At 35.6% G+C, this 72,089-nt stretch overlaps 4 protein-coding genes, 1 long non-coding RNA gene, 1 other non-coding gene and 1 pseudogene across 6 annotated transcripts; 5 read left to right on the forward strand and 2 right to left on the reverse strand.

The window, feature by feature from the left end:
• Positions 1-22,733: 22,733 nt before the first annotated feature.
• On the forward strand, positions 22,734-27,625 carry LOC120176994. The gene is made up of 3 exons (XR_005521371.1): positions 22,734-22,971; positions 25,905-25,915; positions 27,616-27,625. It is a non-coding gene; the product is annotated as an uncharacterized LOC120176994 (long non-coding RNA).
• A 664-nt stretch (positions 27,626-28,289) lies between these two features.
• LOC120177004 lies at positions 28,290-28,893 on the reverse strand (annotated as a pseudogene).
• A 5,562-nt stretch (positions 28,894-34,455) lies between these two features.
• On the reverse strand, positions 34,456-35,075 carry LOC120177005 (ubiquitin receptor RAD23c-like). Its single transcript, XM_039183272.1, has one exon. The coding sequence runs from the start codon at positions 35,008-35,010 to the stop codon at positions 34,456-34,458; it is 555 nt and encodes a 184-aa protein (XP_039039203.1). The 5' UTR covers positions 35,011-35,075.
• Positions 35,076-35,605: 530 nt separating this feature from the next.
• TRNAV-AAC lies at positions 35,606-35,679 on the forward strand. Its single transcript has one exon. It is a non-coding gene; the product is annotated as a tRNA-Val (tRNA).
• Positions 35,680-36,462: 783 nt separating this feature from the next.
• On the forward strand, positions 36,463-36,813 carry LOC120177007 (auxin-responsive protein SAUR67-like). The gene has a single exon (XM_039183273.1). It carries the CDS (start codon positions 36,463-36,465, stop codon positions 36,811-36,813), a length of 351 nt encoding a protein of 116 aa, XP_039039204.1.
• A 4,107-nt stretch (positions 36,814-40,920) lies between these two features.
• Positions 40,921-42,857, forward strand: LOC120177015 (lysine histidine transporter-like 8). Its single transcript, XM_039183280.1, has 4 exons — positions 40,921-41,347; positions 41,444-41,580; positions 41,666-42,225; positions 42,313-42,857. The coding sequence occupies exons 1-4, from the start codon at positions 40,956-40,958 to the stop codon at positions 42,775-42,777; spliced, it is 1,554 nt and encodes a 517-aa protein (XP_039039211.1). The 5' UTR covers positions 40,921-40,955; the 3' UTR covers positions 42,778-42,857.
• A 23,091-nt stretch (positions 42,858-65,948) lies between these two features.
• On the forward strand, positions 65,949-67,619 carry LOC120176991 (lysine histidine transporter-like 7). The gene is made up of 4 exons (XM_039183259.1): positions 65,949-66,187; positions 66,266-66,836; positions 66,912-67,043; positions 67,128-67,619. The coding sequence occupies exons 1-4, from the start codon at positions 65,949-65,951 to the stop codon at positions 67,617-67,619; spliced, it is 1,434 nt and encodes a 477-aa protein (XP_039039190.1).
• Positions 67,620-72,089: the final 4,470 nt, after the last annotated feature.

A 72,089-nucleotide genomic window follows, 5' to 3' on the forward strand; every position in this document is an offset into this window, starting at 1 on the left:
CTGATTTGAATTAATCGGTTAATAGATTAAATATCAATAATTAATTAAAAAAAAGTAAAACAATTGATAAGTCTCAGCTACATAATAATAATAATAGCATGTAGAAAGTTTTAATTGCATTCACTATACTTTGAAGATTTTAGGGTTTTGATTTCCCTCTAGCAGCCATTGTATTCTAGATTTTTGCTTATTATAATAGCTCTCTTCAACCTCTAATAACAGCTTAGATTTATTGTATAATAACTTCTCCTTCGCAACCATGTCGTTCGTAAAAGTTGTGGTAAGCCAATTATTTTGTGACCTAACAAATTGCTTTAAAAGTCCATCGGCCACCGTTCCAAAACCAATAACCTCTTCCATCAAACCCAACCCACAACCAAAAACATTACAATAAAACGCTCCTTCTGTCCATTTGGGATAAGAATAGCAAGGTGGCATGTCAACTTTTTCCTGTTTGATAAATTGAAAAAAAGAAGTTAAATACTTAAAATTAAAGTGTGAATTTAAATTTTAAATAAGGAAATAACATAATCAAACCCAAAGTTTCATTTTAGATAAGTTGAATTAAACCACTCATCGAACAGAGAGAGATACAGTGACAGATCGAGAAATAATTTTCAAGATGAGCATTACATATGTTAACAACATAAAATTTTTAAATGGGATAAATACAAATAAAATTTCAGGTGGACATTGTCCGTAAAATAAGTAACTAATAGAAGAGAACTCAAATTTCAAGGTGGACACGAAAATTTTTAGGATTGACACCATCAATAAACTAACAAATCGAAAAAAATTTAGATTTAAAGATAAACACGTATCTATCCTCACCAAGCTGTGACTCTGCCATTGGAGAGAGAAGCTTTCCTTCGTAGACTCATGAGATGGACTAGATGTTCAAAGATTAAATAACTCGTGACTCCCACAAATACCTCCGCTTTGGTCCATTTTTGCATTTTTCTGCACACATCAAGTGAAACAGGAAAGTGGATGTTGGGTGAAACATTGATGAAATATCGACTTTGTTTTTACTTTTTGTCACCTATACATTCATGAATCCAATGCTCTTACTTTGCAACTACATTAAAAAAATTAATAGAAGTAACATCGATATAATTTTAAATTTTTTTTATTTAGTTATAATATGTATTATTTGTTAATTGGTTTAAGGATCGCTTGTTTCATGTAGTAGAGCAATTTATCATTTTTGTCCTCATCGTATTCTCGTATCAGTTTATCCTTTGAAGTTATTCAATTACGTCAATGTTTAAAATATTTACTATTGTTTAGGATTTTAAGTTATTTTTTAGAGTCTAGGGGTTATGATTTAGGGTTTGAAGTTAGAGTTTAGGGTATGGGAAGATCCAATTAAATAACTTTGAAGTTAAATTGATGCGATAATATCATAAGTCTGAAAATGATAAATTAGGTCTATTATAGGGACAAACGTAACCGTAAAAGCTCGTTAATTTTTAAAAATGAACCTAAACAATTCGAACACTTGAACCAGCATATGACACATTTTTAGTCATTATAGTAAATAGATTGAAAATGTATTATAAATTATAATGATTGTTTAGGTTCAATATGATTGCCATGATTACAACATATTTAATAAGTTCTACATAACAAAAGAGTAGAAGGGACTTGCCCTGGTGCAGATGTATAAGCTGCTACTGTTCTACTTGCATTTGTCTTAAAGGAAATAAAATGGAAAGACAAATTCATCAAACTTCACATGCCTTGATAAAAATATTTTGCTTTGAGGATCAAAACACCAGTACCCATGTTGATTTAGGGCTTTAAGGAGTACCCTAAGAAGATGCACCGACGAGATCAAAAGTCCAACTTATGTTTGTCAAATAGGCCTCAAATAGGGATAACATTCGCAACCAAAGATCAAATTATAAACCAACTTTCAAAGATGAGACAAATTACTAAGATTTTGAAGGGCAGTCGACTGATAATATAAGTGGCATTAGTACTGCACGAGACGAGCGGCATTGATGCTTGAACTTGGAGACATAAGGTTGTCTCAATAATATCTGTCAATGTTTCCTTTCAACCACACCGTTCTGCTGGGACGTATGTGGACAAGTGACTCGATCGATGTTTAATGCCTAACTAACTCAACTTGGCCTCAAACTATCGAAATTCACCCCCTCCATGCATCTGTTTGAACAGCTTTGGTAGTTGATGAAAATTGATTATCACTCATCAGAATGGCAAGAAAAAGGCAGAAGATGCAGCCATAGGAAGATAAGAGAACTAGTTCGGTAAGGAATTATTAAAAAGGTGGCAGCTGCAAATCATTCTAATCAATCATCAACTTTTGATAAAGGCTGATTTTTAACATACATAATTGACGAGAAAAGTCTTGTGATACCCTTGGCTTCTCTCGGCAACCGCAGTTTCCTCGAGCTCTTCAAGATGTCTGAAGAGGAGTTGGGACTACCAAGTGATGAGACTATAATGTTATCATGAATTTCATCGTCTCCCTTGTGAAATGAGGATCGGCCAAGGATTTGGAGAGTGCAGTGGTGAATTACATAACTATCTGCCGTTATTAGTCAGATACTCGGATACTTACGATAATCAAGCACACGCACATCAGCGGTCATTACTTATTTATGCACTACTAAATATATAATTTTTGACACTAGCAAATAATAACTATTGTAGCACCTGTCTGACTAAAAACACAGTTGCACAGTTATACCAGTATGTTATTAGGTTAGATAATGCTTTACAAACGCTTAACTGCAATGGTTTCGTGGAGTAGTTAGTTATCACGTCAGTCTAACACACTGAAGATCTTCGGTTCACGTCCGGACGATGCAATTTTAGTGTTTCTTTTTTATTTACACATTTTCTGGAAGTTAAGTTCCTTCTGCTTTATGATACACTGAAGAATTTCAAGTTCTGTTCTAAAATGAAGCCCGGATCGGCAGCAGCACTTTCAATGCCATGACATTTGTCCTGCGTCAATCATTACATCTTTAGAAGTTCATATGATTTGATATCTGATAATGATAACTTTAAGCACATAGATAAAGATGTGTCTACATGCACTTCTATTCTCCACGTAAAAGCAGGCAAGCCCCCTTGCAGATTAGCCCTCATACATAAATTCAATGGTGTTAGAAGACTGACCTCGGCAATGGCACCGTCATGCACGTTTGGGCCCCAAAAGCTCATATCAAATCCAAGCTTATGTTAATCCTCATCCACGGTATAGGCGATCAATATAGAGAAGCCTAAAGAGTTATACATGTTGGGGAAGAAACCGAACACAAGCGGAAGCATAATCAGCGTTCTTTCTCTCCCTATAACTCCTGTCAAAAATTATGAAAACAATTGTAGCACAAAATATGTTCTCTAGCAACACTAATCAACCAATACAACCACAATGCAAACAAATCGAGCACCGATATTTTTATGTGGAAAATCCCTCTAAATCAAGGGTAAAACACACGAAACTTTAGAGTATTATCAAAAAGCTCAACTATCATCAAAAGTTCAACTACAATATCACAATATTAAACCTACAACAAACATTCAGGGTCGGTCCTGATTATTTGTAGGCTCGGGGCGAAAATAAAAAAAAAATTAAGAAATATGTAATATAAAAATTTATTAGATTTATTATTAAATTAAATTCATTACAATATAAAAGATGTCAAAAAATATATTTAAGAATACAAATACTTATAAAAAATATTACATTCGATATTTTTTTATGCAAAATCATTGATGATAGTATCAACATCAATGCTTTCCGATATATTTTTTTCAATACATAACATAACATTTGAAAATAAAAGAACAATATTATCTAAATTTTGAAAATATATAAAATTAAAAGAAACAATTTGAAAATGTGGTCTACCTCGAATTTTAAGAACAATCTTCAATATGATTCAAGCACCATAATTGATAATAAACAATTATGATTTTACGTGTGAGAGAAATATGATAATTAAAAAAATGAGAATAATAATTTTCAGATGAATCATGAAACATGAAAGAGAAAAGAAGCATGTTAATTATACTTAAATTTTTTCTTCTTATTAAGTTTTGAAAAAAAAAATAATGTTAATAATTTTTTTTATTGATATGAAAAATCGGGAAAGAGAATTGGTGAATTGATAGTGTGAATTTGGAAAGATCAAAATTAAAGAGTTCAATTGATTTTTTTTTTAATTTTGAGAAAGAAATATTAAATTAGTATTTTATGGAAGAACAATTTATTAACGTTAATATAAAGTTCAATAAAGATAATTGACACCTTAATAAATTTATGGGTCCCATTATTTTATTGAGAAAATTATGTGTTTAGTGCCTAAATTATCAGTTTTGGTCTGTTTTAGTACTTAAACTTTCAATTTTTTTCAAAATCATACGTAAAGTTTAGTTTTTGTTTCATTTTAGTACCCGCCATTAAAAACTTTAGTCTTTTTATTTCATTTTAGTATACATTCAAAATTTAATGTTAAGTTTTATTTTTTTTCAAATTTTATGTACTAAAACAAACCAAAACTGATAGTTAGGTACTAAACGCGTTAAATTTTTAACGACGAATACTAAAATGAAATGAAAACTAAACGTTAAATATGATTTTTAAAAAAATTAAAAGTTTAAGTATCAAAACAGATCAAAACTAATAGTTTAGGTACTAAATTCATAGATTACTCTATTTTATTTTACATTTTTTAATTTATTATCAGAAAAATAAAAAAAATTGTACTAAAAAAAATTTATTTTGTGGGCCCTGGGTGGGAGCCCTTCCTACCCTGGCCCAGGGTCGGCCCTGCAAACATTCAACTCCAACAAGACTAACAACATATAATCTTTAGAAAAAGAGAGAAAAATGAGAGAAAATAAAAAAACGCAACTGCTGAAAATTGAAGTTTCTCGTCACTACAAGAGTTGGATGAAAAATCTGACCGTACAAACTTAAGAACACCAAGTCGCCTAGTTGCTGTCCAAAAATTAGCTCAATTGAACCACAAATTGACCTCCAATTGAAGAGTTGATACTGCTGCACCAAACTTGAAAAATCTGTCATTCTCCACTCTTTCTCTCGTACGAAGCTCCCCTCTCTAAAATAAAATCTGATTTTTATTGCTTTTTATGTTGCCCACACATAAGCAAAAATTGGCTTTTTACCAAAGTTAAAAAGATTTTAAAAAGGTGACACAGAAAGCGTAACCAAAACAAGAAAAAAAAAGGTACAAACACAACACACATATTATTTTATGGGTTCATGGGTGATGGGTTTTCCCACATAGTGGGACTTACACCCAACAAATCTCCCCCTCCAACTCTGGGGGAAAACCTCCATCCTGAAGGTCAAGTAGCATGCTTCAAACTTTCATCTCGGTAAGGTTTTTGTCAACATATCATCACTATTATCATCAACATGCATCTTCTCAAGCTCTAACAGTTTAGCTTCAAGACCATCTCGTATTCAATGGTAGCTTACATCAATATGCTTTGATCTAGCATGTAAAGTTGAGTTCTTACGAAGATAAATCACACTCTAGTTATCCCAATACAAGACATACCTCTCTTGAGTAAAACCAAGTTCATGCACAAACTTCTTCATCTAAAGCACCTCTCTGGGTCGTCATGATCATCATTAGTCTTGATGTTATAAATTCTCGCTGGAGCACGAACGTCGGACTGGGAGGCAGTCTCAGAATATCCCCTCCCTCTACCTCTGCCTCTACCGCCTCTCTAAGATACTGCTACATACCTTTATGTCTGCACTGATCTCTCCCCAATTAAAGGGCAATCTCTGACAAAGTGATTGGTATCTCCATAACGAAAACAAGCTCCAGTCTTCATTCTACAAACTCCAGGGTGATTTTTACCGCAATACTGACATGGTAATATATGATCCTGTGATCGAGCTGATCTAGTGGCTCCTGAAACTGTCATCTGAGTCTGTCGGCCTTTTTCTTTTGCCTCAAATCCTTTACGACTAGAAGCACCACTTTCAGTTTTATTTTGATATCGATAACCGGAACCTCGACCTCTTTTAGACTGAAAGGATGATGATGCTCCAGATCTTTTAGATTGTCGTCTCTGCTCTATCAGAAAATTCTCATTTTGTGCCATTTCCAAATCTTTTGCTTTGTTCACTACTTCTTGAAAAGTGGTCAAGTTCGCAGCCAACAGAAGTTCCTTGAGTCTGGGACGAAGACCTCGAATAAATTTCTGACATATATCTCTTTCATTGGGAATCATCTTTGAGGCATATTGAGCAAGTTTATTAAACTCACATTCATACTCATACACCGATTTACCACCCTGAATCAGATAGAAATCATGCTTTATCTGAGTAATAAACTGCTCTCCAATATATTTCTTCTGAAATGCTTCTAAGAAAAACCGCCATATGATCTGATCTGGAGGAACACATGTCGTCACGTTTGTCCACCATATACGAGCCTGACCTCGTAATAATGAAACTACTCCCTCCAATCTTTCATCATCGAAACAGTAAAGATTGTCCAACATTATTTTCACATCATTCAACCACATATATGCTTTTACTGGGCCTTCGTTTGCTTTGCCTTTAAATTCTACAACTCCTAAACTTTTTAATTCTTTCGGAACCGATATTCTCGGAACTGGAGGAAGAGGTGGAGGCGGAGGAAGATGAGGTGCTGCTGCCAGCTGATATCGAGCCAGTATAGCCTCTAGAGCTTGTAAGAAAGTTCCCTGATCTGGAGCAAGTACTCCTTGATGTACATGCTCTCCCTGACGTTGAGGTACATGCTCTACTTCGATACTACTCCCACTACCAGTTCCGTCGGGAACCTCTTGCTCGGTGGCCTGTCTTATGCCTTCCGAACCCGACATCTAAACAAAAGTACAAATTTACGTTAGTAAGGAGCATCATCATAAATAAAATCATCATACCATACCATATCAGTAATTTCGACATCCTAGTGGCATGTGAATATTTTTGACATATTATAGGCTCGGTTTAGGCCAAGAATCGGCTAAATCTGTAGCTCTGATATCAATAAATGTAACACCATTAACCCGTATATATCTCGATATACGAGTTAAAGATGTCACATCAAACTGAAAACATTTACTGAACTGAAATTTCCGTAAAAAAATGTTTCTTTTGGAAATACTCTTGTTCTAACTTTAAAAATCTATTTTAAAGTATATTTCATATTATAATTTATTTCTTTATTACAGGAAAATAAATTCATTATTTATTCAGTAATTTTACTAAACCATGCCTTTTCGTAAAACCTTTTAAAAATATAATAATGTAATAAATTCTTGTCATGCATAGTTACCGATAAAACTAAACTAAGTAAAATAAACTAAAATAGTTCTAGTTTACTATTACAATTTATTTAAAATAAATACGATAATTAGAAACTACTGACATAATTATACATGCCACTATAAGTCAAAAGAAACATCATAGATGTCTTACTGATACTGATGATATGTATGTCTTTCCAAAAGATGCTCCGATAGCTCCTTACTGATCGTACTTATCCTTACTAGAACCTACGCATGAAAATCATCACGCGCTAAGTATAACTTAGTGAGGCAGTAATACTAAAGGTGAAAATTATTAAATAAAATATCAAAATATATAAAATCATTAAAATAAAACAGACTGAAATTCTTCATAACATTCAAACCAGATATCTCATGTTGAACTTTATCATAAACCTGAAAATAATCATCTGATAATTTTCACAATATCATAAATAATCAGATCAGACAGAATAATCAGTTCATAATTCTTTGTAGTCAGACACTTTTCAGAACTTTCTTATTTCATTTTTATAGCCTAAAGTATATTTTAAGAGAATATAAGATACGTGAGTCAGACGAGTGTGCGCAATACAGATCTCAGATCATCAGAGTCAGAACAGATAAGCACACACAATGCTATAACATCGGAAATAACAATATGCACACCAAGTGCATTCAGACCATAATATATATACTAGTGTACACTTTGGTACACCACAGTATATCAAAATCAGAACATATAATCACTCCACCTCATGGCATGCCAATTGTACCTATGACTCTCCATATAACATACAGTGGGCTTTTTAGTCATTTCGTAATCATTTGATAAAAAATCATATCATAATCAGAAATATATTTAATTCACATTCGTAAAATATGACATGGGCAATTCATACCCAAAATCATTTATAAAACTTATTAACAATATTACGGATATACTTCCATAGCGAAAACATAATTCATATATTTGAAATAACTAATGTGAGGTTGACTTATCGCAAGTCATCCTCGATCAAATAATTAAATAAAATAAACTGCACTCACCTTTGCCTCACTACAGAACTTGTATACGATAATACTAGTCACAAGCTTTGTCATTTCCTTTCAGATCGTCCGGATTGCTAGTTTTTATTGTAATCGTTTTGAACTTGAAGTTTCAGTCTCTCTGGAGAAGAAGAAGCTGAGCTTTTCTTCAATTTACTAAACAATATCCCTTAATACACTTGTCACTACATAATATAAATGAATTTAAAATTCATTTAATCCACTTTACCATTTTGCCCTTAATAAAACTTAATAATTTCATCCATGCCACTTATGGCATCATCACTTACATCATCAAATTCAGAAAATATCTTAATTCTAATTTTTCATGTTTTTCCTTGCAATTTTTGAAATTTGCAATTTAGTCACCTAATTCCAAAATTTTGGCTTAACATGGAAAATCGACCTTAATTCCATTGATCCATGTTAAATTTCACTTTTCTAAAATATATAAATAATATTTCCAACCTTTATCTAGCATCCTTCATATTTTTATGAAATTTTGATTCGATCTGATTATCCGATTTAATACCAAACTTTACCGCTTTATAGCCTTTAACACAAATCTCGTACCGAAAATATGATTCCCACTAAAATCCTTGTTTTCGGCCAAACTGTTTATTTACGGGTTAAATGAATATAACTTTTAAAAATTACAAATTTCAGTCCCTATACTTTTCAAAGTTTATACTTTAGCCACTAAACTTTCAAAACTTATATTTTAGTCACTGGTCAAATTTTAGGGTATTACATTTTATGCCATAAGTTCTCAATTTCAAGTTCAACAATCTTCTGAAGGACATAATGGATATAATCTTGATAAAAAATGATCAGCATGGAAGAAGTAACAATGATGTATCAAGACTTGAGACAGCATCATGGTATAACCAGAGTGCAAGTTGTGGACTTGTTCATTCCCATAATACACCTTAATATGACTTATAACTCTGTGATGTAATCTTCTAAAGAACATGGATTGATGGGTGGGGAAAATAATTTGTCTGGTGATGCTTATCGCCCTCAGCATGAGATAAGTGATAATCTTTCTTGATGAATTGCCAATAATGTCACAGGAGAGCGTCATAAGTTCAATTCTCTAGACTTCTTGAACCACTTGTTTTTAAGAGATGTGAAATATTTCATCATTCTGGCCTGCCTTATTCTTTCTCTTCAATAGAGGTAGAATAGGCAACAACTTGCTTCAAGGACCTTCCTCATTTGAGACTGTCCTGTTTGAAAATGTTTTTTTCTTTTTTCTTTATCAAAGAATGAAATAATTTTGTAAAGTATTGCTCCTTATAGGTTCATAATAGAATCAAATCATAAAACATGAGTTTAACGAATATCAAATAAATCAACTACACTTTTAAATCAAAAAAATATAGTCATATGGCAAGTGTCAAAATTATTGACTGATTTAAGGTGTAGGTTGATTCTAGTAAAGTAAAGTATATCAGGTTGATCCAGCATATATGTCTCTTTGAACTTCCACTATCTTGAAGGAATAGTTGTTATGCTCATTTCATAGAGATATTTCTTGGTTCCAGAATCTCAGGAACGTCTTTGGGATGTAAGGTGCTTCATCAAGAGCTTAAGATGTCTCTAATGTCGTTATTGCACCATTCAATATTCGAGCCACCTTTTCAGGTTTTCAACTCGAATCCTCCTTTGGTTCCAAGATGTTATTTAAAAATTTATATCTTAAACCCCCTTTTATCATTTTTCATATCATGCATTAAAGATTTAAAAAACCATTTTTGCCAATAAAAATCAATCCTGAGAGGCGGAATGAAATATGAAGATAGTTTCTTTCACATAAAAATCCATGTATGATTAGAATGGACTTTTCATGTACGTAACGTAGGCCAGGGCTTATGGTTACGAAAGAAAGAGATAAAAAGGCTCAAACAAGTGTTTAAGTGTAATTAAACCAAGGATCGATTCATTTTGATGCCTTCAATCTTGCCTTGCTTGACTTGGATCTGCTTTGCTGGGGATTTTTCCATAAGATTTATTCATCTCCAGCATTTCTTGTGCTTCTTGTTGAATATGAATCTTTGAACTTATTACACTTGATCAACCTTGTAGCTTGAGGCTCAATGAGTCACCCATCTTGATTCAATTTTTTCCTTTTTTCTTTCTTATTTTCCTTTTTTTTATGAATGCGTATAGGACTTCAATTGTTTTGAGAAACTCCTTTTCCTCTTGCATTTCGAAATTTCTTTCGTTATTCTTGATTGGATTGATCTTCAAGTATTTTGTATTTGATCTACCTTGTGGTTCAAAAATCTCTTTATTTCATGGAGATTTGCCTTCGTAATAAAGCTGGATTAACGATTTTTATTCTTGTGAGCAGTTATCTTTCATCTTGCCCCCTAATGTGGAAGGTGATCCTTGGTTAGGGTTGAATCAGAAAAAATATTATAGGCTCAAAAGGGGACAACAAGGGATATATAAATATATATATATATATTTGAAAGGATAAATGAAACAATGTCGTTCGTCATCTCATACACAGAAGCCTTTGTAAAAAGATGTATCCCAATGGGAATGAATATTCAAGATTAATCTTTATTTATATGAAAACAATGTAATTAATGCATGATATAGTTATCTAAATCAATCTTTTTTCTTTCTTCTTTGAGTATGCCCCAATCACTCAAAATTATCTTCGATAAGTTGATCCATGATGCCTCATCTTGTCTCTTCTTGCAGGAAGATTTACAGATAATTTGAAAGTTTGATTTTTTTGAGGTCTTTTGGTTTATGATGGTTTAGTATTTGGAAGGACAAATGTGCGACTTTTGAAGTCGTGTATATGGTGTATTGTTATAAGCCAATCAACTCTACCTAAGAAGGTAAACATCTAGATTTGGTGTTTCAAAAACAGGTAGAGACATGACTTCAGAGTCTCAGATAAATGTATGGCAGGATTTGGTTTTTGTAAGGATCAAGTAATTGGTGTTGTTCGGGATACGGAAGGTATAATTTTACCACTTGCCAAAGATCTATAATTCTTGAAAAATAATATTTAATCTACTTGATACTCAAAAATTTCAAGATTAAAATTTAATTTCTTGCTCATAACCATAAAAGCAACACAGGTTTATTTATTGCATAAAAAGCGCAGAAAGGAACAAAAAAACATGTTCAAACAAGATGCTGAAAGTAGAAAGGTACTACAGGGGTAGATAACAACTTCCACTTGTTTATTTATCATGCCTCATCATTCCTTGAATGTTGGGTGTGTAACTGGTCCAGGATTTTCATCCTTATTTATCCCCCCATCTTTTGATCATTTCTTGCATCAAGACTCCCTTTTTAATAAGCATTTCTATTTCCTTTAACAGTTTCCTACAATTTCTTGTAGAATGCCGAAATATTCCCAAATGGAAATCAGAAACACTATCTTGATCATAACTATGAGCAGAAGGGTTTGGTGGCATTTTCATATGTGTTGGTGTGATGTATTGACCCTTAATCAAATAAGGGTACAAGTCTGAAATGAAAGTTTGGAACACTTCCAAAGTTTTTCTTGATTGCATGACTTTCTTTGGTCGATCCGAACAAATACTTGCTCTTTTTCTTTTGCAGTAGTGGGGATTCTGGATGCGATATTCATTTACATCATCCGCTTTCGCTTTTTGATCTGTCGGGCTCTTGGATGTGACTTTTGAGTTTCCTTCGTTGATTATATTTTCAATTAATTCTCCACTTGTCACCAAATTCTCAAATTTCTTCATCGGATTTGCCTGTATTAACTCGAAGAAATGAGCGGGAAGGGAATCACGAAACATACGTGATATCTCTTTTTCTAATATAGGAGGTTGAACTTGTGCTGTCACTCCTCTCCATCTTAAGGCATATTCCCTAAACCCTTCATTGGCTTTCATATTTACTCCTCGAAGATCCATACGTGTTGGACTTAAGCCTTTAACATATCGATATTGTCCCAAAAATGCATCAGCTAGATCAACCCATCTCTTGATATGTTCTTGGGTCAACTGATTGTACCAGACTACTGTTGGCCCGACAAGACTATCATGAAAAGAGTGAATTAATATATCATCAGAACTTAAATATCCTTCTATTTTTCTGTAAAACATTCTCAGGTGGATTAGGGGACAACTGGTGCCATCATATTTCTCAAAATCAGGCATTTTGAACTCATGGGGAATAACTAAATCTAGAACCAAGCTGAGCTCTCTTGCTTCTAATTCTTTGTGGGAGGTATTAACATCTTTCATATTTCTGATTTCTTCATCCATTCTCTTGAATCTCTCATCATACTGTGAATAATTAATGAGGTTATTCCTTGGGTTCGAGTGGGATGCCCCAGGGTATGTTATCATTCTCGACTCTTCAATCTGACAGCATGGTTGCTCTTTATCAGTTATCTCTTCTTTATCAGATGCCTTCCTCTGAATAATTTGATTTGATCCATCTAGTACTGAATCTGATGCTTATTTCCTTGTATCCTGAGGTAACCCTGTCAATTGTTCTGCCCACTGATCTTGTAGTCCTTCATAAGATTGCTCTATTGTTTTCATGATGATGATACAATAATATGAATGATTTTGGTTTTACTTCTACAAAAACCTTCCATGAATTATTTACATGTTTTTATAATTAATGTATATAACAATACTTAAATAAAACTGTAATGTAAATGCTAAAATGCATAAATGCAAAAATGTAAATAAAAACGTAAAAAGGCAAAGGTGCAAAAAGAAAATATAAATGTAAATATGTAAATGTAACAATAAGAACGCAAATTGTGCAATACAAAAGAAAACATAAAAATAGGAATGCAAAGATGTGAAATGCAAATGCATGTATGAAAAGGTGTTACTCAAGAGTGATCATCTTAGAACAGATTTCATTGAACACACAAGAGTTTACGTGCATCAAACAAAATTTTTATATGTAGGGGATAACTTTCAGTCTTAACTTCCACAAAACTTTACATATAGGGGATAACTTTCCCTCCTAACTTCTCTAAAGCCAAGTTAGTCTATCAGCTTATGAGCCATATTGCTTGTCTGGACTGCAGCTTCTTCCACAACATTCTAGTGTTCTTTCATCTCATGTGTCAATTCTTGGATTTGTAGGCAATTTTGCTCATTCTCCCTTATGAGGGAATATACATGATTACGGAGTTCTTGGACAATATCCTCATGTATGTTGCAGCTCTTTTTCAGTTTGGTGACCCCTGTTATCCACTCTTCTGGGGTGTTTCCTATACCAGCATTTCGAAAAGCTTGACTGATCTTCTGAAAATCTTCCTACATGGTTTCCATTTTGGTGCTCAATTTATTATTTTCTATCTTTAAATGACGTATTTGAGCATCAGACCTCAGCAAATCTTCCTTTTTCTGGGTGCCCCTACTGATATTCTTACCTTTGAATACTTTTGGTATTAATCTAGTAGGACCTTCAGTCACCAAACTAGGTCAATCATTTACCAAAATTGTAAGGTTCCATGATCCAAAAAACTTTGGACTCGACGTTTGAAGGTAAGACAATTCTCAATGGTATGTCCTTAAGCTCTGGCATGATATTCACAATAAACATTGATGTCATACCCATTCGGATACGGAGGTTGGAACGGTTTTATGTAGTATGGAGTCACTTCTCGTGCTTCAAGTAGCTTCTCATACAACTCTTTGTATGATATCATAATAGCATCAAAATGAGAACCGTCTTTTGTCTTGGATTGAACCTAAGTTTTAGACGTCGGGAGCAGACTAAACTTCGACGGTTTCAGATTACATGATTTCTTCTCATCTCTGGAAGCTTTTACAGTTGTCACCATTTCTTTGGTATCTCCAGACAATTTGTGTATACGAATGATGACTGTCTGTAATTTCTCAAATTGGTTAAGATCTGAAGTTCCTTGTATATCTGAGATTACTGGGTTATGTTCATCGAACTCTCTCTCTTTTTGTGCAGGAGTCTCTTTTCCTTTGGCCAAAACAGATATTCTACCCATCATCTTGGACATATGCTCTCTTATTTCTCGTATCTCCTTTTTCTCTTCACTGGGCATACGATCTTTGGGTGCATAGCTCTCCTCTATCCTCGGAGTTCCCTCAGGATGCCTTTCCTTGGCCGTGTCATATTTTGTTTGATTATAAAACTTTTTGTCCATTTATGATTTGTTTCCAATTTGATGAACATTTTTTCAAGTCAACACCTTTTTGATTATGCCATGATCATGCAATGCAAGTAAAAGAAATCAATATAAAAAAGTTAAAGCAAAACAAAAAATAAAAATGAGAAAGGAAAAAATAACTTGGTTAGTACCAATTAATGGAAAGAAAAGATCCTATCTATCAAGATATAAATCCTAACCTCATGCTTTCTAGTTCCATGCTTTGTTTGGAAAAATTAACTTAACTGCATGATTTCTAGTTCGCAGGCATTTATTCAGAAAAAGAAAAAAATCAAATAAATTAAAAAGACAAAAAGTTAGAACTTATTTCCCTTTTGTGTACACCTACAGACAGAGGTTTAGTACAGTCTTAGATCAGGAGAATTTCTAGGGTTTATTATATGTAGAGTTTCATTTCTAAGAATAAAGGTACTCGAATTGTCCTTGTTAGTGCCCCCTTGGGCCGCTAACCCTCAATCTTAGTCCACTACAGACTTAAGCGGATCAAGTTCAATTCGAGGGGACACATTTCTCTATGCCTGACACGGAGAATAAATTCTCATAAAGACATATAGCATATGAACCACGAAAGTTACTTGCTAGGTTTGATAAGGAGAATAAATTCTCACGAAGATGTCACTTTCACTCCCACTTAAAAGTGACAAATCTCAATTATAGAGATTATGTTTATGCAATGCAAGTGTTGTGTGTGAGGAGAAATATTCAAACCTCTGACAGACAAATAAATAAATAAATGAAATTTAATATCTGAAAATAAAAAAATACATAATTAATAAAGAAGAATATATAATAAATAATATTATGAAAATCAAAAGTATATATAAAAAATTTGAAAGAAAAGAATTATAAATTAAATATATATTTTTAAATTCTTAAATTTCCAATAATAGAGACAATTTATGATTGATTTATAAGCTTGACCAGGTCCCCAGCGAAGTCGCCAAGCTGTCGTAATCGGTTTTTGCCCGGGCACGAAATTTTTACTTGGCGGGAAAAGTGATGTGAATAAATGGTTTTAAAAATATTTTGGGAGTCGCCATCGGCCTATTGGGCCAGGTAGGTTGAATACCTAAAAATGATCTTTTAAGAGTTTTTAAGAAAACATCAGTTAAAAGATAATTGGTCTGCGTTTTAACCAAAAATTCATTCTTTTTAATAATTAAAAGAGATTCGAGGTCGATTACGTTTGGGGAAGGATTAACACCCCCACAACGCCCAAAATTGGTACTCATTAATTATAAATTGTCTCTATTATAAGAAATTTAAAAATTCAAAAATATATTTAATTCATAATATTTTTATTTCAAATTTATAATTTTAAGAAAATCTATTAATATATATTTTTTTTTTATTTTTATATATAAGATATTTATTTACTTAGAAATATCACAAAAGGGCTTCTAGGTGCTTTAAGACAGCTCCTTTCTTAATATTAAAAAATAAATAAATATCAATAAAAAATTTATTTAATATATATATATATATATATATATATATATAATTTAAAAGTAAGATATTTATTTAAAAATATCAGAAAATGGACATCTAATTATTTTAAGACTGCTCTTTCTTAATATTTAAAAATAAATATTAAAACATAATTAAAATAATTTAAAAGTAATTTATATGAAATTAAATTTATAAATAGGATTTTAACAAATGAAATAAATAAATACTACTTATTATATATTTATATGACTAAATAATAATAACATAATAATTAAAGTAATAATTTAAACTTATTGAAATTGAAATAATAATAATAAAAATTAAATTGTAATTAAATAGTGATTGAAATAAATAAAATTAAAATAACAGGAATAAAATGTAGAATATTAAAATTTACAGCCCTTATTCGAAATATTATGAAAATATAATTACTAATAGTGTAATTAACCCTAATTATTAATTGGAGATTAAAATAAATATTAATTAAATTATGAGGGACTAAATAAGGTATTTAACCTAAAATATATATACATATATATAAACAGTGATTAAATTATAAAAATTAAGGGACATTATTCAAAATATCATAAAGCATAAATATTATCAGTGTAATTTAACCTATATAATTATAAGTGATTAAAATTAAATTTGTTTAAGATTAAAATGATTAATCATGGTATTTTGCCTTAAGTATATATTAATTTAGTGACTAAAATAAAAGGGTTACAAACTATAAAGGGCTGCAGAAAGGGTTTACCCTTTATGAAATTATTCCCAGACCCCTCATCAAAACGACGTCGTTTTGATGAGGGTATAAATACCCTAAAAACCGGCTCCCTTGAGCCATTTCTTTCATTTTTCCATTTCAGCTTCTCTCTCTAGGAGAGAGAACTCTAGGAGAGAAAAGCTCTACCTTCTCTCTAAAACAGAGAAGGAGACCACCGGCCGGTAGCCGTGCTCCAGCACCATTGACCACCGCCAGCCACCGTCAACGGTGGCCGAAAAATCCCAAAATACCCCAAAACAGAGCTCTAAACCCCCTAAAGTTGAACCTAACCTTAGTTTTTCTTAAAAATCTCCTAATCGGAGTAAATCTAGGAAAAACCGACGGTTTTACATCGGTTTTTACACAGTTTCTGACAATGTTTGGGCTTCCCGAGGGTATGTCTTTTTCTCTATTCTCTCTTTGCTTTCGATTTGTTGTTATGGGTGTTGTTTGGGTTACTGTTGTGGTCTGTTCGGGTTCTTTCCCTCGTCTATTGCTCTTGGTTGCTGGTTTTTGCTTGTTGGGTTCGTCAGTGGCTGTCGCGTTGTTTCTCCTTGCTCTTTCTTGCTCTCCGTGTTCTTTTTTCTTTACAGGAGCCGTTGGCTTTTATAGCCACCACGGAGCCCTGCTCAGACCGGTCCAGAGAGGGAAGTTTGGTGAGTCACTGTACTTCCAGTGGTGACTCACCGTTGAGGGCGACGTGTACGGTTGGGCCTGGGCCTTCTGGAACCTTTGGTTGGTGTCGTGGAAACGGTTGGGGTTATGATACCCTAGGGTTTCCTTGTTGGGACCATATGGGCCGTTGGATCAAGACTAGATCCAACGGCAGCAAGCAATGGCGGCTAGAGATGAAGAGTGAAACCCTAAGAGTTTAAGGTTACTATTAGGCCATCTGGATTGGGCCTGATGTTGGGCTTGTAAACTGGGTCTGTATTTTTTATTTAACAACAATAATAATAATAATAATATGGTGAAAAAATTAATGTCTACATAAGGAACTTTCTGCATCTATTCCTTCTCCTTTTCTTTGGAATGACTATGCTTAACACTCAATCTAAAGTGCGTAGCACATGAAGTATTCACCGCTTTAGCTTTGTCCATACTGAATCTTTTAAGTACATTCTCAATGTACCTCTTTTGTGATAACCATAATTTCTTGGCGTTTCTATCACGTGTAAATCTTATGCCAAGAATTTGCTTTGTCGTCTCTAAATCCTTCATTGCAAAAGATTTACTCAACTCCTTCTTTAACTTCTCAATTCTAGAAGCATTACGACCAACAATAAGCATATCATCAGCATAGAGCAAAAAGATAATGAAATCATCACTCGATAATCTCTTAACATAGTCTTCTTGTAGTCTTGCTCCCCCATAACAGACTCAAACTTCTTGTACCATTGCCTTGTGTTTGGACCGTCGACGTACCCCATGGCGCAGCGAAAACAAAAATCGACGGTCTCACCAGCGATCCAAGTACGAAAAACTAAAATCGGGAGGAAGGGATGTGAATACTTACAGCGGGTTCCTTGAAAAACAACAAGGACAACAATGAATACTGGTGGTGTAGATCGGTTCGAATCGTAAGCCTCCACCAAATCACGTCTCGGCCTCTACTCAGTTCACCCGATTAAGAGTAATATTTTTCTTCCCCAAAACAGTTTTGAGAGAAAAACGACTGAAGGTTTTGTGTGTGTGTTCTCAAACGGCTGCTAGACCTAACACACCCTTTTATAGCCAAGTTACCCTAATCATATTAGGGTTTTATTATTTCAAATTAATTAAATCTATATTTAATTAATTAGAATTGAATAATCCTTTTATATCCAAGTTACCCTAATCATATTAGTGATTTTATTATTTCAAATTAATTAAATCTATATTTAATTAATTAAAATTAAATATTTGGGATTATTAAAATATATATTTAATTAACTCTAGATATATATTTTAGTAACGTACAACAAATCGTACATCTTTGCTCGTTTCAATCCTAGGGTGTGACCTTGTAGGTTCTTGTAACGTTAGCAGTTAATTATTAGAACAATTCTAATATTACATACAATGAGTGACATCTAGCAATATATCATTGTCACCTAAGTTACAAGAAAATATGATTCGACATATCATCTTGGTGATTAACTCTTTTATGTATTACATCCTTATGTCCTTTATATCTAGAATAGGCACAAATCTTGGAATAATCACACTTGTATAGCCCATCTATTGTTTTTTGATATCTAGAGTAGACTGTAATTAACGAATAGTTTATGATATCTCATATCAACTTATTCGAGCATGGCATGTGTTTCTAGTCTTACTCAATCAAGTGGCCTGTGATATATTTCCTATTATGTATGAAGGACAAATCCTATATTAATCATGCACACCCACTACATATATTGAGATATATTCAATAACAGTCTTTATAGAGCAACCAGTTACGGAGCTTGTTTAGCTACATCAAAACATACAATAATATATGTTGGGATAGTATTGATCACAAGTCTGAGGATCATACATATAGTCATCACCATGAGCAATGTTATGACTGTCACATAATAATCCAAGACAAATGCTCATGGTCGGTCAATCCAATACATTGTTCTCTAACAATATAATCATGTATCAATTCTGACATCTCTATGTCAATGAAAACTCATTGTCATCAATCAATAACATGTTAGTCTTAAGCGTATTATTATTGTCCATGCCCATAATAATATTTGACTAGGGATCTTTTAATAATAACAATTATGTCATTATATGGACTTTATTATCTTCCAGTTTATGTTAAACACATATATAAAAATGAAAACAATAGCTGCAATGCCTTTATTCAATAAAATCAGTAAATAAAAGTATTATTACAATCATCATATGATTGGTCTTTGGGCATACTCTAACACCTTGGAACTTGCTTTAAACTATACAAGTTCTTCTTCAACATGCATACGTAGTCTTCTTTCCCTTGTGCAACAAATCCCTCTAGTTGCTCCATGTAAAGTTTTTCCTCCAAATCACCATGAATAAAAGAAGTTTTCACATCCATTTTTTCAACCTCCAAGTCATAACATGCTACCAAACTCAGTATAGTTATAATAGAGGACATCTTCATAACCGGAGAAAATATTTCTTTAAAATCAATCCTCTTTTTCTCAGTGTAACCCTTGACGACCAATCTAGCTTTGTATCGTGGAGATGGAGACTTTTCTTCTTTCTTTATCCTGTAAACCCATCGATTCTTTGAAGATCTTTTACCCTTAGGCAGTTTCACTAACTTAATGGTATGGTTTTCATGCAAGGATTGGAGTTCATCTTTCATCGCTTAAACCCACTGATCTTTGTATTCACTATCCATATCCTCTTCATAACATTCAAGTTCTCCCCCGTTAGTCACAAGAACATACTCATCAGAAGAATACCTGGCAAAAGATCATCGATCTCTAGAAGACCTCCAAAGTGGAACTGCTGATGGAGCTATATGTGCTTGTTGTTGATCATTCACAACAACATCAATGAGAGAATCAAAGCCACCTATATCTTGCTGGTCATCATGAACATCACCAAGCACATCACCTTGAACATCACTGTGCACATAATCTTGAATAGGATCTGGTGAAGGGTCTAGGGGAACTAGAATCACATTGATCAAGTCACCACTATCTAGTGAATCCACTTTCTTTGTCTTATCAATGTCATCAATGGTCTGATCCTCAATGAAGATAACATCTCGACTTCTCACGAGTTTCTTCTGAACTTGATCATAGAGTCTATAACCAAACTCACCATCTAGACCATAACCAATAAATATGTATTGTCGAATATTAGAATCCAACTTGGATCTTTCATCCTTTGGAACTTGAAAAAATGCTTTACAACCGAACAAACGAAGGTGATCATATGGCACTTCTTTACCAAACCAAACTCTATCTGGTACATCACCTCGTAAAGGAACACTAGAAGACAGATTAATCACATGGGTCACTATATTCAAAGCTTCAGCCCAAAACGACAATGGAAAATTTACTTATGACAACAAACATCTAACTCTCTCAATCAATGTTCGGTTCATTCTTTCAGCAAACCCATTTAATTGTAGAGTCTTCGGTGGTGTCCTATAATGTCTGATTCCCTGTCGCATACAATACTCATGAAATGGCCCTGCATACTCACCACTATTATCAGTACGAATGCACTTCAAATTCTTCTCTGTTTCTCTTTCAACTGATGCTTGAAACTGTTTAAACGCCTAAAAAACTTGGTCTTTCAACTTCAACGTATAGATCCACAACTTTCTTGAACAATCATCAATAAAAGTCACAAAATAAAGTACACCTCCATGCGACCTTACCTTTATCAGACCACATACATCTGAATAAACCAACTTTAGCAACTCTGATCTTCTATGAGGATGACGACTTCTAAAAGAAACTCTTCTCTACTTCCCCGCTAGAAAATGAGCACAATTCTTCAGTGTAGCATTCTTCAAACCCGAAAGATGATTCTTCTTGGCTAAACAATTAAGCTCCTTTTCACTAATGTGACTAAGCCATTTAAGCCACAACTCATTTGAGCTGTCATTCACTATCACATTCACAGTGTCTCCAGAATTCGAAGCCTGCATCAAATACAAATTTGAGCTCTTCTTTCCTTGAGCCACAACCAATGAGCCTTTATTCAGCTTCCACTGCCCCTCACTGAAGGTATTACAAAATCCCACATCATCAAGCTTTCCTGCAGAAATCAAATTCAAACGGATATCCCGTGCATGTCTGACACTTTTGAGAGTTAAATTTGTACCATTATTACTCACCAAACTAACATTTCACATGCCAATAACCGGAACCAAACTATCATTACCCATCTTTAATACCCCAAAACCACCAAGAATATAAGATATGAAGAAACCCTTCCTCAACGTAACATAAAGTAAAACACTAGTATCAATCACCCAACTAGTCTCGTCGTATGCTAGATTGACCAAATTCTCCTCACAAATAACCAACAGATCATCACAATGAATTATAGCAACACGGTCGTATTTTTCATCATCCTTTTGGTTGTGTTTACCACCACCACCTTTGTTCTCTTTCTTCCACTTGAAGTAATATTTCTTGATATGATATTTCTTACCATAATGAGACACTCAAGATTCTTGTATCTCGATCTTGACTTGCTTCGGCTTTTTATCTCTATCATTTCCATCTTTATCTCTGTTTCTCCCTTATTCTTGGTAACCATCACATCAAACTGTTATATAGAACCTTGAGATTTTCTTCTATCCTCTTCATTCAATACATCAATTTTAGCCAAATCCAAAGTAATAATACCATGTGGAGCAAAATTATTGATTGAGACCCAAAAACTCTCCCAAGAGTCTGGTAGAGTAAGAAGCAACCAAAGCCCTAAAATCTCATCATCAAATTGGATACCCATACCAAGCAACTGATTCATCACACTCTGAAATTCACTAACATGGTCAGTTGTAAACGTTCCTTCTTTATATTTCAACGCCATCATTTTCTTCAACAAAAATAACTTGTTATTGCCCAACCTCGAAGCATACAAGTTTTCAAGCTTATCCCACAATGTGCGAGCATGTGTCTCTTGATCTATGTGGTTGTAAACATTTTCTTTAACTAATTGTCAAATAAAGCCACACACTTGTTGATGCTCAAATTCCCATTCTTCATCACTTTTCGAATTAGGTTTTTGAGTGACAAAAACCGAAAGATGCAAAAACCTTCACGAACAACAATTCTTTCATTTTATTCCACCAAAGTTGATAATTCGTGCCATTCAACATAATCATCTTGCTCGTATTAATTTTTATAATTATCTGACATAATAACCAAGCTCTAATACCAGTTTGTAGGGGAAGAAACTGAACAACCAAACATAAGGGGAAGCACAATCGATGTTATTTTTCTCCCTATAACTCCTGTCAAAAATTATGGGAACAACTGTAGCACAAAATATGTTCTCTAGCAACCTCAAATCAACCAATGCAACCACAACACAAATAAATTGAGACACTGATATTTTTACGTAAAAAACCCTCTAAATCAAGGGTAAAACCCACGAGACTTTAGAGTCCGATAAAAGCTCCACTATCATCAAAAGTTCAACTACAAGATCACAATATTAAGACTACAACAAGCATTCAACTCCAACAAGGCTAACAACATGTAATCTTTAGCAAAAGAGAGAAAAATGAGATAATATCACCAAAAATGTAGTTGCTAAAAAATTATGTTTTCCGTCGCTAAAGGACTCGGATGTAAAATCCTACTGTACAAGCTCAAGAACACCAAATTTCCTAGTTGTTATCCAAAAATCAACTCAATCGAACTACGAATGGACCTCCCATTAAAGAGTTGATCACTGCTGCACCAAACTTGAAAAATATGTATTTCTCCACTCTCTCTTATGAAGCTTCACTCTCTAAAAAATCAAATCTAATTTTTGTTATTTTTTTATGTTGCCCACACATAAGCCAAAAGTTGGCTTTTTACCAAAGTCAAAAATACTTTAAAAAGGTCGCAGAGAAAGCATAACCAAAACAAGAAAAAAAAGTACAAACACAACACCCATATTATTTTATGGGTTCATGGGTGATGGTTTTCCCAACATAGTGGGAGAACACCCAACAATACAAGCACTTCAAATCTTTTCTTATCGATTCACTCCATGCTTTGAAACCTGAAAACTATATCAATGGCTGTATAACAAATTGAAAGGTATGCACGAAGACCGAAGATAATTCGGGAGTTGCCGGTTTCTCACATAAGCCTACTTTAACTGTTGTTTAGCCATTTTGCTTGAAAATGTCTAATTATCACCATTAATGCCAAATCTTCTTGCTCATTTTTCCATGTCTTATCTGTAAGACCTTTTTGTTTGAGGTTTTGCGATCAAATTGTAGATAATCATTCCAGTCTTTCATATTCAGATGAAGGCATTTGTTACACAGGTTAAGCATGCTTCAAACAATTCGAATTCATGTTTGAGTTCTCCTATCTCAAGCTTAGATTGACATAAAAGATAGGTCCGGGCGATGCTATATTTACTCTCTTTTTTTCAAGTGTTTTTACTAGGGTTAGATAAGGTATTTCGAATCTTTGTATCCAACGGTGTCGTGGTGTAGCTGGTTATCTAGTCTAACACACGAAAGGACTTCACTAAAGGACTTCGATTCAAGTCCGGGCGACGCCATTTTAATGTTCCTTTTTTCATTTTCACGTTTTCTGGATACTGATGCACTATTTTTCTTCTTCTTTTGATGCTGGGATTCATTCCATCAGGGACAGTAGAAACTACAAACTTCGGAACGTAGGGAAAAACATATTTCTGCTCTGAATCCATTGCAAAACATCAACCATGTAATATATTTTGTGTAAATCTCATGCAATCGGCACAGACTTCCATTTTTTGGACATAGGCTACCTATTCCAGAGCAGTTATATCATGTTAAATAAGTGTGGAGGAAGATCCAGGAAATGAAACAAAATATGATCCAGCAGCACAGGAATGTATTAACTTAATTTAGTTTATGGAATTTGGATATTTGTTCAGGATTCAGAGGAACTTGTAAGTTAACGGGAATAATATAATTAGTCCAGAGATTGAACCAACAATCTGAAGCAGCAGCGAGATCCACAAGGTAGGTACAAACAAGATCAACAGTAGACCTCTTCACCTTTGGGGAAGAGTTCTATCTCACAAGTACTTAGCCCTCGCAAGATCTTAGAACTATAATACTGTGTCATTATTCATACCAATTTGCGTAACATTATGAGTTTCGGTTTATTGGTTACATGATTTTTCTCATGTCATCAACAAGTACATTGGTGCTCGCATTTATATAGTAAAACAGTAGAGCTTCATATCTCATCACTAAAACAGTATGATGATGTTATAAAATGATTCTGAACAAAGATGTTTCATTTTCAGAACTTGCTTTTCTCTGTCAGGAAGTTATCTTCCTTCTGCTTTATAACACACCCAAAATATCAAGTTCTGTCCTAAAATGAGGCCCGGAGCAGCAGCAGCTCTTTCAATGTCATGACATTTGTCTTGCATCAGTTATTACATCTTTAGAGGTTTTATATGATTTAATCTGTGATAATGATAATGTTAAGCACATAGATACGCAATGGAGCTAGATAGTACAGAATTCATGGTCCTTGACCAACCACGTCTAATGCAAAATCTATATCAGTTGACGTTGACGAACCATCGGTGGCTCAAAAGGTTTATTTTGCCATCTACACTACAGATCAGAAACGCTGTCTCGCACCCTTGTCATATCTCGGCAACAACATATCTGTTGAACTCTTAGTTCAAGTTGTGGTCCAATAGTGTTGCCCTGCGATTCAGCCTTGTTGAATACATAGTCTTCGTGATTCAAGAAGGATTAAATAGACGCTTGGAAAAACTCTTCTTAGTTCAATTTCTCCAAGGGCTTTGCACATCTTTCCATCAAGGATAGACATGACATTTTCACATTCCTTTTTTTTATTGTGTTAGGCAACTATTTCTTCTAAAGGAAACCAAAGATGTCGTGGTGTAGTTGGTTCAAGTCCGGGTGACGCTATTTTTACTTTCCCTTTTCACGTTTTCCGGACACTGATCTGATGCGCTCTTTTTCTTCTCTTTTCCCCTTTGGGGAGTCTAAAGGACTTCTCTCACACAAGTCCCTAGCCTCACAAGGTCTTAGAACAATGATACTGAGTCAATATTTACCAACTTGTGTAACATTATTCGTTTTGGTTTATTGGTCACATTATTGAAAGGTATATAAGCACTTCAAATCTTTTCATATTGATTCATTTCCTGCTTTATACAATAGCTGTAAGACAGATTGAAAGGTATGCAAAAAGATCCAAGATAATTCCGATTTCTCACATGAGCCTGCTTTAACTGGTGTCTGGCCATTTTGCTTGAAAACGTCTTATTATCACAATTTGTGCCAAATCTTCTTGCTCGTCTTTCCATGTCTTTACCTGTAAGACCTTTTTGTTCGAGGTTTTTCGATTATGTTGCATAATCATTCCCGTCTCTCATATTCAAATGAAGGCATTTGTTACAAAGATTAAGCATGCTGCAGGACATAAGATGATCCTTGTTACTGTCACTTACTGATGCTGCAAGTGGGGATGAATCTAGGGGCTGGCGGGGTGGTCACTCCTCTCAAAATTTCAAATTTATATATTTTCTTTGTATTTTCTATTGATAATCTCTTTTTGCCCCTTAAAATTTTATAAGTTTACTGCTAACATAAAATCATAAGTCCGTCTTTCACTGTAAAAGACACCTACAAGTGTAATATGAAGTATAATAGCATTGCAGTTTACATCCGACATGAGGATATAAATTCATTTTTTTCCATGGATATGGATGGTTCTGTGTTCATGTTCGAATATGTGTTGCACATAAATATCGAACACGAATGCTTCAAGAACAATAAAGAGTCTGAACGTAGGAGTAATTTCTTTATATATCCTCCAAATTTACTCTTTGGAATTCCCTTATTGATCTTAACTAGCCTCGAAAGAATCTCTTGCAAATTGCAAAGGTAGATTCCTCCAAACAAAGAAATTACGTGCTTGAGCTTTGAAATTCACAGCAGCATGGCAATTGGCAAGGACATTTGGTTCTTCCTGTATAAATATAAGACCGACTTCTTTCCCTCGGCAATCACTTACCACTGGAACACATGGCAAGAAAGTGGCAGAAGATGGCAGCCATAGGAATTACAAAAAAAGATACACAATTGACGAGAGACGTCTTGTGATCCCCTTGGCTTTTCTCGGCTACCGCAGTTTCTTTGAGCTGTTGAAGACATCTGAAGAGTTCAGACTACCGGGTGATGGGATTAATACTCAGGAACCCGCTTATTGCAGTCCATTCCTACCTATACTTAAGCACATTAACAGACAGTACTTGTTCGTGGACTAATAAATATGCAGTGGACTTCATTAACTTATATAACCAACTATTTTGAACAAAATATTATTTCAAATACTAACTTCGAATTTTTTCGCACCTGTCTGTTTGATTAAATAAAACTTTTCAAAATGTAGAATTCATTGGTGTCGTGGTGTAGTTGATTATCACGACAGTCTAAAACACCGAATGTATCTGATTTGAGCCCGGGCAACGCCAGTGTAGTGTTATTTTTTTATTTTCACGTTTTCTTGATACTGACGCATTTCTTTTCTTCTTTTGATGTTGGGATTCATGCCATCAGGGACAGTAGAAACTTGGGACATAGGGAAAAATCAAATTTCTGATCTGACCAATTGCAAAGCATCGTCCATATAATATATAGTGAATCCCATGAAAATGGATGGGTCTTCCATGTGTTGTACATAGTCTTCCTATTTCAAGGCAGTTGTATTATGTTAAACAAGTGTACATAAAGATCCAGAAAACGGAACAAAATATGATCCAGAAAAGAACGATTAACTGATCTTATTTTATGAAATTTGGATATTTGTTCAGGATTCAGAGGAACTTGTAAGCGAATGGCAAAAATATAATTAGTCCAAAGATTGAACCATACTATCTGAACCAACAACGAGACCCACAAGGACGGAGACTCAAAAAGGTTATTTTGACATCTACACCACAGATCAGAAATGCCATCTCGTGCCCTTTTCATATCTACACCACAGATCAACGGGGCTGTGTCTTGCCTTGTGATTATATATTAATCACAGTTCCATTGCCTCATATCAAGCACAACAGCCGCATCCAGCGATCAGAGTTCTAAGGCCTAAAAATTTCCTCTCTTTTTTTCCTTTAATCTTAATCTTTTCGACTAAACTAAGTAAAGCAAGATGATCAGTCCCAAGAAGATTATCAAGTTAGCAAGAAAATGGCGAAAAATGGCTTCAATCAAGAGAAAGAATCACATGATCAAGAACCACCATGGATGCAGAAACAAACAGTTGCTGCACATCATCGGCGGTCGAAAAGGGTCACTTTGTTGTATACAGTGTGGATCAGAAGTGCTTTGTGCTTCCTTTGGGATATCTAAATAAAATTGTGATGGAGCTATTCAACTTGGCAGAGGAAGAGTTTGGACTATCAGGCGATGGTGTTCTCATCTTCCCTTGCTATGCAAACTTTATGAAATATGTAATTGCTATCTGTCGCAACCGTCTTTCGGTCGGGCCCGGAATTGGGCTTCGACTAGAATTGATTGGGTTAGAGTCGCCACCGACCACTTTAAAACGAATTTAGGTGGGCCGGACACCATCTTACCTGATCTGCGACGTACCAGAAACGTGTCGGGTTCGGGAGTCGGTTACGGTCAAGGAAGGATTAGCACCCTTGAACCGCCCTTTCGGTACCAATTAGTTTGTCGGTTGTTTTTAATTGCGAAAATTGGAAACTTAAATTAAAATTTAAAAGACCCGATTCAAATTACTTACCTCCGATAGATTTAAAAGTGTACCCTTAAGAAGCCAAAAAGCATGTTAGATGAAGAAAAATGAAAATAAATAAAACAAAGAAAGTAGAAAATTATTGAAAATTTATAAAAATTTAATTAAATATATATATATAAGGGTTGTTATAAGCTGCTCGAAGGGCCCGGACAACGGTATCCCTATCCCAGGTTCCTCCACCCATGTCAAGAATTTGTTGGATTGCTCCCTCCAAGTTGTTTCCTGCTAACAGATCAGAAGATGCTTGGCCATAAACATCAGTTTCTGACGCAGTGGTATTTGATGCCAGAGGTGCAGATTCAGATACAGGTGCAGCAACTGCTGAAGTCTCAACAGGTGTAGAAGAAACTGTTGCTGGAGCCGGAGGGATGGAGCTGGTGCCGATGATGGTGTACTTGTCTGAGGAGCCTTTGTCAACATGATGACAATAAAGCTATTTTCAGCAACACTGTTCTCAGCCAATGTCGTATCATCTTTAAGAACTTTCCCCTTATGGATAAGCATTTGTTGTGAAGCAGGATAAACATCTGATCCTTGAACTGTTTCTATGTTCTTTTTTACGTCAGCTACCGAATCTTCGGATTTGACTTCGATATCGAAGTGAGTGCCCTTGAGAGTCTTGACGAAAATCTTCATCTTCTGCTAATGGATCTCTCTCGCACACTCTGGTTCTTTTTTTTCTTCCTTATTTTTGCCTCAATTTATAGCCATGAAACTGGCTATTTTTAGATAGATTTGTAGAGTCCTATTCAAACTGAAACGCTCCTTTATTCAGTTTTAGAGTCCCACTTGGACTCAAATGCCTTGATTTAGTATTTTGACTTGGTTGTTATTCTTGTTACCGAGAAATACGAGGATAGTATTGTTGGGCAAAAAATTAGTGTCTACAGCTGCCCCTCTTTGTCCTTTTTCGTGGAACGAAAAATAGGACAAAGATAAAAAGACACAAATTTTGTCCATATCGAACGTCTTCTGCCGTAGAGTTGAAATCCGATGCAATGACTGATCTGTTAATTTAAATTGAATCACAAAATGACTCCCTCGTCGTGAGGTCGAGTTGAACTGGAAACTTCTGAGTACGATATCCTTCGTTGTGAAGTTGAAATCAAACTCAAAGCTTTTGGCAAGTGACTCCTGGATCGTCTTCTGGCTCAAGATACTTCGTCGTGAAGGTGGAACTTGACCTGAAGACTTTGGTGTTGATGTGTTACAGATGACTCATTCGTTGTGAAGTAAGGTCAACCTATTAGGGTATGATACCCTTCGTTGTGAAGTTGTATATGTATATGGCCCCTTTGTCGTGAAGTTGAGCCTGAGAATGGGATATCCTTCGTCGTGGAGTTGAAATCCAATGTAAGTTGCGTTGTTTCGAGGCTAATATCATTCGCTGCGAAGTTGAAATTGACTCTGAAACTGGAAAGTGTGTTGACAGACACTCCTTCTTTGAGTTGAATATCCTTCACCGTGAAGTTAAAATCCAATCTGAAGATGGATGTTGCTTGTGTGCACGATTCCCTTCGTTGTGAAGTTGAAACCGTTGGTGACCCCTTCGTCGTGAAGTTGAGTCTGGAATTGGATATCCTTCGTCGTGAAGTTGAAATCCAAGTAAGTAGCATTGTTCCAAGTCCAATATCCTCCGTCGTGAAGTTGAAATTGGCTCTGGAACCGGGAAATTGTTTGTTGACAACCAATCGTCCCTTCGTTGTGAAGTTGAACTTGTGTTGTCTTGAGTCTAATATCATTCGTTGTGAAGTTGAAATTGACTCTAGAATTGGAAAATTGTTTATTGACAACCAGCGGTCCCTTCGTCGTGAAGTTGAACTTGCGTTGTCTGGAGTCCAATATCCTTCGTTGCGAAGTTGAAATTGGGAAGTTGTTTATTGACAACCAGCGGTCCCTTCGTCGTGAAGTTGAACTTGCGTTGTCTGGAGTCCAATATCCTTCGCTGTGAAGTTGAAATTGGCTCTGAAATTGGGAATTTTTTTATTGACAACCAGCGGTCCCTTCGTCGTGAAGTTGAACTTGCGTTGTCTTGAGTCCAATATCCTTCGCTGTGAAGTTGAAATTGGCTCTGAAATTGAGAAATGTTTGTTGACAACCAGCGGTCCCTTCGTCGTGAAGTTGAACTTGCGTTGTCTGGAGTCCAATATCCTTCGCTGTGAAGTTGAAATTGGCTCTAAAATTGGGAATTTTTTTATTGACAACCAGCGGTCCCTTCGTCGTGAAGTTGAACTTGCGTTGTCAGGAGTCCAATATCCTTCGCTGTGAAGTTGAAATTGGCTCTGAAATTCTGAAATTATTGTTGACAAGCAGCGGTCCCTTCGTCGTGAAGTTGAACTTGCGTTGTCTGGAGTCCAATACCCTTCGTTGTGAAGTTGAAATTGGCTCTGAAATCGGGAAAATTTGTTGACAACCAGCGGTCCCTTCGTCGTGAAGTTGAACATACGTTGTCTGGAGTCCAATATCCTTCGATGTGAAGTTGAAATTGGCTCTGAAATTGGGAAGTGTTTGTTGACAATCAACCGCCCCTTCGTCATGAAGTTGAGCTTGTGTTGTCTTGGATTCAAGATCCTTCATTGAGAAATTGAAATTTACTCTCAAGCAAATTGTGAGTTCGAGAAAAAATTTTCAATCGGTAGCTTCTTGCTGCCGAGCTAAGCAACCACCATCGTTCTTTAAAGGTGCTTACGAATCAAGTATCCTTGACTCTAAAAGCTGCAAAAATCATGTATGCTAAAATGAGGAATGTGATGCACCTAATTATGTCTAAGATGCATGCAACATGAATGAATTATGTGTTATCTCTTCGTGCTTTGTCTGCCAATCTGGTCCATGGAATCGATCGTGCCCCATTTGCCTCTCGAGCTTGGGCTTTACAGACATTTCATATCTGAGATTGTTCTGTTTGAAAATGTTTTTCTTATTTTTCTTGTTTCAGGAGAGAAAACGATAAAAATGTTGTAAAATATTATTCGCAATTGAATCAAGTTATAAACGTGAGTTCAAAGAATATCAAAGGAATCAATGACTCTTTTAACGTTTTCAGAGTTACAGCTCTTTGACCAGCGTTCAAATGGATGGGTTGGCTTTAGCTTGACCTCCTTTCTAAGGTTTTGATAAAAAAATGTCATTTTTTTTTTTGAAATATCACAACATGCTTTGGCACTTCAATTGGGTGCGGACAAAATGACGCAACTAGCATGATCACTTACTAGACCTTTTATTTCAGTCCTCTGAAATCTTCTATTTGTTCAAGCTTTGTAGGCTCCTCTAACAAAGGCAGTGCAAAAACATCGGTCTAAAAATGAAATTCTTGAGTGCTCGTGTGTAGTTGACTATAACAGGTGTTCCTTAACTCCCTTAGTCCATTTTACCGAAAATTTATTGCTTAGATAAATTTGATTTAATTTGTCGTTATCTGACTAGCTGAATCCATAAAGCCGGGGCGTTTAACCAATTGCTTTAGAGGGACAGCTTAATATTATAATCACAGTTATCAAGTTAACTGAAGGGTTCATCTCATCACAGAGTCTTCAGCCTGACAAGAGCAGTGGAGCAAACACCGAATTGCCAAGTGTCCGAGCAATGTCATGGTTTGAACGTAATCTACTCATAAGGCCAGGGCTTTCAAGTTTCCTCTATAACCAATTGCCTTAGCGGAATAACTCAGTTTTCACGGATTTAATTTCTTAAGATTGTCAAGAAGAACCTGTCATAGTCTAGGTGTTTTTGAAAGTCAAGGAATCTCATCTTTAGAGTTCAATTTTCAAACAACTGACCTAAACTGGATTCACCTACTCGACTCTTTCATTTGTAAAGATCATCATCGTCATTGAACGTCCTAAATAAAAAGCATAGTAATGGTCATATGCAAATGATGCCCCATGTTGTTCGCACCTTGTAAAAGGAAAAGGTTACATTGGTTAATTGCAAGAGCATGGTATGGTGTTTGAGGGTATATTTTGGATAAGGTCAAAGTTCTTTTTTTTTAAAATCATGTTACTTTGTCAAAGATCCGTAACTTTGGACCATTAACAGAGTTTCTTAATTCAAATGATATTCAAAGAATTGCAAGTTTGCAAATGTGATTTATTGCTCGCCATCATTAAAAAACATAAATTTATTTAAAAGTCCTTGCAAAAACTTGAGAAAAGAATGAAAAAACAAATCCAAACAGAATGGCTCAAATGATGAAATGGTCTTCCTCACTTGGATGCCCCCAAGTTGTTGAAGTCGATCCGATTCTTGTTACGTATTTTCTGTATGATTCTCTTGATTGTGGAGTAATTCTCGATAGTGTGCCCTGGGACTCCGCTGCAATGAGCGTTCTCATCATACTACCTGGGGTACGGGGCTTCATGGATTTCTCTGGATATGGTGACACCACATGTGCGTCAAACAACTGTTGGTAAAGCTCCTTATATGTCATAGGGTCGAAGTGTTCTCATTTTTTGATGAATCATGTGAAGATAGTTAATGTGAATGTAAAGAAAACAATATGCAAAATGTTTAAATGCATGAAGCATGAAATGTCCGAGGCATTGATCCGAAAAATGTGCCTATTATTCTGAATAATCCTTATTGGGGACAAAAATGTTACGTCTGAAGAGACAAAAAACTTTTTGATGGTATAGATCCCGCACAGCCTCTGGCAGGTTGATTCGTCTTCCGCTTCTTCACCGGTTGAATATCCTGTCGAACCGTTCCAGCTCCTTTGGCTAAACTTGTGCGGGTGACGAGTTGTTTGCCCCAAAAAAGGTCTCGAATGACTGCATCTCCGGCCTTCACTCTATGCCGAGCTCGTTCCAAACGAAAGTATCTTTGGAGCCTTCCATCCGAAGTTTGTCGACTTGTTTTTGGAATTCATCAATAATGGTCTCTAGCTTAGCTAGGGTTTCACCATCTTATTCTCGTAATTTTCGAAAGGATTCTCCGGGTTAATAACCATTTCCTCGTCTTGCCCCTGCAACCTTTGCCTCTAAGTATTCTTTAATCCCGGTTGGACTTCTGAGCTTTTTGTCTCTTTGTATTATAACTCCTTTGTCCATTAATGCAGATTATTTATGTTTAACAAACACATTTTTGGTGGATCAACACCTCGTTTTAATGATGCGAATGATCAAAAAAAATGCAAAAGAACAGAAAATGAAAGGAGGAAAAAAAAAGTTAGTGAGACAAGGATAATAAAAAAAATTAAAATGAAAATGAAAAGTCCTACCCCACATGCTTATTATTCCTACCCGGACATGATCTCTATCCCGCATGTTGATTTTGAACAAGTCCTAACCGCATAAATTTCTAGTTCACATGCTTTGAACAGAAAGTAAAGCAGGAAATTCCAGCATCCTAGGGTTTGAAATGAGGTTTTGGGGTAGGCTCTAACTCCCAAAGTCTCCCAGTTTAGGTTCTAAAACACGGTACCCGAGTTCTCCTTGCTGGTGCCCCCTTGGCTTACCAGACCCTTAGTCCTAAACCCATCACAGGCTTGTGTAGACTAAGTTAACTCGAGAGGAAACATTCCTTATGCCCGCACGGTGAATAAATTCACACGAAGACATAAGGTATATGAATCCCGAAGGCTACTTGCTAGGCATATGCGGTGAATAAATTCACACGAATGCGTCGCTTTCACCCCCACTTAAAAGGGTTCGGAGCTCGGGTATAGAGCCAGAGATGGAAACTTTTCGAAAATCTGAAATCATTGAAAAAATATTAGTACAACTATTTACTTGGAAAAATAATCAAAGGTAAATAATTGGAATCGAATAAATAAATTAAAATTAAAATTTACAATCTTCGCATAAAAAGACAACCGAAAATTAATTCTGGCCTGACTCACTTACCGGTCCCCAGCGGAGTCGCCAAGCTGTCGCAACCGTCTTTCGGTCGGGCCCGGAATTGGGCTTCGACTAGAATTGATTGGGTTAGAGTCGCCACCGACCACTTTAAAACGAATCTTGGTGGGCCGGACACCATCTTACCTGATCTGCGACGTACCAGAAACGTGTCGGGTTCGGGAGTCGGTTACGGTCAAGGAAGGATTAGCACCCTTGAACCGCCCTTTCGGTACCAATTAGTTTGTCTGTTGTTTTTAATTGCGAAAATTGGAAACTTAAATTAAAATTTAAAAGACCCGATTCAAATTACTTACCTCCGATAGATTTAAAAGTGTACCCTTAAGAAGCCAAAAAGCATGTTAGATGAAGAAAAATGAAAATAAATAAAACAAAGAAAGTAGAAAAATTATTGAAAATTATAAAAATTTAATTAAATATATATATATAAGGGTTGTTATAAGCTGCTCGAAGGGCCCGGACAACGGTATCCCTATCCCAGGTTCCTCCACCCATGTCAAGAATTTGTTGGATTGCTCCCTCCAAGTTGTTTCCTGCTAACAGATCAGAAGATGCTTGGCCATAAACATCAGTTTCTGACGCAGTGGTATTTGATGCCAGAGGTGCAGATTCAGATACAGGTGCAGCAACTGCTGAAGTCTCAACAGGTGTAGAAGAAACTGTTGCTGGAGCCGGAGCTGGTACCGACGCTGGAGCCGGGGCTGGTGCCGATGATGGTGTACTTGTCTGAGGAGCCTTTGTCAACATGATGACAATAAAGCTATTTTCAGCAACACTGTTCTCAGCCAATGTCGTATCATCTTTAAGAACTTTCCCCTTATGGATAAGCATTTGTTGTGAAGCAGGATAAACATCTGATCCTTGAACTGTTTCTATGTTCTTTTTTACGTCAGCTACCGAATCTTCGGATTTGACTTCGATATCGAAGTGAGTGCCCTTGAGAGTCTTGACGAAAATCTTCATCTTCTGCTAATGGATCTCTCTCGCACACTCTGGTTCTTTTTTTTCTTCCTTATTTTTGCCTCAATTTATAGCCATGAAACTGGCTATTTTTAGATAGATTTGTAGAGTCCTATTCAAACTGAAACGCTCCTTTATTCAGTTTTAGAGTCCCACTTGGACTCAAATGCCTTGATTTAGTATTTTGACTTGGTTGTTATTCTTGTTACCGAGAAATACGAGGATAGTATTGTTGGGCAAAAAATTAGTGTCTACACTATCATCAAAAGGAAATCGAGTAAAGAAGTGGAGAAAGCATTGATCCTTTCTGTAGCCGCTGGTCATTGTTCATCGTCATATCTTTATCAGCAAGAAATGAGCCAACAATTTCCAATATACAATCCACACTTTAGAAGATTAAAGTTTATAATGCAAAACATCACAATTTTTGTTTCTCATGCGTAGTCTCTCTTGAACATACACAGGAAACTTACTTCTTATCCACAATATTAAATCAACAAATTCATACTAAAAAAGACAAACTCGTCATGTTAAATAATATACACTTGTACAAGTTTTTTATTATATTAATAAAATATAGACCAAATCGAAAAGCAATGGTGTCGTGGTGTAGTTGGTTATCACGTCAGTCTAACACACTGAAGGTCTCCGGTTCAAGTCCGGGCGACGCCAAATTTTAATTTTTTTTATTTTCACGTTTTCTGAATACAGACACTTTTTACTTCTTTTGATGTTGGGATTTCCTGTTATCAGGGACAGCAGAAACTATAAACTTGGGAACATAGGGGAAAAACAAATTTCTGCTCTGAATCCTTGCAAAACATCAGCCGTACAATATATATTGAGAATCACATGAAATGCGCAGTCTTCCAGTTTTTGGTCACAATCACATTTTTATTCAGGTGTCGCTGCTCATCAGATACTTATTTCAATCAACTACATGCGGATCAACAGCCACTTCTTTGTCGAGTGTGATATACATATTGTATCAACAGAAGATGTTTCCTTGTAAAATGATTCTAACCAAAACATGTTTCATTTTTCAGTTATTGCTTGCCTCTGTTAAGTTCTTTCAATGTCAGGAAGTTAAGTTCCTTCTGCTTTATGATGCACCCTAAATTTCAAGTTCTGTTCTAAAATGAGGCCCGGATCAGCAGCAGCTCTTTCAATGTCAGGACATTTTTCTTGCATGATTGCATCAGTTATTACATCTTTAGAAGTTTTATATGATTTAATCTCTGATAATGATAATGTTAAGCACATAGATAGGCGATGGAGCTAGATAGTATAGAATTCATGGTTGAGGAGGGTCCATTGTGGTCCTTGACCAACCACGTCTAATGCAAAAGCTACACCAGCTGGTGTTGATGAACCACCATTGGCTCATATTTTCAACATATTTGTTGAAATTGGCATCAATCAAGAGAAAAAGGAATCACATTACCAGGAACCAACATGGATGCAGAAACAAACAATTGCAGTACGTCATCAGCGGTCGAAAAGGGTCACTCTGTTGTATACAGTGTGGATCAGAAGCGATTTTTGCTTCCTTTGGAATATCTAAAGAACAAAATTGTGATGGAGCTATTCGACTTGGCAGAAGAAGAGTTTGGACTACCAGGAGATGGGGTTCTCACCTTGCCTTGCGACGCAAACTTTATGGAATATGTAATTGCTCTTATCAAAAGGAAACCGAGTAAAGAAGTGGAGAAAGCATTGATCCTTTCTGTAGCCGCTAGTAGTTGCTCATCGTCATATCTTTATCAGCAAGAAGTGAGCCAACAATTTCCAATATACAACATCTGAAGCAATTTTCTTTTTTCATCTTGTAATCAATCCACACTTTAGAAGATTAAAGTATATAATGCAAAACATTACAATTTTTGTTTCTCATGCTTAGTCTCTCTTGAACCTACACAGGGAACAAACTTGTTATCCACAATATTACATCAACAAATTCATACTAAAAAAGACATATTCATCATGTCAAATAAATACAGTTGTACAAGTTATTTATTAGGTTTAAAAACTATTTAGAAAATCCAAGGAAAATAGTGTCGTGGTGTAGTTGGTTATCACGTCAGTCTAACTCACTGAAGGTCTCTAGTTTGAGTCATGGCAATGCCATTTTTGCTTTCCTCTTTTATTTTTCACTTTTTCTGGATACTGACGTGCTTCCTCTTATCAGAGACAGTAGAAACTAAAAACTTAGGAACATATGGCAAAATCAAATTTCTGCTCTGAATTCATTGCAAAACATCCGCCATGTACTATATACAGTTAGGGATGGAACGAGCGGGGATAAAAGTACCATGTATTTTAAATTTTTTCTATGTATATTCTATTGAAAATCTGTTTCGCCCTTGAAATATTAGTTTTCACCTACACGAAATTCTACATCCGTCCCTGTATACAGTGAATCCCATGAAATCGGCAGTCTTTGGACACAGTCTTCCTATTTCAAAGCATTCATATTATGTTAAACAAGCATAGATAAAGACCCAGATAATGAAACAAAATATGATACATTAGCCCAGGAAAACATTAACTGGTCTTATGAAATTGGGTATTTGTTCAGGATTCAGGGTTAGTCCACAGATTGAACCATAAAAGTCCTTAGCCCATGAAAAGCAAGTAAAGAGTCGGAGAAAGCATTGATCATGTCCGGTGCTCATCATTATCGTATCCCCATCAGCAAGAAACAAGCCAACGGTTGCCACAATTGAGCTTCCCTTTATCTTAACAACATCATCACCCACACCATATCTTTGTATTGTAGTGGAAAGTTAGAACCGTTGTTTCAAATTGACCCAACTGCATATGCCAAAAATGTGTCTGATAATTGAAAAATAAAAATGGCACGACCACCTTCCAGGACCTGTCAATTCAGAACACAGTACAACTTGCTGATGTTAAATAACTATTATTTTTTTCTTTTCGCACACGAATAAAATGTTTTGATGGGCAGAAGAGACAAACTTCAAGGATTAAAAGAAGAAGAAGAAGAAGAAAAACTCAGGTTGGAATTTTCCTGGGTATTAGTCCCATGGAAGGTATGCATGTTCAGGTTTCATGGCTTACACAGCTGTGACTAAAATTGCTGCAAGTTGCATTCTGCAATATAATCAGGCATTTTCCGTTGACGAAACTGTGTTTGGTGAAGACCGGTGGGTTCAAACTGAGTCGGGGCCGAAGCAGACGTACCAACTCATTTAGCATTAATTCTTTACCATGTAGGGATTATTAGTTAACATCTGCTCCACGTTGGTAATATTGGCTTCTTCCTTTAGGAGAACTGCCCTTCCTTGTTTTCTCCTGATTAATTAACAGCTATTCTTTTGTCTATTATCGTAAAATAAATAAATCAACTTTTCCCCCATTCCACATGCAATTTTTACTTGCTGACTTCTGTCTTTTTTTTTATTTAATCTTTAAATTTATTTTTATCAAAGTTAATCCTTGAATTTGATAATATTTTCACTTTTAGTCCTTATGATGGTATGATACTATGAGATTGTTAAAAATGAGGTTGTGCATTTAAACTTAACAACATTTATTTTAGGAAAACAAAACCTTGTGAAATTTGTCAGAGTTCAAAGAAGATATATTTACGTAATAAATGTCAGGGTCTGAAATCAATCAAATAAATTGACTTTCACATAATAAATATAAGAAAACAATATCATACGTACCAGCATGTAATTACATAATTTAACCAAATTTATTTATTAAAAACGAATAAAAATAAGTTTAAAAAGCCATTTTGATCCATTATGGGTGTAATTCATCAATCCTCTTATCTTTCTTAGAGATTGAAAAATATAATTAAAACACTCCAATTATATTCAATTCAGACAACTGTTAGAAGTATAACAATTCGAGACGCTACAATGAAATAATAATGAAAACAAAACGAAGGAGTATAGAATCAATGATTGGAACCGAGTTAAGGCCTGCAACTACACAATTTCCTTAAGACAAATTTTCGATCACTCCTCCGTGCCTGAGATTTTTGGTCGTCTATCTCGTAGGATACAACAACGAGATGATCAGCGTACAGTAACACAACCGTCGAGATCACGAACTATTCATTGTCTTCGTCCATCACCAAAAAAATTGAGGATAACTTTTTTTTGAATAGTTTTTGAGTTGTTTTCAATTGTGTTTAACCTAGTAGGTTAACACGGTATTTATAGGGAGTTCACATTATGAACAATTGGAAACTTTTAACCTAATGAATCATCAATGAGAATCAAGCAATTAAACAATTTTCAAAATTAGTGTTTTGATTTAATGAATTACACCTTTTGTGTATATAATATATTACACGCACACTCACACCATTGTTGTATGTTTACATCAATCCATTTACCCTACATTTAATGTACTATAGGACTTGGACGTTTGAACAAATGAATTCAAACATAATAATTGACAATATATAACATAAGTTCAATCTAATTTACTTATTAGCCACTTCTTAGATTATAAAACAATAAATCTGACAATTTATCATAGAAATCTTGTTTTCTTCAACAATATTGTAATACTATAATATATCCCATGCATTTCGTTCAAAAATGTCATCTTTACTTGTTATGAACGCATCAGGAAACTGTGGACAACATTGACTACACGTTTAAATTCCCACACCTTTTGCTGTATTATTTAGTTTTTCAAAGTTACTAAAGAATTTTATATTCCATAAATTTACAAAGCAGCAAATTGAACTCGATGAAAGTGTGAAACTGCTATTATTTTCTTCATTTTCCTGTATTTTCTTGGATGCTCTGAAAAGCATGGTTAATTTAACTGGAAATTTTAGTTGTTGTGATTATAAAAATGTTATTTTTAAAATATATATATATTATTCAAGTTTCAACGATGAAAGGGTTTTTACTTTGATTTTTTAAAAGAATATGTTTCTCTCGAAGGACTAATTCATGGTCAATCCCAGAATTAGATTAACAAAAAGCAAAACAACTATCAAGTTTCCTTTTTGTCCAACTTCAGGGTTATTTAAAGGTTTCACGATATAATTTTATATTTACGTTATAGACATTTTATAAGGACGTTTAAAGAGTTTTAAAATATATCAGGTTTTGGTATAATCATCACTATCCGATCTATTGATCAATTAATCCGGATCGTGAATTGCAGATGTAAGAGTGATCCCAACACAGTTTACTCTATTCACAATCACTATGATTCGAACTCCTGACCTTGCTTAAAAGATCTAATGTCTTATTTCACTAGACCAATATGGGTTGGTTCAAGTGGTAAGCAATTTGATATCGCATAAGCAATGTCCTAAGTTTGAGTCATTGTGTATGAAGAAAATTCATGCGGGGAATCTCACCCACCAAAACTATGTGTACAACGCGGATCGATCCGAATTAATCAAGGTAAAACCTTTAAACCGGGAGAGCAACAAAAAAAAATAAGGTTTTGATATATATAACAATTTTTTAGTATATTATGTATTATAATTTTTGTGATTTTTATGTTTATAATGAATTTGTACTTTTTTTATACGTAAATGTTAAATCAAGATAAATTTTATCTTTAGTGTATGTCTTATTTTTATTCGTGTGTAGTAAGTTGACCTAAAACTAGATTGGATGGTTACTTTCACTGACCGGCGCTGCTAAAGCATCATGTTGAAGTATCAGTTAAGAAAGTGGATATGATTTAAAATATACGAATAATTGAGCCCCGGCTGGCTGCTACAGTAGTTTATTTTCCTGCCTTTTGAATATTAGTAGTAGAATATTTATAACTATTTTGTCTAAAATCAACAACTCCTCGTCAGTAACCAGTAAACCATATTCATATTACTCCATTAAGTCTATGTTCCAAGAAGTCTATATATTAGTTCATATTTGTGATGGAACATCAGGGGAAATCAATTACCAATAATTAGGTGAGAACATATTTGGGAAACCAAAATGGTTGATGTTAATGAAATAGGTTCCTACCCCGGAACACCGAGACCGGCTTCGGCTGCAGCTACGCCTCCGATATCGGCTCCTCCTTCGCAATTTCACTCTCCGTCACTCACTCGGTCGCCGCTTCTTTCCGGGGACGATCATATCCAACCCGCGACCGCCAAAACATCGAGAAATGTTACCCCGAGGATCCGAACCCCACGCTTTATTACTCCGTTGGGAAGTCCAATTAGAAGGGCTCTTAAGCTTACCAGGCTTGACCCTCATGATGCTTGGCTTCCCATCACTGAGTCGAGAAATGGAAATGCATACTACGCTGCGTTTCATACTCTCTGTTCTGGGATTGGTATTCAAGCCCTTGTGCTCCCTGTTGCTTTCACAATCCTAGGGTGGTACGTAATCGACGACGAGCTTTTCGATTCGATCTTTGTTGTATGAAATTTGCAGCTAAAAGTGACATGTTTACCTATGCTTTTTGTTGTTTCCAGGTCTTGGGGGGTCATAACCTTGACATTGGGCTTCATATGGCAGCTTTACACTCTATACTTATTGGTGCAACTCCATGAATCAATCGAAACCGGAATGCGCTACAGCCGATATCTTCAGCTCTGCGGCGCAACTTTCGGTAAGTCCGTTAACATAACGTAACATTCTCGATTTACTTGTGAATTTACAAGTTGATATTGAATGTTTATTCGTGATCAATTTAGGTGAGAGATTGACAAAATGGCTGGCAATGTTCCCCATCATGTACCTATCGGCAGGAACATGCGTGACTCTGATCATCATCGGTGCCTCGTCATGTCAATTGTTTTTCGATACTTTATGCGGAGGAACATGCTCCGCTCAGCCGCCAACCACCGTGGAGTGGTACTTGATATTCACTTCTGCCGCGGTGCTTCTGTCCCAGCTGCCTAACTTAAACTCGATCGCCGGTGTGTCGCTGGTGGGAGCCATCACGGCTCTTGGGTACTGCACTCTGATTTGGGTTGTTTCGCTTGCTGAGGGCAGAATGCCTGGAGTATCATATAACCCGGTACGAGGAAGAACTGAAGTTAATAGGATTTTCGACGTTTTAAATGCACTTGGGATCGTTGCTTTTGCGTTTCGAGGCCACAATCTCATACTGGAGATTCAGGCAACCATGCCGTCGGACGAGAAGCACCCGTCGCGTGTGCCGATGTGGAAGGGAGTCAAGGTCGCTTACACGCTCGTGGCAATGTGCTTATTCCCTCTTGCAATCGTTGGCTATTGGGCTTATGGTCAAATGGTACTACTTATTACAACCTTTCACCATAATTCAGTAAGTTCCGCATTAACCCAACAAAAAAATTAACATTTTGTTACTCAATAACAGATACCGGCAGATGGGGGCATGCTAACAGCTCTATTCGCATTCCACGGGCAAAACACGTCCGACTTCATCCTCGGATTAACAAGTTTATTCGTCATAATCAGCGCATTAAGTTCATTCCAAATCTATGCAATGCCGATGTTTGACGACATGGAATCCCTATACGTTAAGAAAAGGAAGGAGGCATCCCCGTGGTGGCTCCGAGCAATTTTCCGAGCTTTGTTCGGTTACATATGCTTCTTCGTGGCAGTGGCAATCCCGTTCTTGGCAAGCTTTGCCGGTCTCATCGGCGGGATATCATTGCCGGTGACCTCAGCTTATCCATGCTTCATGTGGCTTAAGGTTAAGAAACCCAAGGTTTTTGGCCCAAAATGGTGGCTGAATTGGTCATTGGGTCTCTTAGGGATGGCTCTAAGTGGAGTTTTGATAGCGGCTTCGCTCTTTGTTATCATTGATAGGGGGTGTTGATTTGAACTTCTTCAACCCTTAGTAATTTCATACATTAATGTCATTAATTCAAATAAGTTCTGCATAAAGTTATGTACTACAGTTTGGTAAGGCATTAATGTGAGATATTTTTTGTATACGAAATAATAAGATTCAAAGAATCAAAATAGGTAATATTTTGTGATTGGTCATATTCTTGTATTAGTCCTTGTATTATATGTAAATTGCAAATTTGATCTCTGTATATTTTTTGTTGCCCTCTAATTTCAAGGCTTCGTCTTCACTAATCTGGATCGACCCGAGCCGCACACTTGACTTTGGTGGGTGAGTCTCCTTGCAAAAATTTTTTGCATACAAAAATGATTCGAACTCGAAACTTTACTTAAACGATAACAAGTTACTTACAACTTGAACCAACCCATTGGTTTGATCTATGTATTTTTAATTTAATATTTTTGTAGTAAGTCTCACCCGAGGCCATTAAAGTCATGCTAGGCTGCTTGAAATATCAAAGCTCCACACGCAGCAGAGCAAAGTGGAAAAAACTAAATATATTCAATGCCAAGTCAGTGTCTCACCAGACCAAATATGAAGACAAAAAAGGTTCTGAAATTCTAGACGCCTTATTCATGCATGAAGAATTTATTTAACTTCAGATGTTTTTGGTCGGTAAATAAATTATAAAGAATGGTTAAAAAGAACCTGAAACGGTAAAATTCTTGAAGAATCGTAGCTATTTGAGACAATAAATTGACGCTGAATCTGCTGTGCTTGTGTTCTCCAATAAAACGAGATGTGGGAAGGCTTTGGCTGAGCTTTTAGATTCTAATTTGATAAATGCTGATAGGAATCCAAATGTGATCAGAATCTAGTTTTTAAAAAGGATAAATTATATAGAATATTATTGAATTTTAAGTTATGTGTTGATTTTATCACTAATTATTTTAGTTGTTTTTACTGTAGTATTGAATTTTAATTTTGGATGAAATAAAGTATCAAGTCGATATATCGTTAAATAAACTTTAGTTTATATATCAATTTTGTCATTAAATTTTAAAACCTTTCAAACAACGGTTCGAAGAACGACGCACCACGAAAGCATTCTTCTACCATGAGAAAAGGCCAATCGATACCAAAGCAGGATCTAACAATATACATTTTCAAGCAAACACCTAATCCCTAAAATCTAAGAAAACCCTCAAACCTAAAAAATAATGGATTTTTTTTATGTTTAATATCATGAATTATAAAGAGGTTTTCGGAAAATCTAGACCGATAAAATGGTAAGGACAATAAGACGAGTTATCTTGTCTAGAATTGTTGTAAAAGAATTTGAAGAATGATGGTTTTTAGTAACAACTAAAAATTGATGAAAAAAATCTAAACTTTGAAGAAAAATACAGCTGAGATGGAATAGAAAAAGGTAAACTACTTGGATGATCATCTAACTATGGGGTTGGTATCTAAATGACCACCATTTTCAGATTTGCTTCAATATGACCACTGAACCATTTAAATGGGTTCAATATAGCCACTAGCCGTTAAAATCTAACGGAGGGGTGATGTAGCAGTTAACATAAATTTGTATAATTACACATTTGATCATCAATACTTATATATTCTATCAATTTAGTCCTAATTTTAATTTAATTCTAAAAAATAATCCTCCAATCAAGATGTGTCATGTGTCAATTGATTTTTGAGACATATTTTGTTGCCGAGAGGAATTGAACCTGGGACCTTGGTTACACATGTTATCACCTGATTGGTGGGAAAATTCATTTAATTAAGATTATGAAACGTGTAACTATTAAAATATGTCTCAATAATTGATTGACACACGACACATCATGATTGGATGATTAGTTTTTTGAATTAAATTAGAATTAGGACTAAATTGATAGAATATACAAGTATTGAGGATCAAATATGTAATTATATAAATTTATGTTAACTACCACGTCACCCCTTCGTTAGATTTTAACGGCTAGTGGCTATATTGAATCTATTTAAATAGATTGATGGTCATATTGAAGTAAATTTGAAAATGGTTTTCGTTTCGATACCAATCCCATAGTTGGGTGGTCATCCAAGTAGTTTACCCAATAAAAAAATCAATTTTTTAACTTCATGTTGATACAAATCGACACATCATCTATGTATTAGTGATTTAACAGTCCAATATTTTTATTAAACCAAAAACTAAAGTTGAGCACTAGAACCGAATCAGTTTAAAACTGATTCAAACTTTGAAGTTCAGCCACATTTAAGGATAATTTACCCATTAAAAAGCATTCCTTTGTAATGATTTTAAATCAGTATTTTGGTATGTAAAACCATTGACTTGTTCCCAAAATATATTGTGTTGATTCTACTAAAGGGCAATTAATATACCAAAGGAATATACGAGAAGAAGCTAAATCCATAGAAAGTAGAAATTGAATTTAACATTTGATCATGTAATATATTCTGCCTTCAGTTACAAGGAAAGAATCCATAAAACTAGAATTGATTCTATTTTATATCGCATTTCATTTGTCTCAAACAATTCGACCGTTCTAAAAAAAATCGATCTTTTAAGGGGAAGAGATCGATCATTTTCATCGAGGTGATCGATCATTTTTGTAAAGGGATCAAACCCGAATACACTGGAATCCAAGGGATTGATCCTTTGGTCAAGTGGGTCTATCCTTTTGTTAAGGGATCGATCGTTTGAATAAAAAATGCTTGGGAACTTAACTTTAAAGTGCGAAAACGATCAAGTATGTTTTTGAAAAGGTTCGACTAAGTCGGAAAACAATGATAATTTGGTTTCTTGGTGTTCGAAGAAACAATGATCTGTGTCCCGGTCTACTACAAGAGCAGAATATCGTGACATCGCAAATGTGGTATTTGAACTTGTGTGGCTACAAGATTTGATTGGTGATATGGGAGTTGCTTCTAATGAAGTTCTGATTGTTTGGAGTGATAATACGAGTGTGGTGATGATAAGTGCCAATTCAGTTTTTCATGCTCACTAAGAACATTGAGTTTGATGTTCATTTTGTTCGAGAAATGGTTGTCGATGAGTCGGTTTGTGTTAATTGTGTTCTTGGTTGATTTCAACTCATAGATGGCTTTATCAAACCACTTTGTAAATCTTATTTTCCCACGTTTCATCACTAACTTAGCATTACCAATTCAGTTTTTCATGCTCACTAAGAACATTGAGTTTGATGTTCATTTTGTTCGAGAAATGGTTGTCGATGAGTCGGTTTGTGTTAATTGTGTTCTTGGTTGATTTCAACTCATAGATGGCTTTATCAAACCACTTTGTAAATCTTATTTTCCCACGTTTCATCACTAACTTAGCATTAACAATAGTGTTGATTTGTGAAGTCCAACATAGTAGGGAGAATGTTATAATAACAATATTTGTGAGTGAGGTACGTGAGGTGAATTTTTAAGGAGTTTGTTGTGGCAGTTGTTAGTTTGTTATTGGGGTGCATGGTGTCACGGACATAACGTCTCGGCCCTATTGTTACGCCATGAAGCATTTGAATGGGATAACTCCCAGATAAGTCAACCTTTCCCAGTATAGATCCGAGCCTCATATTAAGTCATCATAAAGCTAAGCCACATTGGCTAAGAATAATCCTTCAGTTCATTAGTTGATCCCATAGTAACATGTACTCTGGGACAGAAGATCCCGTGGGGCATAGAGGATACTAGGTTACAACCCCACTTCTTAACCAATAGTGTGATATAGGGCCTACTTGCCCCAAACTATCTCTAAGTGTCATCCTAGATAGACATCGTACCATCCGCTTAGTCTCAATGCTTGCACACCTAGGTTCCACATGAACCTAGAAGAAGGTCGCTTATACCATGGTAGCTCCATATACTAGCTCAAGGTGAGGGGGATGGTGGAGACCTAACACCAGATCATTTCCCCCTAAAGAGATAAAGAAACTTACCATCTATAATACCAGTACACGTTGGAATGTCTAAACTGAGGCCATTACCTTGACAAGCCCTCCATCTTCATTCTTCAAGCTTTTTCTTGGCTCCCGGTCGCATCTACTCGGCCCACCATCGGGTTACTATCAGGGTAATCTCATGGAAATGAAATGTCCCTGACATCCTCCCCTACTCACTTTGGTCAATGTCCTTATCGACACAAACCATATCTTAGCTACCTTGTTGCATAGAGTTGAACCTTATCATGAGGCCTGTCGCTTTCCCTCACAAACTAAGATCATGATTCGTTCCATGAGACACCAAACTCATAGCTTTGGGTAGAGTAAACCCACTTACTTTCTTTTTCTCTCATTATCATTGAGCTTTTTCTTTCTAAGGATATAACCTTGAGGAACCACCGTTGTTATGTCTAACATTCTGAACATCATCACATATTCTAAACCATATGACACATCACTTGGTGTGTTACCCCTCGCATACCTGTTGTTTTGCGACATTTTAAATTATGTGTAACATATGACAAGATCTAGGTAATCACTCCCAAAGGTACCATATTGGCTCAAAACATATGGGCACTCAATTATGTTATACATGTCCCAACTCAAGTTCTCTCATCCCTTCATAAATGCCATGCCTAAACTTGGTCCATCGAGCTCACGATTGCTCACTTGCAGTATCCTCGACAAAGGATAGAGGCTCACCCACTTTTATTCTTGTCTAAGCCTACCTTAATAGTAACGATATACCTGCTCAAACACTAAACACCACTACTAACAAACACATTTGTTATCCCAATAATTATAATACGACTCCAAATACACCATTTCAAGAACATTTGCTACTATAAATATAACACAAATCCAAATACCTAATACCAAGATACCGAAGTACCTTAGGTTTATCATCCTCTATGATTATCTCTTGTTAACGTCATGCCAAGTGATTTGTCTTGCTCAAACCATTCTTTTTGAATTTGCATCCTGCGACTTCGTCTTCTCTCCCCATTCATTCTCATGACGATCTCATCATGAACATCCTTGTACCTCATTCCCATGAATTATACACTTAATCCAAATATGTGTCCCTCAATCTTCTCTCTCACCCAACTTTTGCTGACGTCCTCGTCACAAGTCCCATCATGTTTCATGGTATTTTCCCTACAATCAATAAAATGTCAAATAATATTTTATTGACACAATTACCTCTTTTTACCCTTTTGCCTCGAACTCAGTGTATTAGCCACATAGATGGTTTACCGGCATGATTAGCCAATTATCACGTATATAATGATCCATTTGATATAGTCACCTAGTAACATGTACATTATTAGTGTCACCATCAAGACCTTTTTCAATTCAACCATTTCCTCAACCTATTTTGGTTCTCAAAGATCCTCAACATTGTTAAGGTCCCCTGACTCATTTACTAATGTTCCTAATTTCCTCAAAAATCCAATAAGCACCAACATTCTTAAAATAACAAGCGTTCTACACAAGATAAAGAAATTAAGCATCATATTGCCAAAAAGAATAAGAACCCATACGTAAAGATTATAAATCAGCATTTCATATGCCATAAAGAACAAACACTCATGTACGAATATCTAACAAGTGCATATGTGCCCAAATAACATGCGCCCTTGCGCGAACATCAAACAATCACCTCTATGCTAAAAGAACATGTACCCTTACGTGAATAATACAACGATGTACCCTTACACAAACTTCACAATTTAAGTACCTCTGTGCAATATTAAATTATTTCACCATGCCTACTCCATGCATTAGAGCGCTCGATGTCAGATCAGGTCATTCTGTCTACTCCCATCTAGAAGCGCTTGGCATGAACTCTGTTTCCCCTGTATACTCTCAGCGTTGAAGCGCTTGGCGTGATATTAAAGCACTCTGCCTACTCCACACGTTAGAGCATTACAAAATCTACCCTGCGGCACAGCACATCAGCTACATGATTCTATTTCCCTGGCCTATGCTCAAAGCTGAGATCAAACTCTGCTAGAAACTCTTGCCATCTAGCTTACTTTGTTGTCAGCTTCGGTTGAGTCAAAAGTGGCTAACTGCATACTATCTTTCTTTACCACAAAATTGGAACCCAACATATAATGTCTCTAAATCCTCAAACAATGAATTACAGTTAGAAGTTTGTTCCCGGGGACGTATATCACACTTCAGTCTCATTTATATTTCTACTCTCAAATGCCATGGGATGTTCATCCTGTAACAGTACCCCCTCTAATTGCGTAATTTGACACATCCGTCTCTACTTCCAGAGGTTTTTTTTAGATTCAGCAAGGTAAAAACTGACTCACTGATCACCACCTCTTTAAATCATCACATGCCTCTTTATATTCCTTTGACCAAGCCCACTCACTACTTTTCTTCAGTAAATCAGTGAGTGATTTTACCCTACGGGAATAGTCATCCACAAAACATCTGTAATAATTGGCCAAACCGAGAAAATGTATGAGCTCACTGACATGTTGTGGGGTTGGCCACTCCTAGATAGCCTTCACATTCTCTTTATCCGTACGAATGCGCCCTTATTCAATGACATGGCCTAAAAATTGGACTTAGATATGGACGAAAGCACGTTTCTTCTTCTTCATAGACAATTGATTCTCTCATAATCTAGCCAACACCACTCGAAGATGCGCCTGATGCTCTTCCATGAAAGTGCTAAATATCATTATATCATCGAAATAAATGACTATGAACTTATTGAGGTAGTCATGGAACACTGAGTCACACAAGTCATTTTCGGTTCATCCCCTTCGACCACCCTCGCTTGATGGTATCCCGACTTGAGATCCAACTTGGTGAAATGCTTGAATTACTCAACCGGAACTGTAAAGCAGTTATGAATCGAATGGAACTCATTCTAGCTGGCTTAGGCTCATTATCTTACATGGGAGCGTTCATTTGCACTCCGACCTTCGTTGATAGCACCATGGCATTAAAAACACTTCATTGTGGACACTCTACAACCCGACGAGGCCCATTATAAAGGAAACACTTCAATGAGGGTATATTCCCTCTATTGCTCGATCTAGGACCAGCATAAACACTATTTTGGGTTGGGTCCCTTCTAGGGAATCTCATATTTGCTCTCTAACCTGTTGTCTTCTCCCCTCAAGCCACCCATCTATTAGGTACTAGCTCCACTCGTAAAAGGTGTCTCACACTTTCCAGGATGATCGTTGTAATCATTAAGGAACTCAACAGCAGCTATCACTATTGTCAAATCTTGTATTTTCTGCCTCTGACACTCAAGCGTAGCCCACGGATTGAGCCCTTCAAGGAAATGAAACAATTTATCCCTTTCAGGCATAACTTTGATATCTAGCATCAAAGTTGAGATATCCCTCACATACTTCTGTATGTTCATGTATGGGACAATTTTCTCAACTTCTTATGAGCGTTATAGTCTAAATTATCATGGAGAAATGAATTCAATTCCTTCTTTAACGTATCCCAAGTCTTAACGCAACACACTTTATCTTTGAACTTGCACCGCCACCATAACTTAGTGTCACCTCCCTGATACATCGAAGTCATTGACACCTTATCTTCCTCAGACTCAATGCACATTGCCCAAAAACACTGCTCCATATCAAACAGAAAATTCTCAAGCTCTTTAGCATCCCTAACCCCCATTAAAATATTGGGAATCAGGGATCTTGGCTCGTATGCCTCCTTTTATTAGGGTTTGCAGACAAACTAGCTACAACATCTTGAAGCACACTAACTTGGGCCTTCAGCTCCTCATACCAAAGTTGTATGACAACTATGACATCTCTTGACTCGTTCTTTAATCCAGTCATTATCTCAACCAATTCCTCTTGAATCTCCTCGACTCTCCTTATTCAATCACTAGATATCATGTGAGCATTAAGGGCCGCTAGCGTGGCTTCAATCTCATCTAACTTTTGTCGATCCACAGAACTGATCTCCTGTATGACTGACGCTGCAACTTCTTGATCCTCACCTCTGTGAGAGCTTATTAATCCACCATCACGCGTACGAACCATTCCATTTTGTTTGTTGGCACCTCTATGCCTGCAACACAAATAAACACCACCATTCCTAAAATAGAAAAAATAGCACCACTGTGTTGAATTCATAACACCTCTGTGCTTGAATTAACGATTGAGCACATATGTGCTTCAATCGATAAACTGACACCTCTATGCAGTTAAAAATGACTGAGCATTTGGCTTCAGTCTAGAATCTGACACCTCTGTGCTTTGTAATAATTGTGCACCTCTGTGCTTCAATCGATAAATTGACACCTCTGTGCAGTTAAAAATGACTGAGCACCTCTATGCTTCAGTCTAGAATATTGCACATATGTGCTTCAGTCTAGAATATTGCACCTTTGTGCTTCAAACTAGTATATATCATCTCTATGCTTTAAAATTGATTGAGTACCTCTATGCATCAATTTAGAGTCTAGCACCTCTATGCTTTGACAATGATTGAGCACTTTAGTGCTGCAGCCAATAATTCAGCAAGTTTGTGCTCAATTCGACAACTAATCACAACTATGTATCAAACAAGCAACAAGCATCATTATGCTTTAATTAATGAAGCGAGTACCTTCGTGCTTTTAACCAAACAAGATGATACACCTTTGTGCTCTGATACAAACTGTCAACGACATAACATCTCGGTCATATTGTTACGTCGTGCGACAGTTGAATATGACAACTCCCAAACAAGTAAGTCTTTCACAACATAGATCTGAGCCCCATATTAACTCGTCATAAAGCCAAACCACATTGGTTAAGAATGATCCTTCAGTTCATTAGTCGATCTCAGAATAACCTGTCCAAATAAAAACCCACATATTAGTCCCCGAGCTATAACATAATCCCAAAGCTACAAGTACTCTGGGACGGGAGATCTCGCGGGGCATAGCGGATGCTAGGTTGCAATCTCACTTCTCAACCAATAGCGCGATATAGGGCCCATTGGCCCCAAACCTTCCCTAGGTATCATCCTAGAGAGACATCGTACCATTCGCTTGGTCTCAATGCCCACACACATAGGTTCCATATTAACCTACTAGGAGAAGGTCGCTTATACCACGGTAGCTCCACATGCTAGCTCAAGGTGAGGGGGATGGTGGAGACCCAACATCATATCACTTCCCTCTAAAGAGCTAAAGAAACTTACCACCTATAATACCAATACATGTTGGAATTTTTAAACTGAGGTTATTACCTTGACAAGCCCTCCATCTTTATTCTTCAAGTTTTTCTTTAGTTCACGGTCGTATCTATTTAGCCCACCATTGGGTTAGTGTCAGTAATCTCAATGTAAATGAGATGTCCGGACAAATGGGCAGCGTGGATAGCATGGGTTGCGTGCATTTCTGGCTATAAAGGTCAACTTTTGGGTTTGAGTGTAAGTGTTGCTTTGTGGAAATACTAAGCAAATATTCAAAAGTTCAATACTTATTATTAATTTTAAATCAGTATTTTAATATGTAAAACTATTGACTTCTTCACAAAATATTTGGTCTTGATTCTACTAAAGGGCAGTTAATATACCAAAGGAATATACGAGAAGAAGCTATATCATATTCAAAAGTTCAATACTTATTATTAATTTTAAATCAGTATTTTAATATGTAAAACTATTGACTTCTTCCCAAAATATTTGGTCTTGATTCTACTAAAGGGCAGTTAATATACCAAAGGAATATACGAGAAGAAGCTATATCCATAGAAATTTAACATTTGATTATGTAAAACCATTGAGTTTTTTATTTTTTTGCATTAAAAGGAGTTGCACAGTGCAATACTAAAATTAAAAAAATAATAAAAAATCAAGCTTTAATCGATTTAGTTTGAGGCGTCAGCTGTGCGCAGGCGGGCAGATCACATCAGTTAATTAATTAATTAATTAATTAAATTAAGTATGCTAGGCCTACGTCCTGGTCTAATACTAGGACTAGGAGGCCGATTCATAGCAAACAATAATTGATCAATTTCGCATAGCCAAATATGGAGGCGTAATTATATTAAAAACTTCATTAATTATTTTTAAGCAATATTTTTAATAGATTTATTAAAAAAAATCTCTTAAAGTATACACATATGATTAACTCGCATCCCACGAAACGCATGTTAGATTCTCGCTTTTTCAAGGGAGTGAGAAACGTTCTACCTGGATGAACTTTTCTAAGGATATAATTTAATATTGTTATTTAATATCTCATGTTCTGCATAAAGTAAGATTCATGAGATGTTGAACCGTCCCGATATATTTATCGTTGGTGGTATTCAAGAAACTTCGCGTTTTTCAAGGAGCAAGGTATGTCTTTCCAACAAAAATCACAGGTGCTAATAGGCATGTTTAGGAAGCATATTCAAGTATTTAATCCCAAACTTTTGGTAATTATTAGATTAGAGGTGTAATATTCAATTATATATTTCAGATGAGGCTAATATAGAGACATACGAGATACCATAAGTTGGTTAAAAATTGGGTTGAAAATGATTTCAAAGTTTGTTTTGTGCATGAAGAAAATGCTAAAATGGTTTGGTAGGCATATTTGAGGGGGTTTTCTGGTAGTTAATCTAAAAAGTTGCATAATTTATAATAGTAGAGGTGTAATATTGTAACTTATTTTTCGATTGAGAGTAATATCGGCACATACGAGACATTGTAATCGGGGTAAAAATCGTGTTCAAAATGGTTCTAAAGCTTGGTTTTTCACATAAAGAAGACGCTAACATAACTATATAGGCATGTTCGAGGTAGGGTGAAAATCATATTGTTGAATGATAACTTAAACAAATTAATAATTAAAGTTTAATTAATAACATATACAAATTTTAGCATTATATATGTAAATCATAAAAATGTGTTCATTTAAACAAACTAATCGGGATGAGGACGTGTTCGATTAGGGCATTTGTTCTTTGAGTTTCCGAAATTCTAAAAAATACTACAAAGCTTCGGATGTCTAGTTCTTTCTCGATGGTCGATCAAATCCTCATCACAGTAAATCCTCGTTGAGCGCAGACGACCCATTTTTTTGCGTTGTAATGCAAAATCTGGTTGTATTGTAGGTTCATCATCAATCGCATTCGGATTCCTTTCATTTTCAATGGAAAGAAACTCGTACTGATACACAAAGAATATGGTTTCCAGTAAGTACACGCGATCAACGAATTGCATGTAGTCAATCCGTATAGAAGAACAAGCAGCAATGACCTGCAGACACGGATATTTGAATGTTTGGAATACTCCGCAGTCGCATGTTCTATCACGTATGTTGACGACGTATGTGTTGTGTTGTATGCCTTTGAATGACCCCGGATATTCTGAAACACGAAATTGATTTTGTTCGCAAGAGACGTATGTCGCACTCATCGCGTTTCAGTGTAGTAGAAAGGTTTGAAATTTTCTATGGAGGTCTGGGTGGATTCTCCGACCACCTACAATCCACTCAGTTGCTTGTCTTCCCAAGGTAGCAAACATTGTTGCCAACCGATAATTTGTTGCTTTGACAACGAAAGTGATATAGGCAAATGTCGCATTTCATTCAGTGATGAATTGATTACCTATGTCATGTTCGTTGTCATGTGACCATATCATCTGCCCGTATCAAATAACCGAAACCATATCTCCCTCGGGATTTTAGCAAGGTAGTTATAGTCTTCCTGATTCCTGTGTCTCAATTCCTCAAACAGCTCGTTAACCTCGTGTACACATTGTGAGTGACCTACCCATTAAATATGCAACAATTAATTAAAAATAGTAAATGAAAAGATATCTGAATCTAAAAAAAATGAAATATGTACCCATTCGAAGCACCATTACGCTTTCATCTGCATTCCTAAACTTTTACAAATAATTTGAGGCAATATGACATAAACAGTACTAATGATAAAAGTGGGAATGCTTCCAAGAGATTCATCGTGCATCATTCTACCATTATAGTATACCAAAGCAATAACAAATCCTCTCCTTGTCATGTTCTGAAAATATATATGATCATGCAAAGAGAAGTCCAAAATATGCACAAAATGACAATGCCTTCAAACTATGTAATAATCAAGAAGCGTCAAATAAACTTACGAGTGGGATTGAACATGCTGATCAATTTCCTTATTTTCTTTAAGTTTATGTGTATAGTTTGCTTCTTTACCACTATTTACTTTAAGTTTAAGTAATCAAAATATAACGTTCAAATTTTATAAAAAGTAAATGTTATGTAATTTTATTAAATATTATGTAATAAAAATAAAATGATTAAATTTAACACTAAAATTAAAATTATTAAATTTAATTTGAAAAGTAACACATACCTCGCTCCTTGGAAAACGCGAGGTATCTTGACCACTCGTGATAAATTTCTTAGGATGATTTAATATCTCGAGAACATCGCTTTACGCAAAATGCGAATACCAATATTAGATTGTGACCTCTAAAAGTTCGTCCAGGTAGGACATTCCTTATGCCACGTAGAAAGTGAGGATCTAACGCGCGTTTCGTGGGACACGAATTAGTCCTACGTATGTACTTTAGAGGTATTTTTCTAACAAATTTGTTAAGTGATGTATTGTTCAAAAAAATAATTAATGGGGTTTTTAATATAATAATGTCCAAATATGGTTTCTCATTTATTTGTAAATTATAGTTTTATTTTTAAAAAGAATTTCTTACGAGGACAATTTATATATACATTTTTTAAAATTTAAGGGTAAACTATCCATTTAGAACATAAACTAACAGTTTTATTTCATTTTGTTACCTAAACTTTCATTTGTTTCAAAATCATACCCAACATTTACATTTTATTTCGTTTTTTACCTCACCTTTAAAAACTTAATAAAATTGTTACAACGTGACACTTTTTTATGGGTAAATTACATCATTCATCGCTCAACTATATTTCTCACTCCTACGTTGGTCATTGAAGTTTCTTTTTAATTTAATTGCTTAAGTTTCAAATTACTCATAATTTAATCACTTTAACTTTCAAATTTATCTTTCTTATTTGAAGTATATATTAATAAAATAATAATAAAAATGTCATTCACAAAATTTATTAACAAAATAAATTAGAGCAATTAAAACATTATCAATTTGAAAGTAGAGTAGTTCAATTGAAATTTTTTAAACTTTAGTGGTCGAAATAGGAGTGAGAAGATAATTAAATGATGAATGATATAATTTACCCAAAAATGCCACGTGAAGTAAATTCCATTACATTTTTAACAGTGAAGTACTTAAATGAAACAAAAATTAAACGTTAAGTATAATTTAAAAACAAATGAAGCTTTAACTATTAAAACGAAACAAAATTGATAGTTTATGAATTAAACGTGTAGTTTACCCTATTATTTATTTCTAAATTATGATTTATATTAAGAGGTTTTTATTATCTACTTTAATAATACTATTTTTAATACTCAAACTTTATTTTTCTTCTCGAAGATATAATTTGTCTTAGAGACTGTTTATTTACTTTAGAATGATTAAGCGTTGAATGATTCAAATGTTGAATGATTCAGAGGCTCTGTATGAATTAGCTCTGAATGTGACATGATGTTTGATAATGGATCTGAATCATTCAGAATGTACTTCTGTGCTGAATCATTCAGATGTACGAAACAAACACGGTAAATGCTGAACGGTTCAACATTCAACGATGAATGGTTCCATTAAGAGATAAACAAACAACAACTTATTGTTATACTAAATATTTTTCGGTTTAACCTTTACGGTTACATCTAATACATATTATTTACAATGATAAATATATTAAAAACAATATATAAAATCTTATATTCAACATATCCATTCTCGATAGTTTATCAAAGATAAACGTAGAGAGAAATAATCATAATAATTTAAAATATATATAACACAATCATAAATGAAGTCTTAAATTAAAAATATATATATCTTTGTACCCTCTGGTTTAGGGTTTCTCTCTGTGCATTCGCAGTCGTCGCTCGAGTCGTTTGGCTCGTTTTCTGAGTTTTCTCAGCTCTCTTGTATTGCTAGTTTTTTCAGTTTTGTTGGTTGGTTTCGATTTGCTTTCTGATGGGTGAGATAGTGCAGGAATTCGAGGGACTTAATTTGGGAGAAGAGGAGGACAAAACCTTGGTGCTTGAACAATCGAATGATATTACCTCGATATCGTTTGAAAATTGTTTTGTGAGTAGGTTCCTAAAGGGTAGTGCGGTCAATTTTCAAGCAATGAGGACCACATTGGCTAACGTGTGGCATCCAATCGGGGTATCTCTATTTCCGATTTGGGTGATGGGAGATTTCTATTTTGCCTCTACCATGTCGTTGATTTTGATCGGATTGAGGTAGACAGACCATGGTATTTTAGTGCTCATCTGCTAATCTTGCATCGTTTGAAGGGGGAGAGGTTCCTATGGTGGTGGATCTTACTTGGGTAGATTTCTCGGTCTTAGCAAATGATCTCCCGGCAGGATATATTTTAAGGTAAGTAGCGATGCAATTGGGGAATTTTCTAGGCATATTCATCGAGTATGATGACTCTAGTTAACACTAGGGTATAGAGGCAGCCTTTGGATTCGAGTCGGATTGGATGTGCGTAAGCCCCTGAAGAGGAAAAAGAGGATTACTCTTTAGAATGGTCAAGCCATGTACACATCCTTTCAGTATGAAAAATTACGATTGTTCTGTTTTTTATGTGGCAAATTGGGGCATGGAGAGGGTTTTTGTCCTCAACATGTTCTTCAAGAGGAGGAGTTAGATTTTCAATGGGATGTTTCTTTACGAGCTCCCCAACGGAAAAAGGGAATTGGTACTAGTCCATAGCTTAGAGATGAGGATGACCCTGATGAATCGGGGAAGCGTAAGGTAGAGGGAGGGGTCTCTTTCAAGTTGTCTTCAGTTTCCAAGGGCAAGAATTTGAAAGCCTGGATTAATATTGCAGCGACACCCAAGGGGGTTCAGACGTGCTGATGACGCAAGTAGAAGCTGGGTTCTACTATTATATATATATATATAATTACTACACAATAAATACTCTAATTTTTATTGAGTTAGAGTTTTAATGAATTAGTGGGTTCCTCATTTATTGGACTAAGGGGTTGTTTGTTTGTCTCTTAATGGAATTATCCAGTGCGTTTGTTTGTCTCTTAATAGAATCATTCAGCGCGTTTATTTCGTACCTCTGAATGATTCAGTGCTTACTGATTCAGCAAAACAATGCTAAATAATTCAGCATAGAAGTATATTCTGAATGATTCAGAGTCATTATCAAACATCATGTCACATTCAGTGCTAATTCATACAGAGTCTCTGAATCATTCAGCATTTGAATCATTCAGCATTTGAATCATTCTGAAGTAAACAAGCAGTCCCTAAATGTATCTAAACTTTAAAGGTCAAGTTTTTTTTGGATTTTCGGATAATCTGAAAGTGGATTTTATCCGATTCGATTATTCGAAAAAATTTAGATATTCGTTCCGAATTATCCAAAATAAAAAAAAATCAGATATCTGAATTTTTAGATCGGATCACCGATCGAATCTTTTCGCACAACCCTACTTAGAACGAACATCAACTTATTTACATTTTGACAAAGAATGCACAGGCAAAGCAATTCCACCTAATCGTCACCCATCTCGAATCACTTCTTTTAGCGTACCCATCTCCTAAAAAATGATTGTCTTTGTTTATACAAGATAAATTATGTTTTGATTTAATTTTATTTATATGTCGTAAATAATTAAAGATGATATCGACATGTTGTTATAAGATAATATTATATTATTATTAAAAATAAAAAATATTAGGTCAATGATTTGATTAATTTTTAATGTGTATTCTAAAAATGAAATAAAATCGTAATATAAAGTATAATTTAAAAAATATTGAAGGACCAAAATGAAAACACTCAAATAATTGAATGATTAAATATATAGTTCACCCTTGTTTATAAAATGCATATTAAAGTACTCGCGGTTTTGTATGTAGTTTTTATTTGATTAACTTCTGTTGATTCACACGTTAATGGAATTTATCCCTTTCTTTTTCGTTTCTAGTGTAGGTCCAAATTTATCATTACTCCCTATACTATATAAAAATTATAAATTGTCTATATGTTTTGATTTGATCGATTATAATCCATCTTCGTTTTGAAATTTCAATAATAACACAAAATGGTACGTGTATAATATGATTAAATTATTTAAATTATAAATGATCAAAATTTTAGAATAGAAAATAAATTTACTAGTTATATATTGTACATTGACTAAAATAAAATCTGACTTAATTGAATTTTCTAGATTTTAAAAAGTATAGGAAACCAAATCAGAATATATAAATTGTATCCGTAAATTATGTATAACATAGGGACTAATAGAAGAGTTTTACCTTTAATTTATTTGTTAAGAAGTTCTTCCATTCCTAGACCACAATAACAAAACGATTCGTTTTGAGGAAGATATGGATTTGTATCTGATCGTACAGTATACTTTTTCTTGGTCACCAAATTAACTACCTACATTTTATTGGAATTTTTATAAATAAAAATATTTAATAATATCATATAGATAAATTGATTAACTCGAATCAAATGCTTTGAAGATTTGTTATAAAAATGATTATTTTATTATATTTCATTTACAACATTAAAATTTAAATGTCTAACTTTACTTCAACTATTAATATTTCGTATCACTAGACGAACTTTTAATAAAAAAAATTAAAATATTTCATTAATGTTTCAAAAAAAATTCGTGCTACTTCAATTTTCTAGTCATCATATTCTTAATGAACCATGTGAATAACGTGTCAAAGTTTTTCATATATAGTAGCATAGTAGTACTATTTTTTTGGTACTAACATATTGTGCTCCCAGTTTTAAAGTTTAGTCTTGACTAATTCAAATCGACTTGCGTCGTTTATCTGATTTAAGTGAATAAGTTTTCCAACATGAATTTTTTACATATACAATGACTTGGACTCGAGAATTTACTTAAACGATATCAAATTACTTATCAGTTAAATCAACTTCTATCGGTAGTATAATAGTATTATTTTAATGCTTTATATTTGAGTTTTTCGCCGACTCTGGAAAATGATTTTGGTAATTCATTATTTCGACTTACTTTACGGTAAAAAATAATTACAATTATTTTCAACTGATTTTTTTAAAATATTTCTGACAGAATATCAAACATTTAAGCGAAGAATTTTGTTGGAAAACAAAATTCCTCTCTTGTGGTGATAGACTCTTCAATTAATTAGTTAAAGATTTTCAGGATCTTATACAAGATTTGATTATATTGTGTATATGATTCGCCAACGACAGCATTATTATTATACCAAAAATATAAATATAAATATAAAGTTTCTAATCAAAGTGGGAAAGAAATCATATTTGAACAGCTTTTCCATTAACATCAGTACCATACATTAAATTAAAAAAATAGGGGAAATGAAATACTTGATCTAGAAAAAAATATTAATGCATAGATCATAATTATGTTAGTGGTAATAAGGGTAAATTACACGTTTAATACTCGAACTATCAGTTTAGTATCTAAACTTTCAATTGTTTTAAAATCATACCTAACATTTAGTTTTTATTTCATTTTAGTACATGTTAAAAATTTAACATTAATTTTTAAAAACAATTAAAATTAGGTACTAAAATGGAACAAAACCGATAAAAGAGGTCTTAATAATTCAAGCATTGTGTCTTAAATAGTTCGATTATATCTTAAATCAAGTATAAATAAAAATTCTAAAAATTAATATCAATTGAAACTAAATCTGTTATCAAGTAAGAAAATACTACAATTTAGGAAATAAAAAAAAGGAATAACTGTTTTCTCTCTCACGATAGCAGGTCTATTGTTCTTGGGTTTAGGGTTTTTCCTTTGGTTCTTGCTGTTTGGGATTGCTCGTTTTGCCCACGATGGATTCCAGGTGACTACTTTGGATATGGATTGGAGGAGCTTATTCTCTGGTGTCGAGAAGCATTCGTTGGATTTCTTTCCTCCGGAATGTTGCGAGGGTTCAACGACGGTGACTCCTCCGATTAACATTTTTGAGGAAGGGATTTCGGAGTGGAAGTTCTCGCTCGTGGGACAGTTCATTTGGGTCGACGCCCAATTTTGGCTCGTTGCAGAGGCTGGTGGATATTGTTTGGGGGAAATCAACGACCAAGGTTAGTCTCGCTGGTTCTAACCTTTACGTCTTTTCCTTCTCTAATGGTGCTAGCCGGGACTGGGTCCTCGAGAATGGTCCCTGGCACTTCCAACACAAACCTTTGGTGCTGAGGAAATGGGAGCCCAACCTGCAACGCCTTGATTTTAGTTTGGAGAGAATGCCTGTGTGGGTTCAGTTATTTAATGTTCCTTTAGAGTTGTTTTCTAGGAAAGGGCTTAGCTACATTGCTAGTGCCCTTGAGGTTCCTTTGTAAATGGACTCAGTCACGGCTTCTAAGGAGCGGCTAGAATTCGTAAAGGTTTGCATTGAGGTAGAGGCTGGTGCACGGTTGCCTCGTATGATTGGTATTAAATTGCAAGATGGATCTATTTGCTCTGTGAAGGTTGTTATCCCCTGGTTTCCCTCTTGTTGTTCCAAGTGTAGGATTTTTGGCCATTCGAACAAGTTTTGTAATGTTGCCGGTGGTGATGGAAAGAAGATATGGAAAGTTAAGGAAAATGCCCCTGAAACTACTGGGGGGAGTGTTGAGGTAGGACTGCCAGTGGTTGGAGTTGATGGGTTGGTTTCCAAGGAAAAGGGCAATGTTGAGCTAAGCTATGTGCTTAAGAATGTGGTTAATGTTGTGAATAGTGTTGAGACTAGTGTGTTAAATTCCAAGGAGCAGTTAACAACTGGGGAGACCTTGGAGTTGAGTGTTGCTGAGGATAAAGTTAATGGTTGTGGGACATCTAAGGCTGGCTCTTTGCCTTTTGATCTTACCTCACACCAGAATGTTGTAAATGTTGTGGATATTGTGGAGGCTTGCGAGCAATTGGCAGATAAACAAAAGTCAAATATGAGTATTGTTAAAGACAAGGCCAATATTTGTGTGAGTTCTAAGGTTGATGACCCTGTTTCACATCGGAAAGGAAGGGGGAAAAGAGATGAGAAGGGGAAGGTTTCTTCTGTCGTTGGTTCTTCCAACAAGTTTGAGGTATTGGGATCATTATTGGAAGAGGCTGAGGGTGGGGGAAGGAAGCCTAGGCTTACTTCTCAAGGTGTAGCTAATATACTGCTGGAGATGAAGACTAAGAAGAATGACTTACTAGATAAAACTAAAAGAACTGGTGAGCTTGTGGGAGGTACTAGTACTTTTCTTATTTAATGACTGTGATTTTCTGGAATATTAGGGGATTTAATCACCCCATCAAGCAGAAAAATGTAATGGCTCGTGTTGAGAAGTTGCAGGTTGAGGTTCTCTGTCTGCTTGAAACAAGAATCAGAGAGAATAGGGCTCATGCCATTATTGCTCTTTTTGAAAAAGACTGGAATTACTGTTGGAACTATAGAAGTGTGGAAAATGGCAGAATCTGGATCCTATGGAAGAAGAATTTACAATTTTCTGTTCTGCAAGTGGCTGACCAATCTATTACTATCGAGGGCAGTTTGGGGGTAGACATGTTCATATTTCTGCTGTTTATGGCAATAATAGTGGGGCTGTTAGGAGAGATTTGTGGAATCAACTTTTTGATGTTAGTGCTCTGGTTGGTAGCAATGTTTGGATAGTGGGGGTGATTTCAATGTTACTGTTACTGTTGCTGCTATGGAAAGTTCTAGCTGTGAGGATGGACATTTATCCTCAGATATAGAGGATTTGCAGATTTGTATGACAAATCTGGGGCTAGTGGACCACCCTTTTTTTGGACCTGTGTTCACCTGGTCAAATAAGCATGAAGTGGAAGCTGGATAGAATCCTAGTGAATGATCATTGGTGTGAGGGGTTTCCTAACTCTCATGTGGAATTTCAAGCCCCTGGAGTTTCTGACCATAGTCTGGCAGTGGCCTGGTACTCCCATGAGAACCTTGCTTTAAGGCCTAAGCCCTTCAAATATTTTAATATTTGGGCTATACACCCTGATTTCAAGGAGGTAGTGGGAAAGTCTTGGACTGAGTCTGTGCAAGGGGACCCCATGCAAGTCTTGTTTTGCAAAATGAAGAGATTGAAACCTGAGTTAAAGGATTTTAATAAAAGGTGCTTCTCTAACATCTCTGGGAAGGTTGCTGTTAAAAGAGATCAGTTAGAGAAGCTGCAGGTCATCACCTTATCTGGAAGGAATTTGGATGCTGTGACTGAAGAGAAAAAATTCTCTTGGAGCTTACTGAATTAGAGAAAACTGAAAGATTGATTTATCAGCATAAAGCTAAAGTGGATTGTCTGCTTGATGGTGATCAGTGCACTAAATTTTTTCATTCCCAAGTTGCTGTCAAAAGGAAAAGAAATGCTATAAGAGTGTTGTTGGATGAGAGAGGCAATAAGCTTGACACATTTGATTCTATTGCTGAAGAATTGGTGGATCATTTCACTAGGCAGATTGGTACTATGGATGCAAATGTGCAAGGGTGCTCTGACAGCCTTCTTAGGGACCTGCTGGATTACACTCTGCCTGCAGGTGCCAATGCTGATTTGATCAAAGATGTTACAAATGATGAAATCAAAGTGGCCATTTGGAACCAAGGAAAGGATAAGGCTTATGGCCCTGATGGATACACAGCTGGTTTTTTTCATTCTGCCTGGGATATTGTTGGAGCAGACTTCATAGCTGCTGTGAGGTATTTTTTTGTATCCTCAAAAATGTTGCCTGCATTTAATTCCACTGCTATTGCTTTAGTCCCTAAGCTTCCTAACTCTTGTAAAGCCATGGACTTCAGACCCATATCCTGTTGCTCAATTTTTTATAAGACTGTTACCAAGATTTTAGTTAGCACATTAGTTAAATATCTCCCTATGATGATAGCCCCTAACCAATCAGCCTTTGTGAGGTGGAGGAAAATTGAAGGGAACACTCTCCTAGCTCAGGAGCTTGTTAGAGGTTATGGAAGGGGTTCTATCTCCCCTAGGTGTGCCATAAAAGCTGATTTGTAGAAGGCTTTTGACTCACTTAGTTGGAAGTTTCTTCTTTCTGTTTTGAAAGGATTCGGGCTGCCTGATCTGTTTAGGAGATGGATTGAAGCTTGTGTTATGGACTCTAGATTCTCCATTGCGTTGAATGGCAGTCTAGTAGGGTTTTTAGAGGAAGAAGTGGAGTCAGGCAGGGGGACCCTCTATCCCCTTACCTATTTGTGGCTGCTATGAATATCCTTTCAAAAATGCTGGATGCTGCTGCTTCAGGGAAAATTTTCCAGTTTCACCCTAAGTGCAGGAAATTAAACCTAACACACCTATGTTTTGCAGATGATTTACTCATATTTTGCAAAGGTAGCTTTGATTCGATTGTAGGGGTGAATTGTGTTTTGGAAAGATTCTATGAGATGTCAGGGTTGAGGCTCAATGCTGCTAAGACTAAAATTTTCATGGATGGTGTGAATGATGACCTTAGGACATTGGTCCATGAGTTTACTGGATTCAAGCTAGGCTGTCTTCCTGTGAGATACCTAGGGGTGCCTCTTGTCCCTAGGAAATTAACAGTGAAATATTGTACCAGTCTAGTGGAGAAGATCAAAGCAAAACTTGGACTTTGGTCCAATAGATGGTTGAGTTATGCAGGCAGATTGCAATTGGTGAAGTCAGTCTTATTCAGTTTTGCTAGCTACTGGTGTATGCAGCTTGTTCTGCCCACTGCTGTGATTAAAAGGGTGAACCGGCTTTGTGCAAGATTTTTCTGGAAAGGGGGTGACATTCCTGCTAAAGGAGCCCGAGTGAGTTGGGAGAGCATTTGCACCCCTAAGTCTGAGGGGGGCTTAGGCCTTAAGCAATTAGCTTGCTGGAACAAAGCTTGTATTTTGTTACTGGTTAAAGATCTCCTCATGGCTGAAGGATCTCTTTGGGTCGCCTGGGTGAGGTTGTATGTTTTCAAAGGAGTTGACTTGTGGTCTGTTGCAAGCAAGCCTTCTTTTAGTTGAAGTATGCGGAAGATTCTGAAGTTATGGGAGGAAGTTCAGTATTTGTTCTCGGGGACCATGGTCTGGAATAAGGTTACAACTCGTTGGCTATGGCAGGAGATCAGGGGAAGGAAGGAGAAGGTGGAATGGCATAAGGTTGTCTGGTTTCCTTTGCACACTCCTAAACACTCCCTCATAGCCTGGATGGCTATTCTTGACAGATTGCCTACTGCTGATAGACTTGCTCGAATGGGGTTTGGGTGGAAGATAAGTGCAGGCTGTGTGGAACTGAGGCCGAGACCCGCAGCCATATTTTTTTTGGATGTTCCTTCTCAAAGGTTGTTTGGGAGGTGATCGTCCGGTTATGTAATGTTGACAGAATGGTGGGGTGCTGGGATGTGGAGCTCAATTGGGCTATCTCTCGATTTAAAGGCAAAACCCTTTTTGTGTCTATATTTAGAATAGCTTGGTGTGCATATGTTTACTGTATATGGAAGGAAAGAAACCATAGGCAGTTTAGGGGCATTTGCCGAGATGTTGATAGTGTGGTTAGCGATATTAAAGAGGTTGTTAGGCAGAAGTCTTCTCATTTTGTCATTAAAAATAGTGTTAACAATAGAAACCTTTGTTTAGCTTGGGGGATTAGCAACTCCTAGGAGGTTGTTGCTTGTTTTGTGACTTGTATTGTTTGTAGCAGTGTGTTTTCTACAGCTTCTTGGATAATAATATGAAACTTATTCAAAAAAAATCTGTTATCAAACTTTAAATTTTAAATCAAGCTTAAATTTATTACTATTCGAATTCATTTCGATTCAATTATTTTTTTAATTTTGAAAGATTAAATAAAATGTGGATGATTGATTAATCTTGTAAAACCTATATTATTATTATTATTTAGAAAAGAGAAAGAAATGGGAAATTGATGATGTAATGAGGGTGACGTATGGCATTATACGTTTAAAGTTGGTCACACGACGCAGTCTGCTGACGGTGTAAAAGGCCAAACCGTCGTGAAATTCGTTCTTTGAGATGAAACAGCAGATATTTAGGACTCTCTGTCCATTTCACATGCGCACAGGTTTTTGTTCACTATATAAATCCCAGCCTCCCATCATTTTCGTTATTCATTAGCTTTCCATAATCAAAAGGGTTTTTGGTTATTGGTTTTGGATCATGGGAGAAGTGGTTGTTCCCGTTGACGATGATTCTATCCAAGAGCTCCCCACCTCAATCAAGGACGCCTCCGTCGCTCGACAAGCGGTCCCGGGCCTCAATCTTCGGGAACTCGAATCGTGGCTGCCTCTTACCGAGTCCCGAGACAGCACCGCATTCTCTGCTATTTTCCATCTGTTGTGTTCTGGGATTGGATTTCAGGCCCTCTTGCTTCCTGCTGCCTTTTCAAGTCTTGGATGGTGAGTTTGGCCGTCAATTTTATCCCGCACTCTTGCAATTACTATGAAAAGATGATCAAATTCTTTGATTTTGTATAGGGCATGGGGGATCATTTGTTTGTCCATAGCATACACATGGCAACTCTACACCACATGGCTTCTTGTAAATCTTCACGAGCCTGTTCCCGGAACCCGCTGCAGCAGATACGTCCGTATCTCGATCATTGCATTCGGTCCGAAGCTCGGAAAGTTGCTGGCGATCTTCCCGGTAATGTATCTATCGGGAGGCTCGTGTGTCATGCTTATCATCACAGGAGGGAATTCCATGAAACAATTTCTCAACATCATATGTGAAGAAGGCACCATGTGTAGGTCCAAGTCCTTGAGTGGTACACATTGGCTTCTCATTTTCACTTGCATAGCTCTCATCATTGGTCAATTACCCAATCTAAATTCAATAGCCAGAGTCTCTCTAACCGGTGCCATAACTTCCATTGGGTACATTACCACAATATGGACTATGTCGATCGGAAAGGGCAGGCCTAATGGTGTTTCTTACGGCTTACCGGAAGCAGAGAAGACAGGTGTGAATGGATTCAGTAACATCTTGAATGCCATTGGCATCATCATGCTTGCATTCAGAGGCCACAATCTTATCCTAGAAATTCAGGTAAGATCGTTACCGGATTTCTCGATCTTTGTATATGTTCTGGATATTGATAATTATGTCTGTTTGCTGATGCAGGGGACATTGCCATCTGATTCAAAGCACTCCTCTAGGAAGTCTATGTGGAGAAGTGTAATGGTGGCGTACGTTATAATACCATTGTGTTTGTTTCCACTTGCTATTGCAGGATTTTGGGCTTATGGAAACAAGGTAAAACAACATTCATTCACATCACATATGCAATACTGCAATTGAACATGCATAATTGGTTGACATGATAAACTTTTCTTACAGATACCTGCAACTGGAGTGGGGATTCTAACAGCATTCTCGCAGTTTCACAATCGAGACACTTCAAAGTTTGTGATCGGCCTAATCTACTTATGGCTAACAATAAGTTGCATAACCTCGTACCAAATCTATGCCATGCCCGCTTTCGACAACTTGGAGTTTGTTTACGCCAGCAGTCGAAAAAGGCGATGTCCGGGATGGGTTCGGGTAGGTTTACGACTCTTCTTCGGAGGGATCACTGTCTTCGTCGCGGTGGCGTTTCCCTTCTTGGGAAGCTTGGCACCTTTGATTGGGGGAATGGCAGCTGTGCCATTAACGTTTGCATATCCATGTTTCATGTGGATTTCGATAAGAAAACCTAGATCAAATGGTGCAACGTGGAGTCTAAACTTGGTACTCGGTTGCTTTGGCATTGTACTCAGCATTTTGTTAATAGTTGCTGCTATATGGAATTTAGCCGACAATGGCTTGAATGCCAATTTCTTCAGACTTTAAATAAAATGTAAAAAAGAGAAGGGAAAAAAATCAGAGACAAGAATGATCATGGGAATAGAATTAATATTAGTAGAAATTGTGGCTCTAGAATAACTAGTCGAACAAAATAAACAACAAGCTCACATAAACAAACAATAAATTTGAAATAATGGTTAATTTCTATCACAAGATACCAAACACTACATTAATATCAAATTTTTAGAGAGTAATACTAACCGGTACTCTTATTGTAGTAATCATACATTGATAATAAATTATGTCGAACAAAAGACTAATCTTTGGACTAATGTAATGCTCACATAAAAATACCTTATAATTGTCACTTGTTTATTACCATAGGTGTTACTTGAAATTCGGCCAAATTTTAATTTTCCTTTGAGTCAATTAATAAACGCATGAATTACAAAACATAAAATCATCTTGATATTTCAAATAAATTAATTTACACAAAAGATGTCATTTTGACAACATTTTGTTTCAACGAATTTACTAAAATACCAACCAAAATATGAATTTATTTATTCTTGAATAATTTCCTTAATAACCAACTATCAAAATTTTAAAAAATTGTCAATTTGGATTAAATATATATTTTAACAATATATATTACATAAAAGCAATTGCAAAAAATCAAGAATTAAACGAATTCAATTTTCATGCGCAAAATCCAATTCAATAAGGCATGCAAAATTACCAAGGTACCATCAAAATGAGATCATGCTCAATATTAAAGAAACAATTTGAATAACTCCACACGCAAGGAATCAATTATTGGAAATCACCGAAACTAATCATGAATTAAAACTAAGCATGAATTGAATTCACCGAAACCTACTCAATTATGTGAAATCAACAAACAGACAAAAATTACTTGTCATAACTATTTTTTTAGGTAAAAATAATTAAATATTATTTTAAAAAACGATTACGACTTTATTTTGGAAAAATTGGGTGATTTTGAATTGATTTGAATAAAATAGAAAAGAGTCGCCATCGACCTTTGGGTTAGGTAGGTCGAATATCTAAAAACGTCTTTTTAAAATAATTTTAAGGAAAATCATTTTCAAAGACAAAAATGGTCTGCGTTTACCAAATGTTCGATTTGATGGGTTCGGGAGTCGGTTACGCGTGGGGAAGGATTAGCACCCCACAACGCCCAAAAACTGGTACTGTCTCGCTTACATGTTGTCGTAAAATGGTGGAAATTACAAATCGAATATAAAGTTAAAATATGATCCGTTTATTGAACATTAATTAATTTGCTTCGAATCAATTAATTAGAGAAAATTCTTTAATTCGAAAAGAAATCTCGAAATTAGCAATCCTCCATCGAGAAAGCTAACTCGACTATTTCTTATCAATAAAAGAATATTCCCTCGTTAATAAATATATGAATCGACTAAAAATGAAAATCGACTATTTGCACTCGCATTCAATGAAATAAATTGATAAAAAAAATCGACTATACATCGTAGAATGAAAATTAATAACTTACATGAAATGAAATAAATTATTATTTAGAGACATTCATTGCAATGTTCGATTTAAAATGAAATGGATTAACAAAATAAAATCAAATTAATTTCAAGTTCACATTTGTTCGAATGTCATATCGGATTGTACCACTTCGATCAAGCGATACTTTCCATGCACGTTCTACAAATTTGTGTTCTCAAAATTATTCGAATTAGTTATGAAATGTTTAACCAAATACGAGAGATACATAAAGTGCTGACACAAAATAAATTAATATGAATATAAATCATGGAAGAAAAGCAAATATATGTATATATATAAGGCACAAAGGTGGGCTCCACACGAAATACACATAAATACACTTAACATAACACTTATATACATAAAAAATAAATAAATCCCGAATATCATTCAATTTGCAAATTAGAAATTTAATAGGAAAAATAAAGTAAATAAATCACATTGCACATACAATTTATATATATATATGGAAAACATAAATAAATAAATAAATAATTTAATCGATGTAAACATGATCTATGCACTAATATAAATATATTTACACCAAGCAAGCATACACATTATAATTTAATATTAGGGCCTAAATGAACAAACATCAAACCTGGCAAATCAAAGTATGAAAAAGTAAAACTAACTGCAAGGAATAAAATAAACACATCACAAATTAATAAGTGAAATCAAACATTTAACTAAAAACAATTAACATTGTAAAATGACTAAAATATAAGAATGATGAAAGTTAAAGTTCGAAGTAAAATACCCAACATTTCAATTAAGGACTGAAATATAAGAAAATAAAATACTATGATACTAGCAGAAACTTACCCAAAGATAAAATAACAAAAAAAGGACCTAAATGAAATAAACACAAACATGAAGGCCGAATCATAAATAAACCAAATGTAAAACAGTGACCATAATAATAACTTTACAAATACCATGACTAGATTCTAATATTAACAGAACATGATAACACATTAAATCAGTGACTAAAAATAAAATATTTACAAATGTCATGTCCAAAATCAAATATCCATAAAGTATACAACACATGAAATTAGTGACTAAAATACACTAATAAAAACATATACAGGTTAAATAAAAATAAATAAAAGTACCATGGCCTCAGCTTAAATAAACGCATAAAATATTTACAAGATAACATGGAAGAAATTGCAACATTTACAAAACAAGAGCTCGAATTAAAAGTAAACAAAGTTTTATTGATGACTAAAATAGACGGTTACAAAATAGAAAGGACCTTTAGGGTAATAAACCCACGTGTGTAATTGCCATCTGGGTCCTCTTCAAAACGGTGCCGTTCCAAGCCATACATAAATACAAAATCCCACGGCCAAAATAGGCCACCCTCGCCATTTGTTTTCATTCCACACAAGAGACGAGAGAGAAAAAGGGTGAGAGCTCCAGAGAGCTCTCGGGAGAATGCGAGCCTCGGCCGTGCCGGCCGCCACAGATCGGCGGCCACCGTCGTACGCCGGCGCCGGAGGAGAGAGGTGAAAACGTTATCCGAAGCACCTCCTAGCCCTGAACACAAATCTGAGACTCGTTTGGCCTGAAAATGGCCTAAACGCCACAGATCTGCTAAGAAACCAATCGGTTTCTTTGGCTCCGATGGCTGCGTGAAAGGGGAATCACCCTAAGGTAACCCCTTTCTTTGCCTTATATCCTATTTCCTTTTCCTTTTTCTCTCGGTGTCTCCCTCTGTATTTTTTTCTTTCTGTTTTTCCCCAAAACCCGAATCTCCCTCTTGTTCTTCACTCCCCTCTTTTTTTTCTCAATCCTCCTTTAAAACCCGAATCTCCCTTTTTTTTTTCTTTTGATTGGTGATGGCTCTTGATAGATTGTCTGGGATTTGCTGTTGATTTGTTTTCCATTGTTTAATGGGTTTGTTGATGGACTGCTCTTACTTTCGGTCACTGTAGATGATAGCGGCGGCGTCAGAGGCGGTCGGAGCTCACATCAACAAAGGACGGCGGTGGCAGAAGCTACCTAGGGTTATGATGAAACCCTAGGTAGTCGGGTCGGATTGCTGAGTGGGTCAGATTCTGGGCTAGTTCGGGTTTTGGGTTAGCTGTTGGTGGGTATCTGTTGTTGGGTCAATGGTTGGGCTTGTCACTTGCAATCTGGGCTTTGGGTTGGCTGCTGATTTGGCCTTGGGTGTGTAATTGGGCCTGTACAAAATTTGTAATATATAATTTAATAATAATAATAATAATAATAATTAATAAAATTAAATAATATAAAAAAGACCCGGACAAAAACGGGTCTCTACAGCTGCCCCTCTTTGCACATTCTTGTGTTAACAAGAATAGGGCAAAGACGACAAGACGACACGTTTTTGTCTGGTTCTCTTTCTTTTTTGCTTAAAAATTGGATAATGTTGGTTGTTGGGGACGACACTGCTCATACGCGATGAAGAGATCTGGTCAGGGGATGACACTGCTCATACGTGATGAAGAGTTCTGGCCATCTTTAGGTAGGGCGATAACACGGTTCCTACGTGATGAGGACGACTGGTTATCTATGGTTGACACAGTTCCTACGTGATGAGGAGATCGGGTCGAGGGATGACATTACTCATACGTGATGAAGAGTTCTGGCCATCTTTAGGAAGGGCGATAACACGGTTCCTACGTGATGAGGACGTCTGGTTATCTAGGGGTGACACGGCTCCTACGTGGTGAAGAGATCTGGTCGGTGGATGACACGACTCATACTTGATGAAGAGTTCTGGCCATCTTTAGGAATGATGATAACTCGGTTCCTACGTGATGAGGACGGCTGGTTATCTATAGGGATAATGGTTTCAAGAGAAACCGACTCAAAGATAAGTGTTTTGTTTCAAGTAAAACAGACTCAAAGATAGGATTTTGATAGAAACTGTCTCAAGGGAGACAAAATTTGTTTCAAGGAAACGATCTCAAAGATATTTGTTTTGTTTCAAGGGAAACA

This window comes from Hibiscus syriacus, unplaced genomic scaffold (genome assembly GCF_006381635.1).
Source record: "Hibiscus syriacus cultivar Baekdansim isolate YM2019G1 unplaced genomic scaffold, ASM638163v2 tig00112276_pilon, whole genome shotgun sequence".
In the NCBI taxonomy this organism is placed as follows: Eukaryota; Viridiplantae; Streptophyta; class Magnoliopsida; order Malvales; family Malvaceae; genus Hibiscus; species Hibiscus syriacus.

Bases quoted from the DNA above. Each gene is read 5' to 3' on its own strand.
- LOC120177007 (XM_039183273.1), top strand. From the start codon at position 36,463: ATGGATGCAGAAACAAACAATTGCAGTACGTCATCAGCGGTCGAAAAG.
- LOC120176991 (XM_039183259.1), top strand. From the start codon at position 65,949: ATGGGAGAAGTGGTTGTTCCCGTTGACGATGATTCTATCCAAGAGCTC. The intron at 66,837-66,911 runs GTAAGATCGTTA...TTGCTGATGCAG, and splicing joins ATCTTATCCTAGAAATTCAG to GGGACATTGCCATCTGATTC. The intron at 67,044-67,127 runs GTAAAACAACAT...CTTTTCTTACAG, and splicing joins TTTGGGCTTATGGAAACAAG to ATACCTGCAACTGGAGTGGG.
- LOC120177005 (XM_039183272.1), bottom strand. From the start codon at position 35,010: ATGAAGATTTTCGTCAAGACTCTCAAGGGCACTCACTTCGATATCGAA.
- LOC120177015 (XM_039183280.1), top strand. From the start codon at position 40,956: ATGGTTGATGTTAATGAAATAGGTTCCTACCCCGGAACACCGAGACCG. The intron at 41,348-41,443 runs GTACGTAATCGA...TGTTGTTTCCAG, and splicing joins GCTTTCACAATCCTAGGGTG to GTCTTGGGGGGTCATAACCT. The intron at 42,226-42,312 runs GTACTACTTATT...ACTCAATAACAG, and splicing joins ATTGGGCTTATGGTCAAATG to ATACCGGCAGATGGGGGCAT.